Source organism: Erigeron canadensis, chromosome 4 (assembly GCF_010389155.1).
Source record: "Erigeron canadensis isolate Cc75 chromosome 4, C_canadensis_v1, whole genome shotgun sequence".
In the NCBI taxonomy this organism is placed as follows: domain Eukaryota; kingdom Viridiplantae; phylum Streptophyta; class Magnoliopsida; order Asterales; family Asteraceae; genus Erigeron; species Erigeron canadensis.
The window spans coordinates 32,984,487-33,045,798 of record NC_057764.1 but is presented as its reverse complement, the minus strand read 5'-3'; the positions used below and the strand labels follow the sequence as shown (position 1 = coordinate 33,045,798).

Genomic DNA, 61,312 nt, shown 5'->3' with positions numbered 1-61,312 from the left:
AGTGCTAAAAGTATAAAAAGTTAAAATATTGCGATGAAAATAAAAAGATTAAAAAGTTTACTAAATTTTTTTAAAGTTTAGTGCTAAAAGTGTAAAGAGTGAAACTATTGTGGTAAAAATAAAAATATTAATCTTTACACGTTTTCCGAACTTTAAAATGAAAGAAAATCAAAAGGTATGAAAGTTTAGTGTTAAAGTGTAAATAGTTAAAATATTGTGGTGAAAATAGAAAGAATAAAAAGTTTACTAAAAAAACATTATAGTTTAGTGCTAAAAGTGTAAAGTTTGAAACTTTTATAGTGAAAATATATATAATAAAAAGAAAACTATTCTTTACTAAAAAGTATTATAGTTTAGTGCTAAAAGTGTAAATATTGAAATTTATGTGGTGAAAATCAAAAGAATAAAAAGCTAAAAGTGTAAAGATTGAAATTTTTGTTGAAGATAAAAAGAATAAAAAATATACTTACTAAAATGTATTATTGTTTAGTGCTAAAAGTATAAAGATTGAAACTTATTGGTAAAATCAAAAGAATAAAAAGCTAAAAGTGTAAAGAATGAAACTTTTGTTGTGAAGATAAAAAGAATAGACAATGTACTATTATTTACTAAAAGGTATTATAGTTTAGTGTTAAAAGTGTAAAGATTGAAACTTATGTAGTGTAAATAAAAAGTATACTATTATTTATTAAAATGTATTATAGTTTAGTGTTAAAAGTGTAAAGATTGAAACTTATGTAGTGAAAATAAAAAGAATAAAAAGTATACTATTATTTACTAAAATGTATTATATTTTAGTGTTAAAAGTGTAAAGATTGAAACTTATGTCATGAATATAAAAAAAATAAAAAGTATATTATTCTTTACACGTTGATTATGCAAGGATTATGATGGATGTATTGTACCGGCATCATATGACTCATACGTGGTGAATTAATAGATATTCAATTATGGTACTGGGCTAGGATTCCCTCCATTACCCTTATTTTTTTAAAAAAAAAACTTAAAACTTAAAAAAAAAATTGACAAACCCCAAAAATTTAAAAAGAGAAATAAGTAGGGACAAACATTCAAAAACCAAAATAGTAGGAAAAAGATATAGGTGGGAACAAAAAAAAATAGTTACTGTAGTTTGCACGAAAACAAAAGATTTGTTTTTAATATATATATATATATATATATATATATATATATAATAAAAGTATTTATTTCTTTTAAAATTTATTTCTTTCAAAATAAATACTTTTATTAAAGTGCAGATTATTATTTATTTCTTTTGAACGGCATTGGTGTTTAAAGAGCTTATCTTTTTTGGTCAATGTGTCAATAAATACCCTATTTTTCTAGAAAAAGTTCCATAATCCATATACATAGCAATTTGAAAGAGATTTGGGGGAATTATATAGAAATTTGTTGGGAATGAAATCTTTTTATACAATATTGTATAACACCATAAAGGGAACCCACTAAAGCAGGACAAAGCTAGAACACTTATATAGTGTATTCATTCTCGTTTGTGTATTATTAAACTATGTGTTCAAATGTAAAATTACATAAACTTTCTACTGAAGTTATTAAAATTGTTTAATTAAGCAAAGTTCAATTGAACATCTAATAAAATGGAGATCGATTTGTTGAGAGGATCTTTAGTGCAAACTTTATTAAGATAACGTATATTAAAATTTTTGATATTTGCGAGTTCAGACAAAATATATATGGGATTAATCACGAAAATACTAACATACTTTCTCATTTGTATATGGTTGCCCATTATACTTTTTTATTGATAAGGTTTACCCACAAACTTTTTTTTTTACACGGTTGACCCAAATCTTCAAAACTGGTTATTTCTCATATTCAAATCTTCATAACTGTTTATCTTTCTAAAAAGAAAACCCATAAATTTTAATAAAAAAAAGAGAATTTTCCAAAAATAATTCCAACAATTATATACATGTTGTAGTATAAAACATTTGATTCATAAACTTGTCCCATTTGGTTGACAATCCGGTAGATAATCAAAAATTTGTCAAACGAATAGTTGACTAATTCGGCATTTACATTATCAATTTCAAACTCACATTATAAACTCACCTTTGTTAGCCTGCAAGAATTTAAACATCTCGCCGAAAAACTCAAAATCGACATTTTCTCTCTCGTTTCTTCGAATTGAAACTCGAAATTTGTACCAAAACACTCGAAATTAAAATCCGCACAAACCCTAACCAACAGAAATACGAATTACAATTTTCTGGTGACTGAGCGGTTAGCGGTTGGACTTTTTTTTAGAAAAATCTTTTGTTTTTTTAATTAAAATTTATGGGTTTTATTTTTAGAGAAAGAAGCAATTTTGAAGATTTGAGTATGAGAGAATACCAACTATGAATATTTGGGTTAACCATGTACAAATTTTAAGAGTCTGTTGTTAATACACATTAATAAAAAATTTCAATGGACAACCATGTACAAAAGGAAAAGTACATTAGTCATCCAGTGATTAAACTAGTCGTTGTGAATCCATGTCAGCTTCATTAAACGTCCACGTGGTTGCCACGTCATTAAAAAGGGTGATTACCAGTAATATGGGCCAACCGTGTAAAAAAAAATAGTTTGTGCGTAAAGCTCATCAATAAAAAGGTATAATGGACAACCGTGTACAAATGAGAAAGTACGTTGATCTTCCGTGATTAATCCCATATACACGTTCAATGTTTAGTCTACTGTATTATTTAGGTGAAAATGCTCGACATAGACGTCTCCGTTCGGAGTCGCTTTCTGTAACTGTAATACGGAGTAATTGAATGTGCGTAGATATATATAAGCATTGAATATTAAATGATCATAATTCCAAAGGCATCCACTTATTTGATGTTCATTTAAGAAATCAGATCAGCCTTTTTCACCTTTAATCATGACACAATCATGCACATATATGAGCTTCTTATATTAATGGAGGTAGGTGTTGAATACATTATTCACTCCATATATTAATATTAATAATGATATAAACAATATGAATAATGTGAGCAATCTATAGGTCTTTGGTCTAGTATCAACAGTATTTCATCACTTAGTGATACGAGTTCAAACGTTTTTATAGTGATATTTTTTCATGTTATTAATGTTACATAATTGCATACTTGCATAGGTTATATAGGCTCAAGCATATATCTAAAATAAATCCTGAATTCAATTTAGAGTTCATTACAACTAACGTGCCAACTGCAAACATTGTGCTAGCTTTGTTTTAGAATGTTTAACAGGGAAAACTGCTTTCCCTTTTCTGGAAAAGTTTTTGTAATTTCATTGTTATCAAATAGACCTCTACTTATAATTTGATGCATTATTGACTTATTGTCTATCATGTCTAGCTAAAAACAAACACTTTGATGGTATTGACTTCTTATATGACCAAAAAGCATTAAACGATTGTGAGTTCTAAAGGCCGATATATGCTATATATTTGTATGAACCACTATCACGAAGCAAGGCTTCGATGTGGCATAAAACAGAGATATATGGACATATGGTCGCATCTCACTAAAGTCTAGAAAATAGTCGCAAAATTATTGGTTAAGCCACAAACATTCAAGCCAAAAGTTTGACTTGCTCAGTATCGGTTAAAAACAGAGATTACGGTCGCTTACAATTTACCATCATGCAAGCAAGACAATCTAGATCTTCCAGTTAAATAACCGTTTTTGAAACAGTATGTAGTAGTTTTTTATGCAACAATAAAACTATAAAAGAAACCCAATAAATAGTTGACATATAGTCAAACTTCTTTTTTTTTTACCATTAACTCTAATTTTCATGGAAGAGACCTAGTTTTTTTAGTTTGACCATGACATATCATATCACGACATAAATATTGGTGTCTATAGATGTGATTGATGGATGCAGAAAAACTTTCAATTCATAAGAGACTAAGAAAACAAAATAAAAGGGCCCACAATGAAATTTGTGTATTGAAAAAAGAAAGAAAAAAGAACAAGCCCCCAAAAGAGAGCATACATTGTTCCTTCATTCAAACAAAACATGCAACTGATCCATTGGACCCCTATGAAATTGAAGACCAGTCATCCTGCCTTGTCTTGTTGACAAACCTAAAGGGCACATACAAATGTCTGAATCAACTAGTGAGGTGTTCACCAATAGTGATTCAGCTTGGAATGGGGTGGAAATTGTTTGTACATCAACAAAAACAAAAATATATGCAAATATATGATGTGATATGGTACAGATACAACTACATCTACAAAAGTGATGACCAAAGGACTGAAAAGACTATATACTTGCTATGTTATAAATGAATCTTGCATCATGTTAGAAGTTCCAAGATCAACAGGAAAAACCTTCTCCAAAAAATTGATGAAACGTTTCGAGTAGAATTTAGGATCCGCAACGGATATTGACATGGGATCGTACCGAACCGATTTACAGGCATGCTCTATTTTCTTCCTCACGCTATAGTCTTGTAGTATATCAATTATGCCAAGATATAGAACAACGTCATATACCTCAAATAGTTCTACTTCTGCTGAACTGGTTGTATCCTGTGAAACTTTGCGGTTTGCCTGAGCTGGCATATTGACACCTAACTGCACTCGTAATCTGATAGAATTTATAAATGGATATCCCATTAGAACTTCTCAATCCAAATTTTATATTGTCCAGGCTCATGACAAAATAAGTAATCAGTGATAATGATTTTATAATGGGAAAGAAAATAAATGCAGATCATATTTACCTGGGATAAAAGCCTTTTACCTAATAAAATAAAATAAATACAGATCAAATACCTTCCAGTACCAGGAAGAAGTAGATCAACTTCCTTGTCACCTACAGAAAACGCTCTCAAGGTGCTTCCTCTTATGTGAGGACCTGGTGCAGTGTTGACAGAACTAGGTTCATGCGTCACTAGAAGAAGACCTGATGGAGGGATTGAGAGGTCCCCTGACGTTGACCCTAAGGATGCAAACTATAGTTGTTAATAGTCATATAAGCTACAATATACTTAGAAAGATAAAAAAGGTAAAATGGCAAATTAACGAGATGATAACATTCCAGTCTACACGTAGAGATGCACAAATGACTATAATGCTCAACAGCTGAGTGAAACAAACGGGTTACTGTGAAAAACTGAAACAAATGTTTACCATCACTAACAGGTGCACCACACCCGAGCTTTGCGCCGGGTGGTTCCAAAAGGGCCTTTAAATGCTCAGGAGCTCTAAAATGCAATCCCAGGAGGAGGCTGTAATCTATGACCTGCTGAGATTCTAAAAAGTTGCAGTCTAGACGGATTTGGCTGCAAAAAGTATTGGAAGGAAGTTACGAGAATGTTGCTACTAATATAGTGAATGGCTAGTAAATCATATACAGTGGTAGTAACATGACCGTACAGACTTACTCAAAAAGTGCCTCACGCAATGACTTGTCCATACGGAATTCATATGCTAGATCAAGGTCTTTTAATGTGGTGCCCTCATCTATATGATCCTTATTTGTTATTCTTCCTTGACAAGAACCCTTCAAATCATAACGTCGATGTATCCGAAGTTCTGTTTTAAACATGTTTCCCATGACTATAAAACGTACCTAAAAATGTAATTAATTGAAAATAAAATTTGTTAAGTCAATTTAAATATAAAAAAAGGCTACAATACATGAAGCAGAAATAGATACCTTCTTGCCGCCTCTCAATGTTATCTCATGTAGGCCAAAAAACTTGGTGATCAAAGTGTTATCATACTTCTTTACATGATCGTAATAGCTAGGAAGCATCTTGAGTAGAACCTACAAAGCATCATGAGACATAACCAACACATTTTATTTTGCAAATGAAAGCAATATGCACAACTCGATGCTGGATTATCAAGTTGAAAGTACAATATGGAAATAACAACACTTCGGGCTAACTGTGTAGAAAAGCAACCAACTTTCTCCCTGTTTCAGGCCATACACATTTTTAAGCACGAATGCCATTCAGAAAATGCAGAACAAATGCTTCAAAAGATTCAAACCTTCAGTTCAGATTTTCTTAATGTCTTGATAACAAAGCTGTCATCATGAGAAAGGTAGAATATGCTCCCACTTTTTCCTGGAGAAGAGAGCTCTCTCAAACCATCATCCCCACATATGGACATCATATATTCAGCAGCATCCAGCTTGAACATCTCCCTCAAATTCCTGAAATAAATCTATCATGATCTACCAGAATTACACATACATCAAATGAGATAACATAGACACCATATTTTACTTAAAGAAATTTCATCAGATAAGAAAAATGAAATCTTCAGAACTAAGCAGTAAAAGGTTTATAAAGACATAAATAAGATAGTAATGTATAATCAAATAAGTTATGGCACTGTATAAATTACAAGTCACGAAGTTAGGAAGTGACGATCGCTATGAGTCTGCATATAGTAAAAGAAATCCCTCCCTCTGTATTACTACTTGATATTAGCTAAATTATACATGTTTACATTATAGTTTTGATAGCTAATATCCTTTATTTATAGGGAAAAGTATATGTGTGTGTATGTAACTTGTCACCAGCTATTATTGTATGAAAGAAACTTTAGTCGGGTTCATTGTATGTAAGTAACCTGTTAAAATTGAATGAATAGTGTAAACAAGTTGATGTAGAGGTCTCTCATTGGGCCATGTATCAGATGCCTGGTGGTGCCACGTTGATTTCTTACACGATTCGTTCAATTTTAGCAGGTTACTTACATACAATAAACCCGACTAAAGTTTCTTTCATACAATAGTAACTGGTCACAAGTTACATACACACACAAATACTTTTCCCTTATTTATATATATATGTTAAGTTAAATTTCTGTTATTATGGTCACTGGTATTTACAGAAGTCCTTTGTAGGTCATTTGCATGCAAGATGGTGATTTGAAGCTTAAAAGACCATATTTGGAGAAAAAAGTGACTAAAAGATGAGTACAAGTGAGGTGATTTGAGCCTTGACAATTTGGTGATCAAAATAAGTCACTACTCTACTTCTGCTTCATCCTATACACCTTATAAACCATAATACATCTACATATCTGCCCTTTATATTAATTCTACCATAGTGAAACCAATATGAACACCAACACCAGTTAAACAGATACCTAAATACCATAGGACAGTAGTCTTTCCAGGAGAAGTCAATGGAGTAGTGTGGAGGTGTAAACTGTGAACCCTTCCTAGGGAAATACATCCTTATTCTAGCTCGTTCCCCAAAATCTGAAGATCTAACTTCACGCATAGGAACTGGTGTAATCTTACCAACTGTGTACCTGTGAACTTCAAATGATACAATACATGAGCAACTGTACTAATAATAACTTATAATGGTACTTGGTAACACTGATAAGAAATGGAATATAACTTTAAGTGAAAAACTTCCAACATCACACTCACATTATTAGAGCTTTAAACTATGGGATTTAAAATTTTAGCTGAAGTAAAATTGTAAAAACTTGCATTAGGAAGAAAAAAAAGCATTAGGCTTCTTAAGTCATAGGCAAGGGGATTAGGGTGGGTGGATCCAGTATTTAGATATGTTCATTAGAGTACTATTTTATATGTTCCGTAAAGTATCAGTTTTAGTACTCATATGCAAAAGTTGTTTGTATAGAGTACCTTGCTAGTACTGGCTAGCGACAGTAGTTAAAGTGCATCTTGGAGAGGTATCCTGGTGACTCAAATTTTAAAAACATGGATCTGTCATTTAAGGAGTACATTGTGACTGTAGCTACACCACTTACGCACAATCTTAAAGAACATTAGGTATTACTCGTGCTACAATGAAAAGGTCAGGGGGAATTGGTTTGAAGAGCGAGCGCTTATGGTATGTCATAGATATCAACTTTGGACTTGGCAGCATGTATGTACCAAATCGTATAGTTGAATAACCCAATGCCATATGTATGATCGACATTCAACGAGATGTGTTCATGTATTATCTTCAACAGGGGTCTCTTCTATTTTTTTAAATTCTTTCTATTGACAGTTTCTTCAATATATACTATGCTGCTTAAGTCCTGAGTATTGGAGTGCAGGCGATCATGCACTGAAGTTCACTGTCCAGAGGAGATACAAAGTTTAAGTTTAGTTCATTTACCTGATACCTAGTTGCAGATTAAGCATCAGATAGTAACTCTTATGGCCCTCAAATATATCGACACATGATTTCTTTTTCACTTCATTTGCATGAAATTTGTTCTGCTGCTTGTTTTTGGACGATAGTCCTACTTTACTCTTAACACGTTCTTTCATTAAAACACCTTGCATGTACTCCCTTTCCCAAGCCACAGTGCTATCATCATCTAGCTCACTTTCCTCTTCATCTGAAATATACGACAACATGTCTGTTTTCCCAGAAGTTGAGAACTCTCTAGTAGAATCCCCAAAGCTATAATCTTCTTCAGGCGGTAGTCTCCTGCTTGATATTCGACCTGAGTCTCTGAAGAACCCATTGAACGATATTTTTTCAGATAGACTTCTACCAACATTACGTTCCAAATCCCTGAACCTCTCAGACCTAGCGGTAGAACCATCAGTTATCAGGCCTTTCTTTCTGTCGAACTTTCTAAAAGATGCACATTTCCGCCCTGCAGCATAAAATGTACCTTGTCCATCCTTGAGACCCTTAGTCCAAGTCCCAAAATAATAACTTCCATCCACGAACCTATAGACACCTGACCCATGTCTATGCCCATTTGACCAAGAACCATCAAACAGGTCACCATTCAGCCATTTCATCACCCCTCGACCACACATTTTTCCACCTTTCCAGTTTCCTATATACATGTTGCCATTACTCCAAGCGTACTTGCCACTGCCTTCATGTACTCCGTCTTTCCAGCAGCCATCATAAATATCAGAGTTGCTATACTGCTTTCTCCCAAGCCCATTTTGTATGTTCAACCTCCAGGAGCCTTTGTATACAGATCCGTCAGGATTTGTCAACGTGCCAAAACCATGGAGATAGCCCCCAGAAAATTCACCCTCGTATATTGTTCCAGATGACCAAGAGATCTGCCCTCTCCCACTCATTTTTCCATCTTCCCAATTACCATCATAAACTGTACCATCTGACCACGTGTATCTACCCACGCCGTGAGGAATATTTCCCTTCACATCGCCAAAATAGATATCTCCATGTAAATTTATCTCTTGACTCATCCTGAAACCATAAAAAAATACACAAGTGAACATCATTAAATTCTAAAATTAAATTGGCAACTGTCATTTTAAACTCAAAGAATGGGAAAAACAAATCTTGCAGAGAATAGAAACTGGTAATAGCTTATAGATTTCGATAAAAATAGCTCAGCCGGGCCCCAAAATTATATGATAATGCCTTCCAAATTATTGAATTTCAGACCGCTTGGCAGTAGATGCCAAGGAAATGTATAAGTAGAAAAGATGCTACAATAGATATGCAAACTCTCTTACAATTTACCGTAAAGAATGAATTCAGATCTGAGAGGTGACAAATATAACTAAAAAAATCAACCTAGATGTGCCTGACCTGGTGCATGCTCGCCATGTAAATTTTAAATTTCCTCTCCCATCTTCACATCCACTGTTCTTACAATTTGTCCTCATCATACTCTTCGGTTAAATTTTAGGCATACCAAAAAGATCTATCGATCATTTTTCTTAAAAACAATCACAATTACATCATATGATTTTCAACGAAACGAATGATCAAAACATTTCCATGTTGAAATCGGGCATAATATGGAATGTTTTCCCTTGGTAAAGAGAAGCACGCGAAGAAGCCCACGCCGGAAACATGTTTGACCAACCGTTATAATGTACCACTCCAAGTACTCATATGAGGAAAGCCCCACATGTAGACACAGAGAGAGATGGACTTATGATTCTGGTTCTAAGTAGAAATCTGGAAAACTTGGTCAATCTTCTAGAAGTGCAAGCCCATACTTAGTAAGGTTCTAGGTAAAATAAAACAACTAGTAAAGTAAAACAAATAAAACAATAGATTTATCTTTGCTGAAAATCACCGTGCATCATGAAAATCATCGTGCATCAATATATGTATTTGTGCTTCGTGAATCGTCGTGCATCAATTTTATCATGATCTAAGGGTCAAGATCTTGTCCTATTTGTTTTACGTTAATACTTGTTTTACAATAACCAACCCCTATTTAATAATACATACAAAAACGCAGCAAGGTTGGAATTTCATACTCGGCAAATGAACTAAGATTACAATTCATATCTAATAATCTCTAAAAATAATATATGTTTGATCCAGATAAAATAGAAGGACCGTAGAAAATACTTGAAAAGTATAAGCATATTCGAAATAGATATTATATCCGGGGACTAATTAACTAGTAGCTACAATATTATATACATAAAACTTTCATACATTCATTCAAAAAACATTGAACTTGGTATTGACTATTAATAACCTGTTGACTTTGACCATTTCCCAGAGTACCTGAAGAAGAACAAAAGTTACCTAACTCAGATTTAGTAAAACATAAAAAACCGATCCATTATCGGCCTCTCGCCTACCAATTCCACGATAAATCGCATAGTTAACAATACACGGGGCCAGAATTTGAACCACTAGACTAGACTACTATCACAGGACAACCTAATTCAACTTACCTATATATAATCAGATGCAAAATATATACATATATCTGGATTAAACAATTTAAACCGCAACATCATTTCTACATTAACCAGATTTAAATATAACATACAATAACTACAAATATAGATACAATCATATCACATCTCAACATATATATATATATATATGTACTAGTGATTGGGGAATAAAAGTGATTAAAAAAGTAGTGAAGAATAACTAACCTCTTGTCAGTTATAGCATATGAAAAAACACAGCCCAACAAAACTGAAGATCCAGAAATGAAGTAATAAGGCGCCGATTTTAAAACCTATAGAATCAGAAAGTGTATGTATAATTATTATTAGTGGAGTTCATTCGCTGGTCTTTTTTAACTTACATGTGTGTATTTATATGATATAAAATCCAGGTGAAAATAAAATAGAAAAGAGAAAGGAAGGAAGGAAATTGGGAGAAATTGAAATTTGGGAGGATATGAAATGAATAGGTGGCAAGCATGCAAAATAATGTCAGAAGAATAAGGAGCGTTGGATTGAAAATGATCGGATGGAGATAACGACTTTGTCCATTCATCTGGTCTGACTTGGTGACGACACAAAGCATATGGTGTGGTGTGTACTGTGTTGTAATAAGATTCACTTGTTTATTTTTTTCTCTTTATTTAATTCATTAAATTAAGTTTATTTTTCTCGCATATTTATGGAATCTTTTTGTTTGCTCGAACATAAAAATGTGGGGAATAGTATTGTCCTTTCCACTTTCTTGTCTAACTTCAACCGTTTGAAACAAAAAGACTCCTCCATGTTATTCTTCTGTACTACTCGTATGTGTGAGTGTGTCTATGTGAGTCGTGAAAAGAAAGTTTTTTACTTTTTGCACCTTTTTGGGTTTGCAAAAATGACCAATAAACTCGAAACGTATATAAATAATCACAACACATATTCAAAATCGCAACGCAAAACCTTGTAATTGCAACACAAAAGTTAAAATTGCCACTCGAAATTGGAAATCACAATGCATAATGGTTAATCGCAACATGAATTTAAAGATTACAAATTGAATCTGAAAAATCACCATACACATTTAGGGTAATTTGATCACTTTATTGTTGTCTATTAGTCTATATACCCTTTCATCAACATCACTTCCAACATAGGTGGACCTACATAGAACCTGGGGGTAGCCCGGGTTACAGGTCCGTCAGATTCATTTAGTGTAATTTTTTTGGAAAACGATATATTATTCATTAGTGCTACGAGTCAAACAAATATAGGATACCCGTCAATGTAACTAATTCAAAACATTATCCTAATAAATAACACATAAAGACGTACTTGTGTAATTAAATGATAAATGAAAACTACCCAAAGTGCCAAAAACTCTTAACAATCATTAAAAATAATCAAAAATCTTTTTAAAAAATCGTAACAATTTAGTCGGTATCGTTATTTTACGTCGATATAAGGCCAACAATAAAAAATTTGTGCTACCAGTCCCTACAAATCCTGGGTCCGCCACTGCCTTCCAATCTTCAACAGACCAGTATCAAGCATCACTGCATCACTCATCTCCAGCGACAACCGATCGGGCGACCACTAGGGACTAATTGTACCACTACCACAACAACATCGCTCGCAACTCATAAGTAAATAATTGTAAAATGAAAGTGAAAATTGCCACTCGAAATTGACAATTGCAGCACAAAATTGGAAAGTGTATGGTGACTTTGGTATTTTGTTGGGTTCCGATTTCATGGTATTATGCTGCGATGATTTTCGAGTTTGTGCTATGATTTTTGAATTGTGTTGCGATTTTATTGGTCATTTATGCAAACCTAATCATTGTTGGCTAATATCGTATACTATCATTAAACATTTTTGGTCAATCAGATTATTTTCTCTTTTGAAACGGTGAACACCAATTCCCTATGCATCTTCCAAGTTTTCGTTGAAACAAGAGGGAAAAAAAAAGAAATTAAACTGGCATGTACCTAACCCGTATTGATCCATATACATTTTGACCCATTACCCAAACCCGTATTACTCGTCCATTCTGCCAGGGCTACACCATATCGATGGCTTTATACATATACTAGGTCGTATAAATCATTTCATCTTAGCAAAGTTGATTAAAATCTTCTCATGTTCACATCACATGGGTCCAAATGAAACCTATTTTTGTCTTCATCATCTTTGGCAACATTCTGTATGACATGATCCCCATAAGCACCACACATCTAAAGTGACAAAGTGGCTAAACATATACATTCACCTTAGTGTAAACATTGTAACGTGACTAAAAGGGAATATTATTCATATTTGACTTAACATACACGACAGTGACCCATTTGTTAAACTTGAGTTTTCTTCTATATGTGACAACGACAATTTTCCAAAATATTGGATATACAAACTACGGTTAAAGAAGAAACAATATAAAACAAAAGATGGAAATAAAAGACTCATAGTAAAATACCACCACAAGAGTGAAAGGGAACTTTAGCCAAAAGAAATCGTTGGCCATACTCTATAAATCTCATCAAATACCACATCAGATAATACACATAATAAAGTGGTTAGGTTAGATGCACCTATGTTATATCTATTTATCTATCTTCAACTAATTAAATATTCATATAAAATACATATGCAAATCCAAAATGACAATATTACTGAACTTCTCAAATATGTTACTGTATTAAAAATTGAAATTGAAATTTTTACCAAAAATAAAGAATAAACAACATATACTTGTTGAATGGTACAACACATCAATAGCCACTTATTTTTTGCTTGCAAAATAAATTTCTAGAGCACAGACAACAAAACAAATGACAGTTTTCCGAACCCTCAAGCCTTGTAAACATTCTTCTTGGAACCACGTTGTTGGCTTGCAGTTCCAGCTCCTAGAGGTGGGAAATCGTTTTCTCCATTAAACAATGATGGACTGTTTGACTTTGAAGCAGTAAGAGGGTGAGGAGTAGCATGAGCAGGAGGAGATGTTTGTATAGATACGGCCTGCTTTTGTTGTGATGGTGATCCAAGTGGAGTTATAAACCGTAATTGTGGATCAGGTGAATAATCATATGGAATCTTACTTTCATCCATTTTCCTGAATGTAATAGAAATCCTGCAACAAAACAACAATGAAATCAAAATGCAAAATTGAAGCGTTGAAATTAGAAGTGACAACACTTCATTTATAATGGGTTAATCATTGGCGTTTTTAATTGCAAACAAGTTAAATAAAAATATATCAGTAAATATGGGATGGGATGTATTTTTAAGTTTTACAACAACATAAATCATTTTATGCAAAATTTATGTTTTCTTTGCAAGTGGGGTGATTTGTACAATACATTACTGAGATACAATATTAAGAGTAGATGGAACAATAATTCACCATCGTGCACGTAGCGTACAAAGTAATTTGCTTGGTATACCTACCTATAATAATCATATGATACTTGTAACCATATAATGCTTTGACTATTTACGCTTAAATATAGAAGTAATTTAGCATTTATATAGGTCAACCCGCACTATAAAAATATCCATTTCGATCATATCTGGTTTGACCGTTATCCAGCCCAATCAAGCCACCCATTTTGCCAGCTCTAACTGAATTAAAATGTTTGGTTCTTAAAAGAAGTCATACCTTTTGGCAGGGACTGCTGGGACACAATGTTTGGCAACATCAGCGCCGTTACCCTTTAATACGAGCACTGATCTGCAAGTATGGAAGTTTTACCAATCAGTTATTAACACCGACACTACTTTCTCAATGTAATCAACAAACACAAAAAATAAAGGAAAATATAATTCATACCCGACAGGTAAGGGTATTGAAACAGGGCCTGAAAATTCTCCAGGGCCAACAATCTTGAGGTTTGATCCAAAAAGTATGTTGCATTCGGTCAAGAATGATATGGTGCAAAATGGTCTAAGAAAGTCATGGTGATCAATATGTGGTGGAATGCAATCCCCTTCATCGTATATATTCACTATGCAGCTGTTGGGGACACAAGTTGGGGGCAAGACATGCCACCTAACCATTCTTTTGATCATCTGTATGAACACTGGAGGCAGGGGATCAACTTCTTCGTCTCTAATTATTCCCGGAGGGTTCCCATTTTTATCCTGGATAATATGACAAAGTCAATACAAAACTCTGCATCGTATACGCCTATACTTTGAAGTAAGAAAGAAAGAAAGCGATAAGAATTTAGGATGGCTACATACCACTGCATAATTATAGCAACAACCGAATTGAATTGTAACACGGCCTTTGCCTCGCATCCACTTTGTAGGTTCTGTATATGTTCGCTCTGCAGATATTACATTATGATTAGTACAAAGAGAAGAATAATCACTTTGTTGGGTTTAGGATACGGGTCTACAGGTTATAGAACCTTCTTAAAATTGGGCTTATAATCAATCTCTCACTGTTGAACAATAAAAGTTTGTTATAAATGACATAGGTAATTCGTCAAAATAACGTAAAGTGTCTTTCTAATGCATACAAGCTCCTAGCTATTTATTCAAAATATTAGATTAGTATATAAGTACAACTTTGGTGATCATATCAAACACCACTTAAAACAATATTTGGACAAAATCATTTACATGTCAACTCAACCAGACGTTGTTTTGATTTGTGCGAAACGCTACTCATTGACACGTTACCCAACCCTGTTAACCCACCATTCTGCCACCTGTACAGTTTATAATATAAAATATATGTGCGGCATAATACGAACCTCTAAGCTGTCCCCTTTGGCCCATACGTTGAAACTCATACACGGAATCAACAATCGTCTTTTGCTCCTCAGGACTGAACACTTGAGTGTGTAGCTCAAGCCCTTGAAGGACATTCACATTCCTCCCATTAACCTTCTCAATATGTGTAAAGTTGGTTCTCCTTCCAACTTTCGAAAACTGTAACTTTTCCTTCTGTTCCTCGGACATCAATTCACCTTCCGCCAATCTGTTTTCCAACAGTCTACTAGGTGTTGATCGACTTGCCGAGTTTACTTGTTTATTGTCAACTGATGTTGGGGAGAACTTGTTACTTCCTGACCGAATCTTATCTGGAGTTCCAATTGACAAACTCTTGACCGAAGATTCTAGATTACCCTCGGTTGACTTCGACGATTTATCTGTTCGTTTCCCTACCAAAATAAAAGAAGAATAGACAATAACTCAATAAGACCGATTGCTTCAAAATAACTTAACTAAGAAACATAATTTCAAATATATATGGTCGTTGCAAACTTAATCTCTAAAAGTAGTAAAATCATAGTTCAGGTTGATAAATACCAATTATGATGACAAATTTCAAGAGCACTAAATATGACATAATCAATCATCAGCTACATAGAAATTACATAAAGGCAAAGTCTTCCGACATTAAATACAACGCTTTAAGACTACCACATTATAGTTACAACTTTAAAACATTCAATTAATACCCGTATCGATGATTTCTAAAACTTTCAAGTATTAAAAAAAAAAGAGAGAGAGAATAATTTGAAAGACGCCTTACTATGAATGATGGATTGAACATGCGAATGCAAAGCAAGATCACAATGATCACAAAACCTTTGAGACAGCAATAGCTCTTCGATTTCTTGACGACTAAATCCCTTTACTATCGACGACCAATCACCTTTCGCCGCGTCACCGCCGTTACTTATTCCGGTCATCTTTCACAGTTAATTATTATTCAAATCCACTAACAAAAAAATATACTGAACAAATTTGAAGATAGATTGAAATTATTATTATTAGAGAAATAAACAAGTCGAATTATTTGATACGGCTGAATGAATTGATTAGGGTTATCATATCACTATATTTATGGAGTAATATATATATATATTGTGAATCAGATTTATATATAAGGAATTACGTGTTTCTAAAGAATTCTGCGTAAAGAGTTTCCTAAAATTAAGGAAACAAGTTTAAGAACAAGCACAATACTATTCCGAACACACGCGGTTCAGATTAGGTAACTACTTTGTACGAGTACTTCTTTTCTTTTTTCTACTAATTTTGTAGCAACAATAATTCTTTTTACATATAAATAGAAAATATCTAATGTTATCAACGTTTTGGAGTTTTCAATAAATTTTGTTTTTATCCGTTTTAGAACAATTTTAACGTTTCAGTAATCATTGGTAGTAATGATTGCAACTACGTTTTACGGAGTATGAAAACTAGTAAATTTTGGAGCCCGCATTAAGACCTTAATTATCCTTTTGAAACGATTTAATGTATATTGAACTTTCAATTATTTATTAATTAAAATATTATGCTATTGATATGTTTGTTTAAAATTATTCAATAAATCAAAAAGTAATTCGTAATGTAAACCATAATGGGATATGGTATAGCAAAAATATTAATATATTAATTGAGAATTTAAACGGGTCCAATGTAACAAAATGCAAATAGTGATACGAGATGTACCACAAAAATTTCAGACGAGTCAAAAGAAAAATAGTGTCAAAAAACAAAAAGTAACCCGTAGCTGAAAGTCCGAATAGTTGTACGGGGTATGACATTAACAAATAGCAACTCACCACGTAATTAAGTTACTATTCACAAAAAAATAAAAATAACTTAAATGGGATCCAATATGACAAAATTTAAATAGTAATACGGGATGTTAAATCAACCATTGATCAACACTTGGTGAGCAATGATTGGTGACACATGCCTGGAAATTAAATAGTATGTCATTATTTATAGTCATGCCATTTAATATATATATATATAGTAATTGATATATATACAATTAATTATTTAAGCATATTATATAATTATTTAAATATATTATACAAGTCAGTAAAACATGTTTATGATAAATAAATTTAAAATTGTGGTATGAATATCACCCCTGATCCCCTATACACTCCTTTCTTCAAATATTATAAATACGTTTATAATTCAATACAATTTTTTATTTTATTGTTTATTTTGTTTTAACCTACATACATTTAATTGAAATCATGTTCAAAAGAATACATCATGTTTTTTTTAATAAAAAACCTATTATATATTTCAAAAAAAAAAAGTTTAAAAACAAATTAAAACAATGAAGGAAAAAAAATCTCAAATTTAAATGATTTTTTTATGCCCATAAACAAGATAAAACAAAAGATGAGTGGTATGTAATGTTGTTTCCAGCAATAATAAAAAAGAAAGACACATCGTTAAATTTCTGACCTTTCAGTTAATAATTATGAAGGAACACTGGTCAAACTTTTGACCTTTCAATCTTTATCTTTATATATATTAAAATGCAACTGACCTAACCTCAATTGACCAATCACAATTCTCAAAATTTTAAAATTTATTAAATCGACACATGTCTAAATTAATTTTACACCTTTTGATTTTCCTCCATAAATTTACACTTTCAACCCAATTTAAAAATAATTAATACTCTATTGCATAATGTATATCTAATAACAAAATATAGCTAAATGTTAGGGGCATTACATATTTATATCAATATTTTTATTTATATTATTAATTGTAATCAATTTAGTTATAATATTGTTGTTATTAGTAATTGTAATCAGACTATAATTAAGATAATCATTAGTAATCAAAATCAAATTATATCTAGGATATAGATTTTTCTTATATAAACCAAAATCTACTAATAAAATCAACACAGACAAAATTATTGAAAACCCCACGGATCTTGATATGATTTATCATTCAGGATTTACATTTAAATATATCAATTCTTTTTAAGTATATTTTTACATTCAATGTATAAGTATTTTTTTCCATATATTTATATTAATAATGTTTTTAAACCCGTGTATATAACACGGGTCTAAAATCCATATAAGCTGACATTTGTAAATTTTTTATTGGTCGAATACATACAATATACAGAATTTAAAAGTTCATTACATACAACGAATGAGATTGAAGTTCAATACACATTATAACAATTCGTGTATTTACATTCTAAAATACTAATTACATAAAAATAATGAAAATGTCATCCCATGCAAAGGTTGGAGGGCCTTTTATACCATTTAGGTAGAAACCGGAAGCAGCCTCTTTACTTAGATAGAGATAAGGTCTACCTACATCTTAATCTCCCCCATAAACCGTTGAGGTATTGGGGCTCAAAACCCGCAGAAAGCGGCACTGAGCAATTTCTTTCTTTCTTTCTTATCCTTTTAAAGTAATTGAAACATCAGGGATCAACCTGACTCAAATCTATACTCCAGGGGCTCTTCTTCTTCCATCTTTTTGGCTAAACCCATCCAAAACCTTTCCCCCAAATTTCGTAATATCCTCCTCACCCAGTCATTCCCACCACCAAAATCTTTACTACTTCCATTTTAAATTTAAATCAACAAAAAAGAGCTAAAAAAATGGAAACTTGCCACTTTCTTGGCCACCCTTTTCAGTCAGTTATATACCCAAAACTTCAATTTTCAGCTAAGCCCATAAAAAATTCCCAATCTTTACCTGCAAATTCTGTTACTAAAACCATTAAAACTCAATCTCAAGGTTCAGTTTTATATAATAATAATAAAAATACCTTTTCAAAATCCAATAATAGACAGACAGCTATTGTTGATATTCTACAATCCAATGATTTGCATTTGGCTCTTTCAAGGTAATTTTTTTATACAATATTTATATTTTATATTTAGAGGTGAATTTAGTATTGGTTGGTTAGAAAGATGATACCCATGTGTTGAATTGTTATTTCAGCTGATAAAAATTTCTTTGCTTGAAAAAAAATAAATTTTGGAATTTGGAAATGTGTAATAGGTCAGGAAGTGTGTTGAAAGTGCAAGACTTGAATTTTGTTATGCGGGAATTCGGTAAGAGAAATCTGTTGAAGGAGCTTTCTCAGGTTATATTTTATTGCACACTGCAAGCTTTATGAATTTATGGTTTTGTTTGTTTTTATGGGGTCACTTATTATATACGTGTATTTGTTCGATTTAGGCGTTTATCTACATGTAGTTTTAACTAGTGTGAAGGATTACAAATGTATGTTATTAATATAATTTAACACATTTTAGTATAGTTGTATTAGTTTCATTGCTTCAAGAAGTTATAATTTATAAAATGAGTCCAAATATCAAAGGTATCTAATTTAGACGGAAACTGAGAGGGATACCTGTTTAGGTTACTTGGGGAAAGAATGAAAGATGAGCCTCTGACTATGATGTACACGGCCTAATGGGTATTCCCCTACCCGTTTTGTATACTTTTTCCCTAGATATTCCAAGATGTTTACCCAGTGAGATTTGGAGTTTGGACCCACATCTCTTCCAAGACCTTGAGAGTTGAGGGTGCCTTACCACTAGGCCACCTTGGAGATGGTTCTTTATAGGATCAAAGAGATTCTTTTTACTATCACATGTTGTAAATACGTAGTTTGGTGATTTTTGCTTTGATTTTTTACGAGCTTACTTGTTGATGAATGTTGTTTCTGTTAGATAATCCAAACTTTTCAACCTTTATTTAAACTTTTTTTTTTGGTATGTTTATTGTGAACTTTAGCATATCATCTCAAGTTTAAATCATGATGTGATGACTCCTATCTTTTTACGTATATAACAGGAAGAGTTTTCACGCAAGTTCTGTTTATTTATATGCTAATTAGTTTCTTAAATCTACTGCAGGTTTTTGAGTGGATGCAGCAAAACGAGATACTTAACTTTGCTTCTTATAGTAGTTACATCAAGCTTATGGGAAAGAGCCTCAATCCTAACAAGGCACTGGAAATATACAATGGCATAGAAGATACGTTAACCAGGGTTAACCCATCTGTTTGTAATTCCGTTCTTGGCTGCTTAACTAAAAGTGGCAAACTTGAGAAAAGTCTTGAACTTTTTCGTCTCATGAAACAAGATGGTCTAATACCAGATGTGGTTACTTATAGCACGGTATGACTATAATCCCTAACTCCTAAAATATGCTTTCATAAATTGGTGCAGTCTCTATTGCCGCTTCAAATTTACTTATGCAACTAGAGTATAAATGGAACGGGTTGGAAGTCGCTCAAAGTGTATATTGAATCCGCAAGATCCCCTAAATTATTATATTAGATATTTAGAGAAATATTATAATTTTGTATCACCTTAAAATGGTAGAAAGTTATGCGTCCATTACGAGGAAATTTTAATTTTGCCAGGTCTAGCTTCAAATAATGGGGAGAAAATATCTCATTTATCTGTCTGTAGTTACTTGCAGGTTGTGCCAAAGTCCAAAATGGTTATACAAAAGCAATAGAGTTGGTCAAGGAGCTCAAAGACAAGGGGTTGCAGATGGATAGTGTTATTTATGGAACAATTATATCTGTTTGTGCTTCACGTAATCAATCCAAAGAAGCAGAGAGTTATTTTAACCAAATGAAGACTGAGGGCCATGTTCCGAATGTCTTTCACTACAGTTCTCTGCTTAATGCTTATTCAATAGATGGAAACTACGAGAAGGCTGAGGAGATATTTAGAGACATGAAAGCAGCAGGGTTAGTTCCAAACAAGGTTTGTTTCGTATGCTTCATTGCCTTCAAAGTTCACAGTACTTTTGTAAAACTTCTCCAGTGTTAAGATGTGCATATATAATTTGGGCATGTAATTATTAGATAATTAAAATCAGATGGTCAGCTGTTATAGAATGCATGATAGAAGATAGTTTTTCAATGTGCTTTTGCTGGTTGATGCTGTAATGATCAATGAGACTTAAAAGATAACATGACCAATTAGGATGCTTTTGTGAGATAGGGTGAGTTTTGCGAAGTAGGATTAAATGTCTATGTTAGGTTAAAGAATATTTATATCTATATATTTAGTTTACCTGTAGAGAATCACTTAGATACTCATGTTATATATGAACTAATCAGAATATAGCTATTCATGAGAACATTATAAACTGATTAGGCAACTTCAAGTCATATTGACCACATTATTAAATCCGTAGAGAAAATTAGGCACTTCCTTTGTTGAAATGCTTGTTAACAACCTACTGTTGCAGGTAGTTTTGACAACTTTATTGAAGGTTTATGTTCGAGGAGGTTTGTTTGAAAAATCAAGAGAGTTATTAACTGAACTAGAAGTCCTTGGCTATGCCAAAGAAGAGGTAATAGTTATCTTCTAGATCTCTGTAACACTTCTGTTTCATGAGACTCGTGTGTGGTTAACTATTTAAAGCACGGAAACATGTTTGTAAAGATTGTCTGAATTTCAACTATAGTTATCCATATTCATATACTTGCCAGTTGGCATACTATCATTTGCATACTGTCATGTGAGTTTTTGGCTTGATTGTCATGTAAATTGTATATTCATGCTGTTTTATTGTGATTTCATTGTAGATGCCCTATTGTTTGCTAATGGATGCTCTATCAAAAGCCGGGAAAATAGATGAAGCGAAATTGGTGTTTAGTGAAATGAAGAGAAAAAGTGTGAAAACAGGCATGTACCCCTCACACTTCCTCGTTCGTATCTATTCTCAATGAAGTCCAGAATGAATTAATAAATACAAAACTGCGCTCTAATAAGTCTTCCTTGGTCTCATGAAAATATAAACATTGGACTTGACATATAGTTTTAAGTTAATCATCTCACGTTTTATGACACCCAGACATTCTGATTTCTTTCAACAAAAAAATTAATAATATTATGTGGGACCATATTTACACCATCGACTTATTCAGTTATCTGTAATGATGATCATGGGGAATTGGATAACCATAAATATGAGATTTTTTCATAATAGGAAGTGTTGCAGTTTCTATTGGATGTCATAAAAAGGAAAGTGTTACATTTTTCATGGGACAGCGGGAGTATTCGAGATGATTATATAATAATACTTTTACCCGCTTTGCTATAAAACTAATTTTCATTACACTTGACTTGAGTAGTTCTTGAAAGTTGAAACTAACATTTGGGTCCTGAAATACATCCAGATGGCTATTCCTACAGCATTATGATTTCAGCCTTCTGTAGACATGGGCTCCTTGATGATGCAAAGGAATTAGCATCAGAATTTGAAGCCACATATGAAAAGTATGATGTAGTTATATTGAACACAATGCTATGTGCCTACTGCAGAACCGGAGAAATGGAGAATGTGATGAATTTAATGAAGAAAATGGATGAATTGGCAATCAATCCTGACCGAAATACTTTTCATATACTGATAAAGTATTTTCTTAAGGAGAAGTTATATACGCTTGCCTTTAAGACTTTGCAAGATATGCACAACAGAGGCCAACAGCCAGATGAAGTATGTTTCATTTCTTTTTCCTCAATGCTTCTCTATTTCTAGAGGTAGGTTTGGCGACGGACCAAAATGTCGTTGTTGTGCAACCTGATAGACTTTACATTCAGATTATTAAACTTTTTATGAACAGTTACTGTGTTAAGTAAGCTTTGAAAACTAAACTAGTATGATACTAAAACAGATGTTTATATAGGCTACCAGGGAGAAGTCAAGCCTGTGGCTCTAATGTTCACAACCTAACTGGTATTTTCGTGGCCGTTGTGAGGTGCAAACCCGATGCCTCCCCCCAGGTCACCTTGGAGATTGTTATTGCCATCTTAAATATTTTATTTTACCAGTGTGTACCGTGAGTGATATAATATGACCCAAGTCAGGATTCATTAGTAAATGAGTCAAATTGGGCACTCTACTATTTTGTTTATTTACATTCCGCACAATTTCTTAGGTACCATGTCCAAAACAATGTTTTAATATTTGCTAAATATCTAAAATACCTCTCTATTATGGAAAATAGGAAGAATCTTAAGGAAACCAAATGCTACCTTGAAAAGAGTAGGTAACATTATATTGTAGTTTTTCTCAAGAAGAAATTTATTGCAATACTAAGGAAACCAAATTTTACCATGAAAATGTGGTTACCTTTTGATAATCATCGTTTATAATTGTCCTTTTGCAGGAACTTTGTTCTAACTTAATGTTTCATCTTGGTAAAACCGGTGCCTATTCAGAAGCATATACTGTGTATAATATGATGAGATATAGCAAGAAACCACCGTGCAAGGATCTTCATGAGAAAGTTTTATATATTCTCATAGCTGGGCGGCTTTATAAAGATGCATATGTTGTGTTCAAGGTGTTGTATTCTAGTTTTCATTATGCATGTTGTAGGTATCGCTTATTAATTTATAATTCATTGTTAACTTTCAGGACAATGCGAGGTTGATCTCTCGGCCTGCTATGAAGAGGTTTTCTAGTTCATTTATGAGATTTGGTAATATAAATTTGATAAATGATGTCATGAAGGCTATTCACACCTCGGGATACAAAATTGGTGAGGTAATTAAAGCACATTATGTCTTTAGTTAGGGGAAAATTGCACATAAAATGAAGATAGTCAAGATAGGATCAGTTGGTTAGTTATTTTAAGGAACTATACTTTCAAAACAAATGTTTAAGGGAACATATAGTCAAGATAGGATCAGTTGGTTAGTTATTTCAAGGAGAACCTATACTTTCAAAACAAATGTTTAAGGGAACATATTATAAGGTAGTAATGAAATAAGGATCCAGTTACATGGTAGGAAAACTCTTTTTTTCATGAGCTGAATGTACTTGTTGTAATTTAATGTCAGGGCTTGTTTTCTATGGCGGTAACCCGATACATAGATCAACCAGAAAAGAAAGATTTGTTACTTCAATTGCTGGAATGGATGACTGGTCAAGGCTATGCTGTTGATCCATCAACAAGAAATTTACTACTCAAGAACTCAGATTTGTTTGGACGCCAGCAGACAGCTGAGATTTTGTCTAAACAACAGGTGATGTCAAGAGCAACAAAAGCACGTGAGACAAGCAAAAGATGAAGACATTTGGTAATCCCTTTTTCTCTTTACCACCATTTAGAGATGGCAGTATCAATGCATTTACTTTTGGATGGGTCTAATCTCTAATGGGTAAATTTAAGGCATAGCTCAAAAGGAAATTAACATAATGGTGTGAATCTGGTAAAAATCACCTCTAATGTATATTTAACTGCATATTGCATTAAAAATTTGTAAACCATTATATTCAAAAAGACTTATTATATAATATTGACATAATATGACATCTGTACTTTCACACCATTTTATTAAATTTTGCGAAGTGTTGGACTAAAGTGTTTTGGGTCAGCCTAAAGAAGACTTGTTTTGATTTGTTATACTACCCACCTGACACACCCACTAATCCACCTCTACCATTATAGTTGTACCTTATTTAATACGCGATATGGACATCTTGTTTGCTTTCAGATAGGCTGTTTCATTTCAGGATCAACGTTCATCATCCAGTAGATATGATATACAAGGCAGCATAGCTGTGAAATTTGTGAACGTTCACGTGCGAATCAACGGTGCATCTTGAGCCGTCACTATAGTTTTTTAGCAAATCCTGTTACAAAGGAAAACAAGATTTTCATTGTTTCTTGTTACCTTTCATGAAGGTGCAGCTAATGTTGTATAGGAGTCATGATGCACGTTTGTTTATGGTTTAGACCATCAGAGTTTCTACCAAAGCATGCTAGAGGTGAAACATAAAACAAACACAAACATATGGTAGATTTTGAGAATAGCCCTTGACGTGTGTACTTCACTTGGAAGCCAATTAGGGAAAAGCTGTATTTGCCTGGTGTAATCAGGAAAGGAAATATCTGAACTGAAGGAAATGTAACTTTGTGATTGTACAGGACTACAGGCAAAGTTAAATGTGTTGTAGGGGATTACAAACATTGAGAGGATTTAATTTGCGAATTCTAAAACCCAAAGGGTATACAAGTTTATCAGAGGATATGCAATCTAGTATTACTGGACATGAAACGTTGGATTTTTTATTTTATGAACAGCAGAGCTATTTGTATCTATTACCTATTAAGTATTTGTGCATGAAAATAGAATGAACTTTTTACATTTTGTTATTGTATGTATTTAACTTTTAATATTCCTATTGTATGTAAGCTTATATCTTTATGTTATGTTAACTTGATAGGATGACATGACAGCTTATATGGTTGCTATTTGAGAAAAAAAAAAATTTTACAAGAGACCTTTTAATAGAATTCGATTCCAGATCATCTGTCAAAGAAAAAATGAACAAACGCATATTGTAAATTTTTCTATTTCTTCCGGATGAAGGAGGTAGCATTAAGTATGACAGAGAGTTTGATACGTGGATCTCAAATATTTGAATGAAAATATTACGAGTAATAAATAGGCTAATAAACACATCTTGGAAAATGATCATCTTTTGTAACCATCAATCATAAAATTAGAATATTTATTAAAAAAAAACAAAACAAAACAAGATCCTCAATCTAGGTAAGGCTAAAAGGAGTGGGGCAATTTTGAGGGTGGAAATATCCGTCATGTGGTACCATGTAAGCAAGAATGTTTTATTAAGAAAATGGGAGAGTTGATGTTTTATTAAGAAAATGTAAGCAAGAATGTTTTATTAAGAAAATGGGAGAGTTGATGTTTTATTAAGAAAATGGGAGAGTGAGACAACTTTCGAAGGTAGAGAACTTTGAACATGAGACATTTATAAATTGGTTGGGGTGATATTAAAGTCATGGTATAAAGTGCAAGAGAAGGGAGAGTGTTGGGATAAAAATATTCCGCCACTTTTGGTTATGGGGCTTAATCGGCTAAAAGGGGTGGTGTAGGTGGCTAGATTTGGGCGACAGCCGACAAGGTTGGTAAATGGTAATTAACGACAAGAACAAGAACCAACTGTACCAAAACACTTTGATCCACCAAACAAAATAAGATTCGCTAAATTCATTTCTATCTCCAGAAAACTCATCCCACCTAACCACCAAGTAAGATGACCAACACACCATACCCAACACCCGTAACCCCATCACAAACCCGAATCGGATGGATAGGCACAGGCGTAATGGGTGCAGCAATGGCTTCCCATATACTTTCAGCCGGCTACACCCTTTCCATATACGCCAGAACTCCTTCCAAAACACAATTTTTACAATCACTAGGCGCCCACCTCGTTGACTCTCCATCACAACTTGCCAAAACAAGTGACATCATTTTCACAATGTTAGGACACCCATCAGATGTCCAGGAAATCGTCGTTTCTAACCCGGATTCTATTTTATCGTCTATAAACCCAGGGAGTGTCATTATAGATCACACTAGCAGTCACCCAAATCTAGCTAAAGAAATATACAATGCTGCACGTGATAAAAATTGTTATGCAGTTGATGCCCCTGTTTCTGGTGGTGATATTGGTGCTAGAGATGGAAAACTAGCTATATTAGCTGGAGGCGATGAAAACGTCGTAGAATGGCTACACCCTTTGTTTAGTTTAATGGGAAAAGCGACTTATATGGGGTCTGCAGGGTGTGGGCAGAGTTGTAAAATTGCGAATCAGATTACGGTCGGTGGAAGTTTGTTGGGATTAAGTGAAGGATTGGTTTTTGCTGAGGCTGCAGGGCTGGATAAGCGAAAATGGTTGGAAGCGGTTAAAAGTGGAGCTGCGGGTTCTTTGGTTATGGAATTGTTTGGAGAAAGGATGATTGAGAGGGATTTTAGACCTGGTGGGTTTGCCGAGTATATGGTTAAGGATTTGGGAATGGGTTTGGATGTGGTGGAAGACGATGGTGATGATAGTGCATCGGTTTTGCCTGGAGCTGCATTGTGTAAGCAGTTGTTTTCGGGTATGGTTGCGAATGGTGATGGTAAGTTTGGGACTCAAGGGCTTATTACTGTTGTTGAAAGGATTAATGGCAAAAAATAGTGTATGTAGCCTTTTTCACTCTTTTATTAAGGTATTTATTTGAAGTATGTTAATATTAAGTAATAACTTTTAATATCAGTATATATGCAAAGTTGTGTATTGTAAAATATGTTACAAATAATAAAAGAAAATAAGAATTTGAGTTTTGTTCTGAGACTGCTTCAGGTGGCTGCTTTTATTAAGAAGTCTGGAAATTTTGCTCTGTTCTTTGTCCAGTGGTAACTTAGGCTATCTACAATGCTATTAGGCGTCCTTGAGCTGTCATATCATATCCTTACAAATCCTTAAAATCCTTACACATCTTTAAAATTCTTTAGTTTTACCTCTAACCATACAAACATCCTTACATATCCTTACATCTATATGCAAAAAAAATAGTATTGGAGATAGCCTAAGAGCATGCCCTAAGGTAAGGACATAAAAATCTTTAGTTTTGGACAAGCTTCAATGGCAAAGGATATACATGGACAACTAAGGCCACCGCACCCAGACAGCCCCATTGGAGATCGTCTTAAGCTTTGCATAAAGAAAAATATATATATGGTACATGTATCATGTATGCACTCCCAATAGATTAGCACAAACCTTATTTAGCCGAACATGTGGTCCTCAGATGAAGAATCATTGAGAAAAAAATGGAAAAGAAAGTCTTCTTTACACAAATTTTATGTTCATATTTGGTTGGTTTTTCCAATTTCTAGCCAAAATTATTAGACATGTGATAATAACATATAACTTACATTTCTTGAACCAGACACAACATTAAAGTTTGAAAAATTGAAGTTAGGTTTCGAAATTAAATAGACGGTCATATATAGGACGATCATACGGAGTATTTATTTGGGTAACATGGGAGTACTAATCCGAAGATACATACATCATGTGGACTCCGTATTATATTTGCATGTTCAACTAGTCTTAATACCCGTGTAGTGTATAATGCACGATTTGATTTGATTTATTTTATAAATTAAATTAAAAGGTAGTAATGTGTTTTGTTAAGAAAATATATAAAATTAACATAATACATCAAATATAATAAATGTAATAGATAAAAATAATGTTTCTTGAAAAAGTTCATAGATGATATATAATGTTTTATAGATGTACATCAACAAAACTTTTGATAAATAGAAGATACATTGTACTGTGTGTAAGGTGTAAAGACTAGTTAAGTTTTAGCCAAAAAGGAGGTAACGTAATAAAAAAGGAATTGCGAACAATAGCTTTCAGAAACTTAATTTGAATGAAAAGAAAAAGTACTGCTACTAACCCGTAATAACTAACTCTATTGTATATATAAATATATACGTTTGTAGTGAGATTCATATATACATATTATCACTACTTGGATATATATGCTGTAATTAAACTTGAGATTTTGGAGTTCAAAATACAAATATATGGCAATGAAGATTGAGGCAATGAAGGCTGATATGAAGGTGTTTGATGGTGAAGGGGGAGGGTACTATGCATGGTCACCTTCTGAATTGCCATTTTTGTCAAAATTTCAGCTTGGTGGTGGCAAACTTGTCCTTCACCCACTTGGATTTGCGTTTCCTCACTTTTCTGATTCCTCCAAACTTGGTTACATTCTTGAAGGTACGTACATAACTGCACCATCTTCATCAAAATCGTCTTCTAAGTAACGTATCTTTTTGTGATTGATCGGTGCCATGGTCCCAATTACTTTCAGATGGACCATAGCACATGATGTCTATTATGGGTGCAGTTAGGTCAAGTTGACTCATTATTTAGCAGACTTTATCAAGCCTTGAGTATTAAAAATCCATATGCATATAAAGCTTGTTAGCTTTATCAAACTTATGTTATTTCAGAATATAATATTTTGTGTATACTTTTTTTTTTTTAAAAGCCAAGACTATTATTTTAAAAATTATCTGAAACATATTGAATAATGGGTAATGGGTAATGGGTGATGGGCCAAAGGCCCTTTAGTTTGTCTAAAAATATGGTAGGTTCCTTCTATGTTTAGAGATAATCGGGTGGGCCAGTAGTCCGTTAGCGATCCTGCCAATTTGCAGTTCAATAAATATATAGTGATGATAATCCAATGTGCACTTAAACTAAGTACTGTAGTATAAATCAAAGGGTTTATTCTATTTCAAAAGTAGTCCCACAGAGCTTGAAATTAAAAAATAAAGCCTCAATGAGTTCAAGCTTCAACTTCGAGCTAAAAGTTGTTATTTGTAATGTTGACTCAAGCTCGACTAATTGAGCTTGGTGGTGTTTCAAGTGAAATTGTCTATGGTGGCTAAGTAGTCAAATTGTCAGTAGAAGGTTTGGACCTGTAATCTTTATGTAAATACAGGTAATTGCACGATTGGATTGGTCGCACCAGGTAGTTCGGAAGAAACTGTGGTGGTGATCAAGAAAGGAGATGTACTTCCACTGCAAAGAGGGACGGTGTCATGGTGGTTCAACAATGGTGACACCGATACAACCGTACTATTCCTTGGTGAAACAACCAGAGCACAAGTCCCCGGTGAAGTCTCCTACTTTTTCATGACTGGAATGCAAGGCATTCTTCGCGGATTCCAATCTGACTCTGTTAAGAAAATCTTTGATCTAGACCATAAGGAAGTTGAAGATATTTTAACTAGTCAACAAGGTGTAGTGATTGTTAAACTCAGGAAAGGAATTCAGTTTCCAAACCCAAGTCCACCCACTGGAAAAGTGTATGCTCCCATTGGCACTCCAGAAGCTGATGTGGTTGTCAAGGGTGGCGGCATCATCAATTCCTTGACGGAAATGGACTTTCCGGTGCTTGTTGGAATGGGTATAAGTGCAAGATTTTTGAGGCTGGAAGGTAAGGCTATGTTGTCACCAAGCTATGTGGTGGACGGGTCGGTTCAGGCTATATATGTTGCAAAAGGTGGTGGTCAGATCCGAGTTGTGGCAAACGAAGGAAAGCCTAGTTTTGATGGTGATGTGGTAGAAGGTGAATTGTTGATTGTTCCTCAATTCTTTGTTGTTTCTATGACTGCAGATGAGGGTGGAATGGAGATTTTTTCTGCCATAACTTCTTCAAAGTGAGCCATTGTTTTCATTAACACACTAGTAAAGTTTACCGTATTATTCTTTTGCATATATGAGTGCATATTTACATAACTTTGCAATACACATGAGAATTTGTTACATTCTAAGGTTTTTGACCCAGGCCTATTTTCGAGCAACTGGCTGGAAACTTGTCGGTTTGGAAGGCATTGTCACCCGCTGTTCTACAATCTGCTTTAAACATTAGTCCTGAGTTAGAAGAGCTTTTTAAGTCGAAGAACGCCAGGAGTTTGACCATTATTCCTCCAAGATGCTAAGATATATAGTTGATGTATCTATAACGATCAAGAAATAAAAGCCAATTAATGGATTTTAATCCAATTGGTTTGATCGACTTTGAGTTTGCGACTCCCATTACCTCTATGTTTATGTATTTGTCATCAATCATATTTTATCCTTTAATATAGTTATATACTCCATTTTCAATGATGTTCAATTTCAGATAATAACATTGAAACAGTCACTGTATATTTGCAAAAATGAAAGATCGTCGTTGATATCTGGTGGGATATATCTGCGACTCGCAATTCCAATTGACATCAATTATATCTCGTCCCATCTCTCGTTAACTCTGTTGAGTGGAAGAAAGATAAAATACCAAATCTTTATTTGGTATAGCTATCAAATCTTTAATCAGACAACTTAAATAGATACCAATATATTATAAACAAATTAATCAATTTTTTTATTTGTTTTTAAATAGATAATTGATACAGTATTAAATTTTTTATATGTTTGTCAACTAAATAAGCCTATTAATCTATTCTAACCAAAAACATCATACAAATATCAATCAGTCAACTCAATTTCTTCTTCTTGTTCCTATAAATATTTATATGTTTATTGAGAGGCAATCATACTTGGATTCGATATCTTTATTGTTTTTGCGGTATGTTCTTTTTTGCATTAGTTGTATATATTTTTTTATTCCACACAAGTTTTGCTTGATAAAATGAATAACGATCTAAATAGCTCTTAAAATCCAATTCCGAAAAATTAATTGGTTGAATATATTAAAAATATAATCAATGTAGACTGACTTTAGGTTATATATAATAAGTTTTTGAAGAACTTCAACGTCTTCAATTTTGTAGTTATGTTAATTTTATACGTACCGGTTAAATATAAGATTTAAATCCGGAGAGATACACCAATGTATGAGGCCTATGTAAAACACAATTTTTTTATTTTTATTATTTTTTGATGATATAGTGAGTTTCGATTAGAGATAATTTTAACCAGATATTTTATAGACCTCAAACCCCTCCTCATGGAAAATACCTTGGAGATGAGAACTCAAAAGCTCGAATCCGACACCTTAGGTTAACTCACCTCCGGGACCCATATAGTGGATTTAGAAAATACCTTTAACCACTGGAGTTTAAGCTGGTGGTTTACTGCACAAATTTGTAGGTCTCATATTTCTTAAGATTATAAAAATCTAGTATATGCTATAAGGCAGTTGAACTAATGACTTATTAATTAATCAAATCGTTTAATTTCATCAAATTGATTCTTGCTTATGTCATCATTTAGATTAATTACAAATTAAAAATCCTAATAATCATTATCCAATTATATTACTATATCGGTATTTATATTAATTTGTAAAAAAAGTCTCATTAATTTACACTTTTTTGTTTTCATCAATAATTTACACTTTTTAGCCATGAATACTTAAGTTATATATATTTTTAGCCATCAACTTGAGAGAATTTTTTTAAATTTGTAATTAAAAAAATATTTAAAAAATTTCAACATATGAAATATTATCTATAAAAATTTATTTCAAATCTAATTGACTTAATAACAAATACTATATTAGATTTTTATAAATTATAAATACTAATATTTAGTTTATTACTAGATTTTAGACCCGTGTCTAACCTTGGACACGGGATTTACGATATTAACAATATTAGATCTTCATACATTTAAGTCATAAAAGCTTACAATTTTAAAAAAACACGGTTTTAAGTGTTATATTTTGCAAGTTGTAGTACAATAATCATAGGTTCCTCATTGTCATTATTAGCCTAGACATATTGATGGAATTGTTTGTCGTAGTCATTCCACAAGACACATGCTATATATAATAATTTCTCCATTATAATATATTTTGAAACAGATATACTCATAATGTGATATTATTATGAACAAAATTAAGAATTAAAATATAAATATATGTGTTTAATCATGATGCACCCTCACAACACGCATATGTTTATTTTCAATCACTTGTTCTATGATAATATGATAACAATTAGGATTGTTTTTATATTCTTTGATAACAATTAGGACTCTTCTAATATTTGTTAATAAGTCATTAGGTTTTCAAATAATTTTTTGTACAAAATATTTCATATGTTAAATTTTTTTTATTTAATTAAATGATTGTAAATTTTAAAAAATTCTCTCAAGTTGATGGCTAAAAATAAATATAAATTGAGTATTCAGGGCTAAAAAGTGTAAATTATTGATGGAAAACAAAAAAAATGTAAATTAATGAGACTTTTTCTACAAAATAATATAAATATTGATATAATAATATATTTGGATAATGATTATTAGGATTTTTAATTTGTAGTTTATCTAAATGATGACATCATCAAAAGTCAATTTGATGAAATCAAACAATATGATTGGTTAATTAGTCATTAGTTCAACTGTCTTATAGTATATATTAAGATTTAATATAAACACAATTTAAACTCTATATACATATCCCAAAGTAATAACAGATGACAATATACAACATCATTATCCTAAACACAATAGAAATCACAGAACATGAGACGATCAAAAAACAAAACACGATTTACAACAGATGGTTACTTGAATACCAAATCTAAATCAATATGAACTCCATTTAAGATTCATTTTATCTCTCAATAAAAAAGATACATCATTTTCTCATTTTTTATATATTAGTTTTGCGTATTAATGTTTAAAGTTACAATTACCACTCAAATCAAGAATTTTAATTGTTACCAAAGAATATAAAAACAATCATAATTGTTATCTAATTATCATAAAACATGTGATTGAAAATAACATATGCGTGTTATGGGCCTGCATCATAATCAAATACATATACTTGAATGTCAAGTACATGATCACAATTATGTTTATATATTAATTTTTAATTATCTTTCATAATAATATTACATTATGAGCACAATTGGTTTCAAAATATTATATAATAGATAAATTATTATAGCATGTTTCTTGTGGAATGACTACGGCAAACAATTGTATCATTATGTCTCAGCCAATAATGACATTGACGAACTTATATCCATGTAAGAAAAAAAAAACATGTCATCTAACTATTTAAAAAAGAAAAAAGAAAAACCTTGCTTGTTTATCCAATTTTCATCACATCACATGAAAGACATTTTGTTCATAAGCTTTGAGTTACTATCTATTATCTAACTCATTTCATCTAAGACATTTTTGCATAGGTACTCATATTACATATTTACATATATTTGATGTGATTAATTGAGTATGTAAAGTTCACCTAACTCGACTCTTTACTCTTCATCCTTTTGTTGATGCTCAATGGTGATGACTGTGCAAACTTATTTAAACTTTCCACAATATGTGGTTGCTACACGAACCGCCTGTATACATATACTCATTGCCACTGACCCCTCATGGATTTGTGCTTGGTTTATTCTCTATAAAGTAGTCTTTTATAAAAAAAAAAAAATAAACACATTCTTTCTTGCACACTCTATCAAAATATAGTCCTTCACAGTTCACACCATCAATGCTTATGCCAGCTACAACCAACGCTTAATCCACAATATCTACGCAATTTTTAACAACTTCGTTGTTAGTTGATTCAGATCTCTAATGAGCGAGATCTGTTAACTTAATTTCAAATAAGTTTTAAATTAATTTACAAGGTAAACTATTCTACTACTCTCACTCACGGGTAGTGGACCCGATCGTTCATAGTATAGCAAATAAGTACGACCAGATTGTTCTCAGGGACTATGTCTAAGAATGCAGTCAGGTGTAATTCTAAGATTGTTAGGGGTTTGTCACGATTTAAATAACTAAAACTAAAAAAAAAGTAATCTAGCAAAAGTTTTCAACCGCTTGGTCTAGCGATCGAGGAAGCACGAAATGATCTTAAAATGAAAGACTATACTAATTAAAACATTGCATCTACTTGGAACAGTTAACATGCCACTTAGATCATCTATTGAATAACTAATAACTGTTGAACCACTAATCACAACCAAGCTTCCTGTTAAGTCCCTCAGTCTAATTGGTCAAGATCCATGTTAAGTCACCCAACCATTTAATTAAGATTCCTATTAAGTCGCCTAATTAAGATTATGAACCAAGTATGTTTTTATGACCTAACCTTAATTTATAGTTGAATGAGAAACCTGTTAAGTCACCTAGTAATTTTGGATTTTTGTTAAGTCACCAACCTATTTTAACTATAATTTCATATTCGTTCAAGTATTAAAACCTAAACAGCTATGGGTCGACGGTTAAGCATAAAAACAGTTCAACAACTACAAGTAAACGGTATCACCGTACAAGCATGATCACATATCCAAGTAGATGCAAAGACTATCTAGCTACTCATGGCAAAACAAATAAACCTAACAATCATCAACATAAGAAGATCCATGGTAACAATTGTAAAGTAAACAAGTCTTGCGATAATGTAGCCTTAGTAATAATAATAATAATGAAAGTAAGAAGTAAAGATAATCAAACGATGATTGGTGTTGCTGATGGTCTGCAGCTTCGTCTCTTGCACACGATCACCACCACCCTTGTCGACTTCCTTCTCTTCTCGGACAACGAACTCACAAACACACCACCAAAATTAATATTAAATTGCATATTTATTGTTGTTATGATGATGATGTCGTGAAGGATTGATGTTTGATCTTCCGTGTGATATGGAGGTGTTAGGAGAGTTTAGATCCGGTGAAAATGCCCTAGAAACAGCCCTCAAGTCGTCTGGAAGAAGTATGGTGCGGATCTTAGGGTTTAGGATTGTATTTATAGGTTTTCGGAAAGAACCCTAGCTGAACAAACCTCACCAGCAGCGCTGGTATGCAAACAAGCGGCGCTGGAGACTTATACCAGCGGCTTTGGTCTTCGCCATCAACACGAAAGTTGTAGATCTTTCTCTCACCTTTCTGTGGCCAACTTATTTGCTAGAAACGGAGTCCGTACGAAGTTATGCCTAAAATACTAACACATAGTCGTATGCTTCATGTTGGCCTCTAATTCTTCATGTTTCGCTTGCTAGTCTTCGTCCAAATGTCTTGTGCCTTCGTGTTAAGTTGAGTTAAAGCGTTTATCTTCGCTTGCATGCCATATGAACCTATCATATCATTTCATCCAATTAAGTACCAGAAGTTCACCTTTACAAACTCATTTAACAATTAAAACACGACCAAAATATATGAGAAATAATCACGAAATTGACGCTCATCAATCTCTTCTAAACACCAGTTTTTCAATGCCATCAAATTTAACTTTTGCTGGTTTTGATGTTCCATTTTTGCAATCATCTTTTAACTTCCTTTCATCAATCTCATCCTTGTTTGGTTTTTTGCTAAATCTATTTTTGGATAACCAATTAGGTTTTGAAAATTTTTACCCATTGGTTCCCCACAAATAACGATAACTTTTGAATTATCACCACCAAAACATTCACCCCCCTAAACCAATCAACACAATTATTGAGGCTATTACGGCTCGGTTACAGTCAAAGACCATAGATCTTCCATCAAAATCTACAAGGTCCATTTATAAACCAATTCGAAAAGCAGTTGTTGGGGTCTTGCTCATCAGCTTCATGTTCTCAATGCTTGCTTTTGTCGCTGTTTTGTAGAATTTGTTCTCAATTTATGGTATCCATGGTCACCGAGACAACTACCACTACGCATCTTCAGCCTCTCGTAGTTGTTACTTTTCAGCCCTCTCAATATCTTCCCAATTAACTTGACTATGATTAAATGTTCAAACTGCACTATATTTAATGTAATCAAATTGATCACCAAATCTAAATACACTAAAATCAAGTAACCTTGAAATCAGAATTAGATTAAAACTTCGATCATATATGTAACAAGCTCAATCATCAAAATGATTTTAACTAATAATTTGTTCATGTATGCAACAAGCTCAATCATCAAAATGATATCACTAACAACACCACAACAATGTTGCAATCCATGTTATAGCCGCAATTCATGTTTCGAATAAACTACGTATTTGATTTAAAATCACGGCTTTCAATTAAATGCAACTGTCGTGATGTTGTTAGTTATAACATTCTGATGATTGAGCTTGTTACATACATGAACAAGTTATTAGTTATATCACTTTGATGATTGAGTTTGTACATACATGATCGTAAATCAATCTAATTGTTTTTGATTTTTAGGTTAATTGATTCTAATATATTTAGAACTGTGATCAATTCGATTTTATTAGATATAGTGCTGATTGAATAAGTAATCATAGTCAAATTATACAAGAAAGATGTTGAGAAAGCTGAAAAGTAGCACATACAAAAGGTTGTAAGATGCATATAGGTAGTTGTTTTAGTGACCATGGATACCATAAATCGAAAACACTTTTACAGCCAGCAGCAAGAGCTGACATTGAGAACATAATACTGATTAGCAAGACCACGACATCAGCAACTACTTTTCGATTTCTTTTAGATTTGGACCTTGTAGATTTGATGGAAGATCCATATTCTTTGATCATAAGGCAGCCGCAATAGCCTCAAAAATTGTGGTATTTGATTTTGGGGGTGGGGGGGGGGGGGAGTGGGACAATGAATGTTTTAGTGGTAGGTCATTGTGGTGAGGATTCAAAAGTTCTCATTATTGGTGGGAACCCTGGTGCAGGAGGGGACAACATCCTTCAAAGCCTAATTGGCTATCTTGAAAAAGATTTAGCAAATAATCAAACAAGGATGAGATTGATGAGAGAATGTGAAAAGACAATAGCTAACCTGGTAACATCAAAATTAGCAAAGGTTACATTAGATAGACTTAATAAAACTGGTGTTCAGAGGAGATTTGGAATCAATTAACAGAAAATTGTAAAAAACTGCGTGAGAACTGTGCATATGTTGGTGGAAGCTGGCATAAGCACCGATGGTGTGAATGATTATATCTTGATCGGTGCGCAATGAAGAATATTTTTATAAAAAAATGCTATGAAGGAGTACTTTAAAGGTAAGAAACCAAGCACAAAAGTCCATGGGGGGTTAGCGGCAATGGGTGCTTGTATAGAGGTCGTTGGCCGGGGATTACCGGGATGTTGGGCAGGAATAAAACTATTAATTTTTATCGTATCAAAAGGAACCTTATTAAAAACACTTACAAATTAATACACTACAAATGCATTAAAAAAACAAATGAAGATGAACGCTAGGTAAAAATAATGAAAAAAAAAAGAAAGGAAAAAGTTTCAAAACAAAAAGATCAATTAGAAAAGCGTAAATCCAGGTATGTAGCAACTTGTCGGTTAGGATTAGGATGATTAAAAAATAAAACTTTTGTTTGAAAATACAATCATGCATGCTCTTGTGCATCAACTAGCTTGTATGTTTCACTATCGCTGAGCGTGGCTCTAAAAGTTATACATAAAAAAATTATTGTAACATCATCTCTAATGTTATCTAGCTACATACTAGTTTATTTCTATTAATTTTTTTTTTGGTCATATATATAAACCCAAGTAACTAAATATTTTTTAGTGAAATGATACTGGAGGGATGGAATGGAATTTTCTAGAAAAAAGTTGTTGAGTGTGTGTGAATTTGTGAGAATGTCCTTTTAAAATGGAGAAGTAATAATCGTATTACAGGTTGTGATAAATCTACCGTACGAGTGTTTTAATAACTTGTATAGTGTGTTCAGAAAGTTATACTGTGTGATATATTTATCAAAATCTGTGATATGAATATCATTATCCTTTAAAATGAAGGGTGTGGGGTTTATATAGTTGGTTACTTGGTTAAGTTAGGTAGGTTCAATAAGCAAGGAAAATATGATTTGGTTGGATATTGTATGTTGAATATAAAAAATTTAAAATATTAAAAGCCAACAATTAAAACCACAAATTTCTAGACATTTTATAAACAAAATTATACAAATACATATAACATGTGATGTAAAACAATCAACAAAAGAAAAAAAGAAAGAGAATTAAAAAAGACTATGACTTAATCAACGTTGATATATATTTGTAAACTGAAAAAAAAAAAAACCCTCGTTGAATATGTTGTGTCAAATGAGTAATCATCGGTTACAACTTGTTTTTACAACATGGAATTTTATGTAATTTTTTAATTCAATTTGGTAAAATTCTTCTTTTTTTTTTTTTTAGGTATAGCATGGGCAATTTGGGTAGTTTGATCCAAAATCGAAACTCAAACTGATTCGTTTAATTTTTAAAAAACTAAAACCGTTAAAGTTAATCATTTTGATTTGTATGCTAAAAACAATAAAAAAAATTTAAATATATTAACATATTTAGTAATTGTAAGTAATTTATACTACTATATACATCATCAACCTGCTTCTCTTTTCTCAAATTACAACTTTGAACTACCCAAAATACTTATCATCTTTTGTTCATTAATTTAAAAATGTTCTCTTAGTATCCTATAATACCTTTAATGTAATAATACATAATATAGATAACTCAACCCTTAAAATAACTATACTACACATCAATTACTTTTAGGGTGGACGAAGTGGGTAGGGGAGAGAACCGGTACCGGTTGGCACACCGCGCCGACCCCCCGGTACCGGTGGGGTGGGGAGGGAAATGGGGAGGGTGGTGCCGGTTTTGCTGCCGATGTTGTGAACGTTACAAGTGACCGTTGGTTCTGTTTTTTCTTTTTTTTTTTTTTTTAAACAAGCTGCCATTTTCATACATATATACACATTTTTGTATGTAGATGTTGCAGGAGAAACAAGACAGACGCTCCACATGTCCATCAGTACACTATTAATATTAATTAATTAAATTCAACTTTACAATTTATACCCTAAAGTTTAAACTATTTATAATATTGGTTCAAAAGTCCTTTTTGTTTTTATTTTTGTTTTTTATACTTTATATTATTATTATTACTATTATTATTATTTAAAAATAGTTTTAGTTAATATTTAAAATAAAAATAAATAGAAATTAAATTAAATAGAAAAGGGTGGGGAGGGGAGGGGTGACGAGGTGCTCCTAGCAAAAGGGGAGGGGATGGGAGGAGAAGAAAAATCGGGGAAGGGAGGAGTGGGGAAGCTCTCCCCCCACCCTTACATTCGCCACCTTTGGCGCCTCACCATTGCTGCCGACACCCTTTTTTGCATTTAAAACTAAAACCCGAATTGATTTGTTCGGTTTAATAAAATGAAAAAACTAATCGATTTTGTTCAATTTTTAGTTTTGACATACCGGTTTTTTTAATTTTTTGATTTAATTTTTGCTGACCCAAAAAATTTTGGTATGATATGTAATGCATTAATTTTTATGTAAAATGAAATTAATTGCATTAATAATTAAAGTATTTCATAGTTATAACTATAAAAGTTATAAAGAGACCTTGATAAAACTATAAGTATCTAACGTTTTTAACATGCATATTATATAATTGACTAATTTATATCTATATCTATACTACCTTGATATTTTAGGAAATACAATTTTACTAAAATATTTTATTGATTAAATTACATTATCAGTGTTTTAGTTTTTAAGATATATTTCTATATTACTCATTCCATCCCATTAAAAGTGTCATATTTTGAATATTAAAAGTCTTTACTTTTAAACTTTGATTTTTTATATATATTTTTTGTTATATAAAAGTTGATAAAAGTTATACAAATGATAATACTTTTTTTTTCCCGAACATTCAGTCGACATACGATATCGGGAAAATCTCACCGTATAATGGTGAAGCCTTGCATGTACCCTATACAACGAGATGTTGATCATGGGCTATTACAAGTATTCAGAGGAAAAAACCCTAAAGTTTTGTCATCCCTAAGGATCGAACTCAAGACCTTGGTTAAAACCGAGAGTGCCTCTAACCAGTTGGACTGACCTCATTGACAAATGATAATACTTTTAAAACACAATCAATTTATATAACTTTTATCAAATATTAATATACACAAAAAAATTTATTTAAGGTCAAAATTAAAAACATTCGAGTTTAAAAATTGAAAACATGACATATTAAATAAGACAGAGAGAATAATTATTTTTATATCATCACCTGCTACTGTTTTGTATCGTGCTAGTCGATCAAGTTTTTTGTTTTTGTTTCCATCAAATTCCACTGGCGGGAAAACACACTCAAAAAGTCCGCCCAATTCCTCTTTTCAGCACAAACTATATATCTTCTTTTTCACTCACTCTCACACATACAAACACACACACACACACACACACACACACACAGTTCAAAGAGAGAAAGGAAAGAAGATGTCAAGGTTCGAATACCCTCGTCTTCCCCGGAGAGAGATAATCGTGGTACTAGCCGACTGCGGAATCGCAACCGTAACCGAAGCCGATCTAGCAAACCCTAACCCTGACTTTGTTTTCAATCTCTACACTCAGTTACTCGTTCACCTTGATATTCTCAAGTATTCATTTCTATACCCTAATTTACATCCATATCTATATCTATATATAATTATTATCTATTATATTTATTATGTGGAATTACAGGGGAGAAGATATTGGACTAATTGAATTTTCAAAACTAGAGCATCTTGAGAACCCTGATTTACATGTAGATTCTGTTCGATATATGACTTTGTTTCACAATATTGGGAGTATTCTGAATTTTCTTGAATGCCCTAAGAGGTTTTCTATAAAAGATTTAATTAAGCCCGATGCCGAACGTACCGAATGCTTTGTTAGTGCCATTCTTAACTTTTGTCTTCACAGGTATACCTTTTTTCCCATTGCTTTTTATTCTTTCTAATTATTATCATAGCTTGTATTGATTCCATTATTTTGTGGAGCTTGTTAGTATGAAAAATGAGGAAAGTTGCGAATTCGATATAAATTTCAGCAATATCAAACACCCTTCTCTAAAAGACTCATTTTTTTTTGTCATTATACTAAGTTTGGATATCGAAAAACTAATTAGTTAATAAAAATTCAAGCTTTTTGAGTCAAGATTGATTCCGAGCCCAAAATTACTTGACCCTTTTGCAGTCTTGTATAGAGCTTTTATTAGTTGAAAGGGATACCTGCCTAGGACCTTGGGGAAATGTTTGTGACCTATGCTATATGGATAACTTTTTTGGATTTTGCTTTAAATATATTTTAGAGACACAAGAATGAATGAACTAAGGCAGTTTGCGGATGAGTTATCCGTTCTTGATGAACAACGAAAAGCATTTGAAGATAGAATGTCACAGGTAGGTCTAAAGATAATACATTTGCTGCATTATCAGTCAGATTTAATATAAATGAAGCATCTAATTTTATCACCATTGCAGTTGACTTTAGAGTTATCAGAGTTGAACGAATCAAGAGACCGGGAGATGCCTCTTATTCAGGAACTCGATGCTAAAATCAAAGAGATGCGCCAAAGTATATCAGCATATAATAAACATCAAATGTCCTTGAAGGAATCTATTAACAAAAAGAAGGAAATATCAAAAGAAATGGAGGAGGAGGTATGCTTGTTGTTGCCTGTTAGTGTTTGGACTTCTGATTGATTGTTGAATTTGTTTGTATATACTTGAGTAAACTACAGTTTCAATATGTCTAACTTGTTAAGAATCGGAAAGGTCAAATTATGATGATCAAACGTAGTTGTTCATACAATGATCTATAGTTTTGATATTAAAAGCTATGTAGGCGAATCATGATATTAGAATATATTATTCGTCATTAATGGGCTTATTTTTAAAAAAACACAAGCTACATTTCCCCATGTCCCAACATACTTTCTGTTGAACTTTTAAAACAACTTATGGGGAAAAGTAGCTTGTTTTTTTAGGCAATAAACCCATTATTAATTTGTATAGTAATCTGCTCATTTCTGGTTTGATAGTTCTTTTATATGACATGAGCACTTTACCTCACGAGTAGAAGTTTTTTTAAGACTTTAATCGATGTTTGTTTTATATATAGCTCTTGAAGGGACAATGTGTCATTTAAGGGGTCTTGCTAGCTTAATTGGATTTCTTTTTTCAATGTCAAAGTCCCTGTTCAAGTCTATAATCAGGTATTTTTGTATGTCCTTGGTTGAAGTCTAAGTATCTCTTCTGCTTTTCTTCAGATTTCTAGTGCTGAGTTTGCTCTGAGTCAAAGTGTTCAAGAAAATGCCCGTCTCCGCTCAAAAATTGTCCAGTCTCCAGTTAAACTACAGGTAGAAGTTATTTAAGCTTGTCATATATATTGTTTCGCCTGTAGTTAAAGATATACAGTTACATATCTGAATGCCATTTACTGTATGTTGGCTGATTAAGTAAAATGTCTCATGTAAATATGTACCAGTAGCTTGTCATATCTAAACTGTTTAGCTACACTATTAATTTTTAAAAGCTAAGTACGGTATTTGACAAGTTCCTTTTATGAGTAGATAGGAATGAGTGTTTGATATAGGGGACCTAAACAGTCAACCCGACAAGTTCTTTTTATGAGTAGATAGGAATGAGTGTTTGATATAGGGGACCTAAACAGTCAACCCACTATAGTCACGATGTAATGGCATTTGCCAAAATATGTATCCGGTTCATGAGTATCTGCCATCATCCATTTTGTTAATTGAGTGGGTGAGTTGGTAAGCAGATTTTGTTCAGGAAAGCGTATTTTAGTTAAGTATTTGTCATGTCTCTTGGCAATATTCTTTTTTAACATATGTAAAACATGGTAGTAAAAATGGTATTTGAATTGGCTTTGTTGTTTCTTCATCACTGTTACGAGAAAGCAATCAGCTGTTATGATGATTGCTATAAACCTATGAAGCAACTAAGTCAGTCAGAAGATCAGAGCACTTACAAATGCTCTATTCTGTTGAAATTTACTGGTTCTCTCAAAATAGAACATGAACTATTGGACAAATAGTTATTTGTTCTGCTATAATACAAAACATATTTCTGTCAATTGGATTAGAGGTGTTTAGGTACGTGAATGACCTAATGTTTTCTGTGCTTCTGGCAATGGATTTTACTTATAGTTTCTATTACCCCCTATATATTTACTTATATTATTTTTAATATTTGTTGATTTAAAACTCATAGAGGGCATTGGAAGAGAAAAAAGCAGTTCTAGTTGAGGCAAAGAATGCAGAGAGAGCAGCAATGCAGTCCTATCATGAGCAATCTGCTGTACTTGAAGTTTATACCAAGGTATATATCAGCCATGTTCTATTATGTTCATGTTGCTACTTGTAAGCACAATGTGGTAGATAAAGAAATTGCCTTGCTCTATTATCACTAACTCTAGTTCTAGCTATGGCAAATATTTAGTAAAAGTACTGTATACGCTAGTCAAGAATCAAGATTTTGCAGAAGAAATGCATGTAATCCCCACCCACCCCCCCAAAATAAAATAAAAATTTATATGTTGCAAGTTACAACTATAAAATTTAATGGTTGATTATGATGAAATAAATTGAAGTCAAATTACCGAAAAAAGGTTGGCTTCTGTACAGTACTTTATTTCCTTGAATGGGAAATCAAATACTGTAGCTGACCTTTGACGAGTCCTTGCACTGCAATTGATCAGAAACAGCATTTTCATTGCTCTGAAAATCTGTCCACAAGATATTTTATCTGCAGTTGGGCATTGAAATATCAAATGTTATGTAACTGAGGTATAATATATTGACCACATGACATCTTTGATGTATGTTCTTTCTCAGGCTAGCGAGAAAATGAACAAACATTTGGAGCAAATGCAGACGTTGCAAGAAGAGGTTCTCTTAAATTACTGCTATCATGGTCTATCATATTTTTTATTTTGAACAGCTCATGGTATCATTTACATGCTTTTGTTCTAGGTTATTTCAGTTTTCTGGGAAATAGTTGAGTGCAAACATGTTTAGTAATTTCACATTTTCTTCAAAGCTAGTTATTTTTGAAACCAATGCCATGTAACGATTGTTGTGTCCAATATAAACTAGAAGTGGCGAAAGGACTTCATTTTGTTGGACAAGTGTACATGGCTACTCTAAAATCAATTTTTTGAGGCATATTGGTTCTTGAACAGGTGAATTCAGCCAAACAGGTTGAGAAAGATGTTAAGTTTCTGAGAGTTAAGATCAGGGATCAGGAGTTGCTGGACAAACCACTTGACGTGAAACTGTTTGAACTGCAAGGCAGAGGTGTCTCTTGTTTATAACCCTGTGCTACTTGACCTTTTAAACCATCCAAAACTTATTGACTCCAAAAACATTTTCTTTTTCAGCCGACCAGTTGGAGGAATTAGTAAAACTGACGGAAAAAGAAAGAGATGCCAGCTGTGAAGAGGCTTCCAAAGAACTTAACAACGTGAAATCACAGTTGGAATTTGATCGCCGTGGTCTAGAACAAAGGCGAAGGAATGTAGAAGCTTTAGTTGTGGAGGTATGGATCCTTTATAAACATATTTAACTGTAAAACAAAAATTAAGAACTCGGGTAATGTTGATGGATATATCTTTTTTTTGTATATTTATTTTTGAAACTTGCTAGGCGGCTGCTATCAATGAAAATGTCAATAAGGTAAAAGAAGAAGCAACAGCTAGAAAGCAGATGTTACTAAGTAAAGCTCAAGAGCTCGCTGAAGAGGTAAACATCCTTTGTGTTTGCTGTCTCAAAATCTTTTCAATTATATACATATACACTTGTGTTTGTTCTATCTCAAAAATATTTCAATTACATACATATGGAGTTATTGTAACTTATATCCTTTATGAATATGTGGATCACATACCTACATATACGCACGGGCATTTGAACAATTGTTACTTTTATTCAACTATAGTGATGTTTTTATGTATTGGTATATTTTTCTAAATGAAAACATTGCATATTGTGTAGTTTTTCAAACATTCAAATGCTACTGGGCCAGTTATTTCTCAAATAGAGGCGCTAGATGTAGAAGATCCATGATCATTTGAAGCACAACCGTTGAATCCATTCTTAGGTGGATTATTCTTCGCTATGAAGCTTACTTCTAGTTAATCGTTTGACGTTGTAATTAGAGTTAAATTAGTCTAAGATATATGAAATGTATGCACTAATACATATATGATACCACTTTAATGTTTACGTTTTTTAACTACTTGCATAAACTTCATAGCATTTATTAAACTCAATTTGTATTCATTACATGCGTTTTGTGTAATTCACGAGAACTAAATTTCTTTTTTCATGTATTCTTTAACTTTTTAATTACCTTTGGAGTTTCGACACAATCCTTACTACTGATATATTAATTGATTTTATGGACTATGGTCTTGTTAAGTTAGACTTAAAAAATTCAAAACATGACACTTCGAGTATATATTAAGACATTAAATTATATTAAGTTAGGACAAACTTCAATTAAGAAATTTTATCTATTAGCCTCTTGCTTTAGAATATTTTGATTCAAGCCAAAAGGTAAACAAGTTAAAATCGATTATTACAAAATCTTGAGGTCATGTTTAGTATATTAAATAGACTCCCAACATTATTCATTCATATATTTATAATGGTAACTCCATGCATTATTATTCTCATTCTCAATATAAACATGGAACAAGAGTAAATCATTGAGCATGCTTTGAAGTTTTGAAATATTTTCTTCATCTTCTTCCCTTTTTAAAGCCAATGTATCTATTTACATATAGAATATATAATGGATTTATATCTTATATTAGAAATGACAAAGCGTAAAGCGTATCTAGTGTAGTGGTATCATAGTACCCTCCCACGGTACTGACCGGGGTTCGATTCCCCGGATACGCATCTGACTTTTTCAATATTTTTACTTATTATTGAAATAAGAAATTTTTTTTTTTTTTTTTTTCTTTTCGTGTATAAAGATCAGTAACAAAAAACAGAGAGCACGCCCAGTGGGACTCGAACCCACAATCGCCTGATTAGAAGTCAGACGCCTTATCCATTAGGCCATGGGCGCTACATGTTACAACATCTACATTGTATGTTAATAGTTCGGGTCTTCGGGATATAGTAACATGTACAACTAAAAACTCAGTGATACATTTGGAAGCAACTAAAAATATGGTTATAATCTAAGTGAGACATATATTTCCACGAGAATTATACGAGTAACTCTGACACATTTGGAAGCAATCTAGGAATTGGTAAAGTTGTTGGAGAGGGAGATCGAGACTTCGAGAGTAATTATAGGTTGAAAAGGAGCCACTTCGAGGTTCTATGGTCCAAAGTAACATATACATTATTTTTCACTCAACCCTTGCTTTTATACCTCCTCTCTTATGCAAATCCGATATGTTCATCTCATATAACCAATAACGACACATGTAATTCCCAGTAACATTTTGGCGCTCCATTTAAGTTTAATTTAATGACTCGTTGACTCTCCTTGACTAACCAAAATCACCAAATGATTCATATAATCATATCATATGAAGAAAGAAAGAAAGAAATGTATGTGTCCAAATGTTCAACCATCATGAATTATAACCATTTTTTTCATTTATTGCCTTTGGAACATCAGAGAACAAATATTAGAGTTACACAAAGATTGTTACAACAGAACAAAACAACCTCCTAAAAGATGTTATCTTGTAAAACGATGTGAACCATAATAAATTATCTAAAAATCGATTTCTGTAAGCACGTGAACTTATTCTACAAGAAATTTCTTTGAAAGGACCCAGAAGAAAACCGGGAAGTCAACCCTTGTGCCATATTTTCAGCATCTAGTTTGACATTCTGCCGTCCAGCAGTCAAATCTTTCTCACGATCCCAAGGTTTCCAAGGATGCTGACCCTCCCATTCTTGTTTCTGTTTTTCCTGCCCTGCTTTTGACTTTTTCTTTGACCGTACTCGTGTAGATTCTTGATGCTTTTCAACCAATGATTTTGACCTTTTTGCTTTATTGTATTTGTCCACCAATTCCGCATCAGCATTGCTTGTTTTCTTGTCTTGGTTATCGGCAGCTAGTGCTGCAGCCTCGTTATATGCCTCCAAATAACTACCAAGTGATGCAAACAAATTTTAGGACTTTCAAGAGAATAAAAAATATAAAAAGCGACCTCGACAAAATTTAAAACCTCCAACGTTGTTACATTAGTAGTTAAAACTTCAGGCTTGTCAGGTAAAATAAAATTTGCAACTTGCTTTGTCTTAAATGGAAGATTACAATTTTCTGATATTCAATTATTGGAACTAGACGCGGCAATATGGGCTAGGGTGTAAAGACTGGATATAAAGCTTTAATGGTGAGTGTGTGAAAAAGTGTAGTGTGTGTATGGAGGTGTGTGTGTGTGTGTGTGTGAGAGAGAGAGAGAGAGAGAGAGAGAGTTTTTTTTTGACAAGTGAATTTTACCTCAGACGCGTATGATGTGTGCTAATCGCACAACGAAAGGGTCCCACACTAAGCGGATCTTAAATAGCCTTTCTCACCATACCACCTCCTTAATTGGAAAATACCGTCGAGGAGAACCTACCAAGTCTCGAACTCGGGACCTTGGAGTAAACTCCCTTGGGGCCCCGCATAGCAGGTTTAGTGAAACACCCCTAGCCACTGGGGATAGTTGTTGAATGAATTGTATTAAAGTGAGAGAAAAGGTTGCAACATAGGGGTTGAGAGGGTATTTATACATTTACACTAACTTTCACTTATACCCCACAACAAAACAAAGTTTAGACATTAAGTACAACATATAGAAGATAATAAACACTATTTTGTTTTTTTAACAAGAGGTAAGCACTAAGTAGTGTAGGTCAGAAAAGGTAATTTTTATGTCAGAAGGGTTGGGTTAAAGCAAAACACTTTCAACAAGTCAAAACTCACTAATATCCTTAAGATAACCAGCACCCTAGCAGTACTTGCCTGGAAAATTTTAAATTCCGTAGTTGCGAAAAAATTGGCAAAAGGTCGGGGATTATAATATCTACACCCGATCAGGAGTACATCAAATAATGCAATCATAATCAGGTTTGAGCATACAAAATCTTAACAAAGTAAACATATAACAAAGAGTGAAGATGTGCCATACTTCATTTTAGCTTTCTGGGCTCTGTCTAAAGGGGTATCAGTCCAGGCACTGGTATCACCCCGCCCTTGTTTGGAAGTCCTACTAAAGCTCTTCACTGATTGCTGCGTTGCCACACCAGGCTAAGGAAAAGAGAAGAATAAGAAAGTCATACAATAAGTTAATATTGTAAAGAAGATCGATGTATCCAAAGCGGTTAATACTAAACAAACTAACAATGGAAAAACAATCTGAAAAATATCAGATCCTCTGTGAATGCCTTTAAAAGAAGCCTTACTTTTCTCTCGGGAGGAAGTGTTGTCATCCATTCATCTCTTCTTCGTTCTTCTTTAACATCCATCTCAGCTAAGAGTGCGTCATCACCCTCCATAGAAATACCTGAAAAGACATAGCTTTGTACTTTTATATTAATGGAAAATCAGTTAAGACAGTAATAACATGATCGTAAATCCCCATTAACATGCCTACTGTATTTTTTACCCGTCAATACGCGGTTATTCACCAACAGGTTATCGTAATAGACTAGAGAATTGAACAAAAGTAGAAGAAAAGATACATAAAATATAGAGCTATACCTTAACCTTTCTCACATTGTTTCAAAAGATTAAACTGTGTTTATATTCCAAAAATAATTACAAAGTATCAACGAATGGGACCACCAACCACATTTGTACTTTAACCATAACCGTTCATTCAAACAGGAATCAGTATTGAAGATATGTAGATTGCAACAAAGTTCTCTTTTAGACAATTTAGTTTACAAACCTATATATACGTGCTTTTGGTGGGGTTTTGCAGGGGTATATCTGCGGCCACCTCAAGTAGGTATCACTGGTAGACGGGGAGGATACCCATCCCAGTCCCAGATATCATATACCCGTCAACAGTACAAATTTTTTCCCATACACATAACGGCGGGTGAAAATTACTAAATTTACCCTCCCATAAGGAATGGTTATCCGTGGATCGCGGGTTTTTTTCTCTCCAATTGCCAATAAGACATGCTTTGTGAGTAATCTACTAGTAGGATGTTAATCAGACCATCATAATATCATATCATGACTTCACATAGCTCTTAAGTAAAGGATGGTGAAAACTACGAGCTCACCTTGCAAACGACGCCATTGTGCAGCTTCACGCATAGCTTTCAGCTCCAACTACAAAAAAGCACCAAACTTAGATTCCACAACCTAACAAGTCACTACCAGTTTCCAACCATAATCAAGGTAGGCATGTACCTTGTATCGTTCCTTTTCCTCCTTCTCGTCAATTTTGTCATCCATTGCTTTTCGCTAAAATACAGAACATATGAGAAAAGCAAATAATCACCAACTCCACAAGGGTTCAAGATAAAAACATTATAAAAGCTAAAACCAAAAAAGCATTTTGAAATTTCAAGATAAGACCCCATGGCAGATCTTGATAGTAATTAGCAAGTACAAAATACTAACCTTGACTGGATCTTGCAAATCCTTAAAAGCTTTATTCAACTTGATGAATGCCTGGTGGGCTTCTGGATGAGGGCACTTGTCAGGGTGAACCATAAGAGACAGCTTCCAATATCTAAAACCATATAAACATTACATTAAATGAAACATATATAAAACAATGAAATATATACCAAAATATGATATAAATTATGCAAAAACCATATATATGACATTACTACTAATTAACTAATACATAAGAAGCATCTAATTAAGAAATCTGTCAGGCCTTAGATTTGACTGTTGCCACATATCTAATATAAAAGATCAGAATATAAACGAGCAAAAATATGTAAATAGATGGGATAATCAACTTGCAATAATGTTAAGAAACACTTGCCTCTTCTTAATGCTGTCAGCTGCCATATTCCTATTTACTCCAACTACATCATATGGGTTATCAACCTCTGCTACCATAATTCTTGTAACCTGATCATATAAAGGCCAAGAAGTTAACAAACTAATTTCAAAGCATATACACCAAGATAAGCTGCATACACATGGTCTGAAATGCTACGGAACAAAAGATGAGCAAATTATTATTTCATCCATCCTTGAGGTTTACAACAATTTCCATTCTTAGATGTCCCAAATCATTTGCATCTATTCCCTTATTAGCAGAATTAGTTACTTACCCATTTCCGTCATTACAAATTATTGATGGTATCAACGTCCATCAGGATATTCACACCATTTTTTTTATTATGGAAGGTTAGTTTTGCATGACTAATAGTCAAGCACTAGTTAATTTAAAGATCAAGTTATTCATTGCAACTTCTGGGGCATGAGGACCATATAAAATGATGAAGGCTAGTTAATGCCTTTTTATTTAAATGGCGAAACATAAAAGAAGGCTGATATGATGACCATTTCTCATAACTTAATGGTGCTTTTTGAGAATTGTGCAGTTTCTTACCGAAATACAATATGCCTTCCCTTTAATGGCTGCAATGCACAATACTGGATATATTGAACAACTTTTAAAATATCAGACCAAGGCATATACCCCTTGAAGAAAAGTTTGACTTTGCATAACATATTAATATTAAAGACAACAAGAGTTGGGTCAACTGAGAATGGATGCAACAAAAATTCTACCGCGTCACTATTTGGTAACATGAAAAAGGTCATGTTCAGATGGCAATACAAGATTGAAGAGAAGTAATATGATGAACAACATTCAAAAGCAAAGAAAGTCGTGACCTCCTCAAAACGCTCTGCATCATTGGCAGATGCAGCCTCCTGGACCACAGCAGGGGGTGGAGGTCCAATAAATAGTTCATCGTCATCACCTGCTTCAGCTTCCCTACAATTAAACAAAGTTATATTAAATAGCAGTTCTGAACTAATATTTAAGAAAGTAAGATAACTGACTGACTCAGTTCCTGATGAAAACTGCCATACCTTAACTCCGCCTCTGCTTCGGTTAATTTGGCTGCTGCAGCAAGCAATTCGGCAGATGGCATTGCAGGTCCAATAACTCTGAATACTCAAAAAGATTGGCATGAGTCAGAAGTCAGAAAACCGGAGGTATAAATAGAAGACACAATCCGTTCAAACTACAAGGATCACAAATAACAAGGGTAAGGAGTCCAGCCTTTTCCTCAGAGCTGGCATGTCTTCTTGCACACATGGAAGATTAGAACTACCATCATCAGGTCTTTGTTCGTCATGTGGTTGTTCAGAACATAAGCCATTATGTGGTTCATGATTATCAATAGGATGATCTTGAGATTCCACTTTAGGTCGTATAACAGCTCCAACAACTTCCAGAGTTGGACGGCCACCAGAAGGCAACAGAAAGACTAAATGGCTTTTTTCATTAAGGTTCAAGGATAAGAATAGCTTTTGCAGATATTTCACTAAAGACTTCTCAGATAGACCAGATATATCAACTGCTTGTCCATCATCAATCATGCGAAGAAGCTGAGATAAATATATTACTATATTACTATGGAGAAAAAAAAAGGAAAATCAACATGACATAATAGAAAGTTGACCTATGACAAGACCCTGTATTATTACCATGGTAATTATATATAGAACATTATTAATTCTTGATATTATTCGGATAATTATCAGATACGTCATAATTCACATATAGATTAGAAATTTATTTATAGCAGAAGACTCTGTTTCCATGACTCCATGTACTTCATCAGATCTACAGGACAGGAAAAGTTCACCAAAAGGAGCCTCTTTACCAGCCCTATACTCTAACTACAATCAAAGGAAAAAAGATTCCAACTTAGCTTCGAAGCATAACGTACTCCAGCCTAACATACTCCCCAACTTCCATGAATTCCATTTAGTTGTAACATAACCGAATACACTCCTTTCAATGCATCATACACCAAGCTACTTGTTAATCCCAGATGTCAAACCTCATTCTTCCAAACCGTATACGGACAGTTTGCCATTACTCATTTAAGTGCTTATTCACTTATTGCTTAGTATAATTCAATCCCAAACACTATTCTGAAAACTAAGTATCTGCTAAAAATTCACTATATTTACCAAACCAATACTTCAAAAATGATCAAAAACGCAATATATAAAAATATACAGAAATAATAATGAAATTAAAAGCGAAATAGTACCTGTTCTAAATCATTAGATACAGCAGGAAATTGATCCAGAATATATTTAACAACATCAACTGGATCATCACGCTGAGTCATCACCTCGTCATCTTCTTCCGATTCCCTATCTGATTCAGAAACCCTACTTTTCGATCTCCGGCGACTACTTCTATCTCTATCTCTATGTTTCTTCTTTTTCTTTCTACTCTTCTCTTTCTCTCTCCTTGAGCTCCGTCGTTCGCTGCTCCGACTTCGTCGGTGTTTCCGTCTGCTGCTGCTGCTGCTTTTGTGGCGTTTTGAAGATGGAACGTCGTCGTTTTCGGAAGATGAAATTTCGAAAGATGAAGATGATGATGAAGATGAGAGTGAATCGTCTGAGTATCTTCTTTTCTTTTTCTTCTGCTTTGTTTTATTCGAATTTTCTCCCATTTTTTTTTTCTTTGTGATATTGGCTGGTGTGCTTTTCCGGCTAAGCAAATCGACGGTGGTGTTAACTGTGGCGGAGCGATATATATGTGTTTAATAATTTTTTTTTGCATAAAATTGCTTTCGCCTCCTTCAAGATATATGCGTGTGTAAAATACACACCAACTTACTTTAATTTTTTTTTTCGTAAAATGGTAAATTTATTTAAAAATGTGGATTTTATTTTTTTTGAAAAAATAATATGATCCTTATAGTCATGTTAAGGTTAGATTGATTTTTAAGTTAATTTTTTATATTAGTTTATAATTAATAACTATTAACTTTTTGTTCAAAAAATAAAATATAAAAATAAAAGATGGATACCCGCACAATGCGCTGGCGACGGAGGTGGCAGCAAAGGCTGTGTGGTGGTGGCGACTGATGAAGATAGCAATGACAGTTGGTGATAGTAGCAGCCTCGAGTGTTATAAGTAATTATTATAAATGTAATTGATGTAAGGTGGTTGTAATATATTAAAAGATAAAAAGACTAATAATTTAAATAATTAATACATTAAGGGTATTTTGTTATTTTTGCACCTTGATTGTTAAAACTTTTTCAACAAGGTGAAAGAATTTTTATAGGACATATTTTGTCAAGTTTATAGCAATGTTATGTCTTGTCACATAATTTTTTCTTTACATAAATCATCCCTTCTATAAAGTTACTAGTATAACCTCATAAAATTACATAAATTCATCATTGTCTGATTGTCTCTAACCAATGTCTACGGTAAGTTCATGTAAATAAACTTTACATTTGTTTTTCTCTACAAATTTGATATGAAGTTTCTACTGCATGAACAAATCTAACAATAATACTAAAAGAACACCCTAAATTCAAAAATGAAAAAATGTGAACTACTGGATGAGTTGTCTTATTAAATTTAAGTCATTCATCAAAAAAGATGATATCATGTTTGACTAATCTTTTGGTCAAGACCAACTTTAGTCCTTCAATATCAATAGTTTTTATTCAATCCCTTAAATAAATAAATTATATTATTGAATTTACTATATTGTGATATTTTGAAAAACTCTAATATTTCTACATAAAATTCTTCCAACTTATTTCACTTATGAATTTCAAGGTATACATCTATTTTAAGTTAATGGTTCGTACATGAAAAAACAAATTTCTACAATATTAAAAAGACTTAATTAAACATTAAGTAGTAAGTATATATAAAATGGATTGAGATCTTTTAAAGTTATTATTAACTTCATAGGTGAAGTTGAGAGAATCTTGACATTTGGATTAAAATCAAAGGGATATTTGAATCTTGACACTTGATTTTAATCCAAATATCAAAAATCGTCAATTTTATCTATAAAGTTAATAATAACTTTAGAGGATCTCAATCCATATAATATTGACATATTAGTGGTCAAATGGTTAAAATGTTTTAAACAACAGACGATCATGAAATTATTAACGCATTATTTTAGTATATATTGACACATTAATAATGTTAAAATGAATTAAAAAAATGTTAAATAAAGTTTAAAATATTGTATTTATGGTGTATAAAAAAAGTGTAACTTTCGTATCAAAAGTGTACTTCTTTAATTTTATTGAAATGTATAAGTATTGTATACACTATACACCTTAACTACAGCCGCTAAAACTATTTAGTAGTACCTAAAAGTTTATAAAAAATAAAAGATAATGAGGTTATTAATGCTTGTTATTATTTTGGGTTTGATTTCTTTTTATTGTACTGTTTCACATTAGATCTTTTGTTTCTATTCGCTTTGAACATTAACTACAATAGGAATACGTTATGCAGTAAGGACAAAAGCCAAAAAATTTTGGTTGACGTCGTTCAACGTCCTTGATATGTATGTTGGATAATAAATTATAATGTCAGTACATTATAAAGTTGATTTTTTTTAATTTTACATTAATTGTTATGTTGATGTCTTAATTAATAGTGAGTGCAAAATATTCTTCAGGTAATAATATAATAAAGGTAATTCTTAAGGTTTACGATTGTCATTAAATATGTGATTAGTTAAATATAATTAGCCGCATATTACGCGGGTCATTAATCTAGTAATACATGTATATCAATATCACATCGTATCGTAAACATGCTATTGTAAACTTGGGCTTTAACTTGTATATCGAAAGTAAGTGCTTTTAATATCTTTAGTTATTTACTCTTCCAGTTTTCCTCATACTCGTAGATTAGTAGTCATACTACATTTCTTCTTTGTTGGGCCGACATTGACAAGCCCAAGTATGTTGGCTCTTTTTGCCTTTTTATTTTTTCCTGGACTGGACTCGCACACTGACACATCACACACGGAAAGGGCTACTCACCAAGTCCCTCTTTAAGTTTTTTCTATGCAATTAGAGGTTTGGTTTTGTTTCCGTTTTTTACACTTTTACGAGTGGATTCAGTCAACGAAATTGAGTTTGGAGTCGGACCCCGTTGACAATCTCTCACTTGTATAGTTGTATATACAGATTGGTTTAACTATATAAGTATCGACTCTCTTTTTAGTTAACTACATCCTCTTCCAAAATTTACACAAGTGTTTACAAGCATGTCGGTTGCTACGTATTCCATTTTATTTCTTTAATTAGTCCAATGCTTTCGACTATTATGCCTTTTTTAGCTTTCTTGATCATGATAAGGTCCAGTATAGTGAATACGTTCCTTTGCAAGAGAAAAAAAGTTAAAAATATATATATATATAACGGAAGAATAAAATGAATTTGTTGATCAGGTGTGGGCCGGTGTGCTAAGTCGATGCTTTGTAATGTTATACATGATAGGTGTGTGGGGGCATGTCAGGATGTCACAATGATTTAAATTTGATATGATACGAATATGAATATATTCTTGTTGCGTGCTTACAAATAGGACCATACAAGTTTCTTTCCGCTATATCATGGCACTGTTTGGCCCAAATATATTCTTAGTCCAATCAAAAACATCTTGGATTTTAATATCTTTATTTTCCACGTACATCATTAAGGTAGACGAGGTAAAACATATATATATATATATATATATATATATTATATTTTCTATATATTAATCATATCAATCCCTTTTCAAATATGTTAATTTTATGTCATGGTTTTCTTTACATTATTGTCATAGTATTATTACGATGACAAAATATGTGATATGTGTTTAAATTTATGTTATTTTCATCAAATTTAGTTATCGTATTAAATTTTAACGAAGAATTTAGTACTGACATGTTGTATCTCGTAGTTAAGTTTAAGAAAGCTAACTTGGGATATGAGTATATGACATCATTCTTCTTATTCGTATGTGGGTGTTTTATAAATTTTCTTTTACGTTGCCCAACGAGTCAAAGAATGATATAAAAAGGTTAAGAACAAAAGAATAATTTGCTACAAATATGATAGAAAACAAAAAGTAACCAACTTTTACACAGACGAATTAATAAGTAGTTTCGCTTTGTTTGTTTAGTGATAAATTTTCATTAACACATGACGAGTCATATGTTAGGCATCTTCATTCAAGAAATGAAAAAATATTCTACTTTTATCTATTTATGGAAAAGGTTTATTTTAATACATAACGTTGTCTTTAATGTCTTATTACATGAAAAATTCACTACTTTTTGGCACCATCTTTTTCTTATATTAAAAGAAGATATTATATTATAAATATGATTAATTTGATAAACGATGAGCGCATAAATATATCTAAAATCATTGTCATGACATATATTAGTTTTTCTAAAAACTAATTATCTGAAATCACTTATGGCATTTTCGGGAAAATTTGCTCAAAATTGTAAAATAATGCAAATAAATTTTTGCGACATCATACGATCAAAACTTAGCACTATATCAAATTGAAACAATCGAAATAGTATGTAAAACTTAATTTTATTTCATTCATTATTTTATACTTTTAAACAACAAAACAACTATTCATGAAAAATTGCTTTTTCCATTACATGTCAATTCTATTCTATTTCAACATCATTACGTTCGGTGCATCGATCAAAATATAATTGGATGTACCAATCAGGACCAAAGAGACAATTTGAAAAAAAGTGATGTTTAATTATATTCTCTCTTGTTTGTAAATATTCAATAAAAGAAGAAACATTATATAGTTGGTATGTTTATCTTATCGTACTATTCCTTACTTAGAATTATTATATTTTAAATCCGTATATACTTACATCTATGCATATAATATAATATTATATTATATATATAAAAAATTATTTTAGTTAACAAGGCTTTAATACTTTTATAAAAAGATAATAGTTACCATATAGTCTTTTTTTTATTACTCGTATTAAGTTAAGCTTTAGTAAGTGGATTTTTTTTAATAAAAACCTGAAAAGGATTGAATAAAAAAAATACCCAGCATACATTAATGAGATTTCTTCTCCAATTAGTTGGTCTTTTTAAAACTTATTTTCTTATCATCCGGGGATGAGAAACATTAATTTCATATTGATGCATTAAAAGTCCATAAACTAACATAGTGTAGAAGTAATCGTCATTATTTAAATGTTTAAAAACACATTAATGTGTTAAAAATCTTAAAAATTATGTTTTTTGCATCCATCTTGGATGCATATTCATTAAAATAGATGCAAAAAACAAAAATTGTTATTTTTTTGATTTTGACGGATCAATATGTTGTTAAACACTTAAATAATGATAATTAATTATACACTATGTTAATTTTATGGACTTCTAATGCATCAAAATGATATTTTTAAGTGTTCTTACCGTGTTATTATTTTAAAGGTGTTATCACTGGGGTGTTACCTTATTATCTAAACTTTTCTCTTTCAGCATAAACATCCAAACACTCATCATATGATAACTATACATTGATACTTCCCGTATACGAGTAGTATGTGTACATTGATACTTCCCGTAAGGTATTTTGACTTTTCCGGTCAAAGCTCTGATATGAGTGTATAATGGAATACTTTCCAAGAAGCAAGTGTTTTTGTCGAATTTGTGGGTGCGTCAATAGACGGACCGAACTATATTTATAACCCTATGATGAGAAATTCACGTATCCTCCCACACATATACTTATAAATGCTTTCACCATCGTTAGTCCGCCATACACAGTCACTCACCAACAAAAATCATCGATCTCACACCATCTCACATTCCCGCGTACGTGTTATCGTTGCTAGTTGTGGTTACTATGCTAATACAGTAATACTATATTAAGATGAGTACGATAAGTAATGAAGGTGATGTCTTTTAAGCTAGATTTTGATGTATCTGACTTACATCCCATTTAAGAAGCTTGTGATGTGATGACAAATTAATGGAGAAAAAGAAAAATTCGAATTTGCGTTGGTAATAAAAGACAGCAGGGAAATTAATTTTAGAGAAACACATCGGATATTCAAGATTGTGATTTGGAAATTTGGTGCGTAGTACCCCGTTAGGCGAGCAACGAACTATAAAAGTTATTTCATGATTTTTATCATCACTTTTGTTATATCAGCGTAAGTTATCATTTCTACACCACTGACACATCAATTACCAAAACACTATTTTACTTCCTTCATCACATTTTTTATATAATAATTATTAATTAACTTAATGTGATTTTTTCCTATTAGTTGAACACATGCAATTCACTTCCTTTTATACAAGAAACCTTTTTCTTTTTAATCTCTTTGGATAATATTTTGGCTATATATATATGGTCAGCAGAAAAAGGTTTGCAAACGACCACAAAGATGCCCCGGTTACAATATTGACTTATAAAAAGTACGTACGTGTTAGAAAAATACTGATCGAATGCACTTACATTATATATTTGACTAGCTAGTGACTAGTAGTGTTGTCGAATAATCATCAAGCCCACAAAATGGTTTATTCCAGATTAAAAGTAGTGGCATGATGCAACATACAGTAAAATTAGTACGTACCCGGCCCATTCCAAGCTAGCAGCTGGTGGACCAATATAAAAGTTTATATGATGTGGTGTTATCAGGTGGGTTCCTATAAGATAAGAAATGGGGTCGTCATTGGGTCGATCAATGTCATAGTCACATAATTTTAATTATATGGCCACCTTTTCAACTCCACTTATTTTGCACCTTGTCACATGAAAATACAAAACATCAAATCCCATAAGAAATTTGGTGCTAGCTAGCTTATTTTCGTAACACATTAATCCCTCCACATCTACTACTATACTTCTTCACATTAGAATATATATAAGGACCACCATTGCACCACCTAGCTTCTCATCACGACCATGAATCACCATCGACCCTTTTCATTATCAGTAGTACATTTATTGAGCAAAGATGGCATATTAGACCCGAATCTCGCATAAATCGTGTGATCAAGTCATGTTTAATTACCATCCCTTTATTCACCTTTAGCTAAAATCTATATTCTATACTCTTACACAAGAAAGAGAGCTAGCTAGCTAGGTGGATCTTACTACAAAACCAACATCAGGTTTAATTTCTCTTTATGTCTCTAGTTCTAGCTATATATGTTTTTTCACACATTGCATAAGCAACAAATTAAATGATTTTTTATTTTTTTATTTTTTTGCCATAAGTATGGTTATGCAACCTAGCTGTTTTCTTTATGTCTCTTGATTAATTATCTTGTTCTATATCATGTCTCTTTTTGATCACATGTTTCATTTAGGGAGTTAAGTCCATAGGATCGAGTATCGTGGATTTAAAGATCGATGGATATAAAGCAACCAATGTTTCCAACACCATACAACACTATGTATGGTAGTGCATCGAGTCACGAAAACAAGAAAGAAAGGTACCGACATTCGAGAAAAGAGAAAGAAGAAAAGGTACATGATGAAGAAGATCATCAACATTTGAATCTAAGGAGCTTGTCAAAGGTTATAATTCCTCCATTGGGTGCTTCATCAAATTATACATTACAAAAAAATAATGTTCATACAAGATCATCCAACACCATCATCTCTCCTATGGACTCCAAATATAGGTAAAAAACCATTCTCATATATTTGTCACATTCTTAAACGGCATGCTATAATTAGTAGTGGTAGTTGATTAACAAAAATGTTTTTTAGTATACGGATTTCAAATGATTTTTTCTCCTAAAAGTCAAGAAATGTTGAAAATTCTTCTTACCAAGATAACTATACCAATTTTCTTAAATGTTCTATTGAAAATTGTTATATTTCGCTATTTAGAAAACGTACATAGTATTTACTATCACACTTACAAATGTTAGTTACAATACTTTGACAGAAATAGCCAAAGGTGGTTCCAATAATTGTTCCTAACTCCTAACTAAGCATTTGTTATTGATGTTGAAACCAAACTTGAAAGTACGATGTATATATTTTTTGGATACGATATCTATATTGACACAAAACTTGAAAGTATATTACATATGTTAATGTATTGCTATAGGAATACCCCAATTCAGCATAAACACCCAATATACGGCAAACATGCTCTTATATGGTAGTATCAGTGTATACTTCTCGTATGGTGGGTGTTTAAACACCCACCATACAAGAAGTATACATTGATATTTCCCGTATGGTACTTTGACTTTTCTTGTCAAATAGAATATATTTTCCGTATAAGAGTATACTCGTGTATAGTGGGTGTTATATACGTTCCCTTTATATATAATTCATTACCTACTATACATCGAAATTAAATAGAAATAGGACATATATATAGAATTAATTTATAACATAAAACCTTATTTATTACAAGTATGTACTTATATTATTTTCATTCATGATTAGTTTCTTTATGTTTGAAAAAAGTGATCTACCGAATCACATATTTTCTCAAAATGACTAAACACCACCACCAAGTGACACCTGTTAAAAACACAAATGTAGAAAAACCATAACCACGCAAAGCCCTGCCATACCTAAAACTTACAGCACTTTGAAAAAGAAGTTAAAATTACTCCACATGCCACATGATTGATTTATTGAATCCACTAGATCTTTTAAGTAGTCATATACATACCTTAAATCTTGTAATATCTTCTAGCTAGTTTTAACATGTTAATAAAAGGTTAAAACTAATTAATATCAGTTTTTT

The 61,312-nt window shown here is 32.6% G+C and overlaps 8 protein-coding genes and 2 non-coding genes across 12 annotated transcripts in view; 6 read left to right on the top strand and 4 right to left on the bottom strand.

Moving 5' to 3' along the window:
• Positions 1-3,946: 3,946 nt before the first annotated feature.
• On the bottom strand, positions 3,947-11,050 carry LOC122595266 (phosphatidylinositol 4-phosphate 5-kinase 8-like). Of its 3 annotated transcripts, XM_043767605.1 has the most exons (10): positions 10,867-11,050; positions 10,455-10,483; positions 8,132-9,196; positions 7,137-7,304; positions 6,027-6,192; positions 5,689-5,799; positions 5,414-5,601; positions 5,160-5,311; positions 4,803-4,968; positions 3,947-4,614 (listed from the first exon to the last, which is right to left on the bottom strand). In XM_043767605.1, the coding sequence occupies exons 2-10, from the start codon at positions 10,469-10,471 to the stop codon at positions 4,299-4,301; spliced, it is 2,349 nt and encodes a 782-aa protein (XP_043623540.1). In that variant the 5' UTR covers positions 10,472-10,483; positions 10,867-11,050; the 3' UTR covers positions 3,947-4,298. The 3 variants fall into 3 exon arrangements, with proteins under 3 accessions (XP_043623540.1, XP_043623542.1, XP_043623541.1); XM_043767607.1 differs by lacking the exon at positions 10,455-10,483; XM_043767606.1 differs by lacking the exons at positions 10,455-10,483; positions 10,867-11,050 and adding an exon at positions 10,412-10,429.
• Positions 11,051-13,314: 2,264 nt separating this feature from the next.
• LOC122595471 (RNA demethylase ALKBH9B-like) lies at positions 13,315-16,620 on the bottom strand. The gene is made up of 6 exons (XM_043767838.1): positions 16,187-16,620; positions 15,402-15,812; positions 14,884-14,969; positions 14,471-14,781; positions 14,300-14,371; positions 13,315-13,771 (listed from the first exon to the last, which is right to left on the bottom strand). Exons 1-6 carry the CDS (start codon positions 16,344-16,346, stop codon positions 13,492-13,494), a joined length of 1,320 nt encoding a protein of 439 aa, XP_043623773.1. The 5' UTR covers positions 16,347-16,620; the 3' UTR covers positions 13,315-13,491.
• A 2,426-nt stretch (positions 16,621-19,046) lies between these two features.
• LOC122597439 (pentatricopeptide repeat-containing protein At1g10910, chloroplastic) lies at positions 19,047-25,583 on the top strand. The gene is made up of 11 exons (XM_043770032.1): positions 19,047-19,294; positions 19,453-19,537; positions 20,316-20,579; positions 20,877-21,179; positions 21,670-21,774; positions 22,010-22,109; positions 22,604-22,923; positions 23,597-23,773; positions 23,848-23,976; positions 24,273-24,512; positions 24,949-25,583. Exons 1-10 carry the CDS (start codon positions 19,047-19,049, stop codon positions 24,501-24,503), a joined length of 1,962 nt encoding a protein of 653 aa, XP_043625967.1. The 3' UTR covers positions 24,504-24,512; positions 24,949-25,583.
• A 704-nt stretch (positions 25,584-26,287) lies between these two features.
• On the top strand, positions 26,288-27,577 carry LOC122596555 (probable 3-hydroxyisobutyrate dehydrogenase-like 2, mitochondrial). Its single transcript, XM_043769160.1, has one exon. The coding sequence runs from the start codon at positions 26,497-26,499 to the stop codon at positions 27,424-27,426; it is 930 nt and encodes a 309-aa protein (XP_043625095.1). The 5' UTR covers positions 26,288-26,496; the 3' UTR covers positions 27,427-27,577.
• A 1,161-nt stretch (positions 27,578-28,738) lies between these two features.
• Positions 28,739-30,910, top strand: LOC122597995 (cocosin 1-like). The gene is made up of 3 exons (XM_043770599.1): positions 28,739-29,028; positions 29,759-30,479; positions 30,608-30,910. The coding sequence occupies exons 1-3, from the start codon at positions 28,830-28,832 to the stop codon at positions 30,759-30,761; spliced, it is 1,074 nt and encodes a 357-aa protein (XP_043626534.1). The 5' UTR covers positions 28,739-28,829; the 3' UTR covers positions 30,762-30,910.
• Positions 30,911-40,816: 9,906 nt separating this feature from the next.
• On the top strand, positions 40,817-45,874 carry LOC122598204 (kinetochore protein NUF2 homolog). Its single transcript, XM_043770806.1, has 11 exons — positions 40,817-41,165; positions 41,251-41,472; positions 41,861-41,951; positions 42,033-42,212; positions 42,821-42,910; positions 43,785-43,892; positions 44,408-44,461; positions 44,755-44,869; positions 44,953-45,110; positions 45,218-45,313; positions 45,566-45,874. Exons 1-11 carry the CDS (start codon positions 41,005-41,007, stop codon positions 45,635-45,637), a joined length of 1,347 nt encoding a protein of 448 aa, XP_043626741.1. The 5' UTR covers positions 40,817-41,004; the 3' UTR covers positions 45,638-45,874.
• A 532-nt stretch (positions 45,875-46,406) lies between these two features.
• On the top strand, positions 46,407-46,477 carry TRNAG-CCC. Its single transcript has one exon. It is a non-coding gene; the product is annotated as a tRNA-Gly (tRNA).
• Positions 46,478-46,576: 99 nt separating this feature from the next.
• TRNAR-UCU lies at positions 46,577-46,649 on the bottom strand. The gene has a single exon. It is a non-coding gene; the product is annotated as a tRNA-Arg (tRNA).
• A 520-nt stretch (positions 46,650-47,169) lies between these two features.
• LOC122598042 lies at positions 47,170-53,304 on the bottom strand. The gene is made up of 11 exons (XM_043770648.1): positions 52,805-53,304; positions 51,802-52,130; positions 51,609-51,686; positions 51,408-51,510; positions 50,545-50,633; positions 50,169-50,280; positions 49,956-50,009; positions 49,826-49,874; positions 48,995-49,095; positions 48,721-48,839; positions 47,170-47,693 (listed from the first exon to the last, which is right to left on the bottom strand). Exons 1-11 carry the CDS (start codon positions 53,213-53,215, stop codon positions 47,348-47,350), a joined length of 1,791 nt encoding a protein of 596 aa, XP_043626583.1. The 5' UTR covers positions 53,216-53,304; the 3' UTR covers positions 47,170-47,347.
• A 6,107-nt stretch (positions 53,305-59,411) lies between these two features.
• Positions 59,412-61,312, top strand: part of LOC122595307 (potassium channel AKT2/3) — a 6,040-nt gene continuing 4,139 nt past the window's right edge. Inside the window, exons 1-2 of the mRNA XM_043767648.1 lie at positions 59,412-59,708; positions 59,907-60,224. Of these exons, the coding sequence (XP_043623583.1) occupies positions 59,950-60,224 (275 nt within the window). The 5' untranslated portion in view covers positions 59,412-59,708; positions 59,907-59,949. The remainder of the gene's footprint in view (positions 59,709-59,906; positions 60,225-61,312) is intronic.

What these genes read in the sequence shown, in the direction of transcription:
- LOC122595266 (XM_043767605.1), bottom strand. An exon ending in AATCTGCAACTAGGTATCAG is followed by an intron (nt 7,305 to 8,131) that starts GTAAATGAACTA and finishes TGAAGTTCACAG; the next exon opens with GTACACAGTTGGTAAGATTA. An exon ending in CATTGAGAGGCGGCAAGAAG is followed by an intron (nt 5,602 to 5,688) that starts GTATCTATTTCT and finishes TTACATTTTTAG; the next exon opens with GTACGTTTTATAGTCATGGG.
- LOC122595471 (XM_043767838.1), bottom strand. Translation starts at nt 16,346, where the DNA reads ATGACCGGAATAAGTAACGGCGGTGACGCGGCGAAAGGTGATTGGTCG. An exon ending in CCAAAGGGGACAGCTTAGAG is followed by an intron (nt 14,970 to 15,401) that starts GTTCGTATTATG and finishes TAATATCTGCAG; the next exon opens with AGCGAACATATACAGAACCT. An exon ending in GTTGCTATAATTATGCAGTG is followed by an intron (nt 14,782 to 14,883) that starts GTATGTAGCCAT and finishes CATATTATCCAG; the next exon opens with GATAAAAATGGGAACCCTCC.
- LOC122597439 (XM_043770032.1), top strand. Translation starts at nt 19,047, where the DNA reads ATGGAAACTTGCCACTTTCTTGGCCACCCTTTTCAGTCAGTTATATAC. An exon ending in TGTTGAAGGAGCTTTCTCAG is followed by an intron (nt 19,538 to 20,315) that starts GTTATATTTTAT and finishes AATCTACTGCAG; the next exon opens with GTTTTTGAGTGGATGCAGCA. An exon ending in ATGTGGTTACTTATAGCACG is followed by an intron (nt 20,580 to 20,876) that starts GTATGACTATAA and finishes ATCTGTCTGTAG; the next exon opens with TTACTTGCAGGTTGTGCCAA.
- LOC122596555 (XM_043769160.1), top strand. Translation starts at nt 26,497, where the DNA reads ATGACCAACACACCATACCCAACACCCGTAACCCCATCACAAACCCGA.
- LOC122597995 (XM_043770599.1), top strand. Translation starts at nt 28,830, where the DNA reads ATGGCAATGAAGATTGAGGCAATGAAGGCTGATATGAAGGTGTTTGAT. An exon ending in ACTTGGTTACATTCTTGAAG is followed by an intron (nt 29,029 to 29,758) that starts GTACGTACATAA and finishes ATGTAAATACAG; the next exon opens with GTAATTGCACGATTGGATTG. An exon ending in TCTGCCATAACTTCTTCAAA is followed by an intron (nt 30,480 to 30,607) that starts GTGAGCCATTGT and finishes TTTTTGACCCAG; the next exon opens with GCCTATTTTCGAGCAACTGG.
- LOC122598204 (XM_043770806.1), top strand. Translation starts at nt 41,005, where the DNA reads ATGTCAAGGTTCGAATACCCTCGTCTTCCCCGGAGAGAGATAATCGTG. An exon ending in CAAAAGAAATGGAGGAGGAG is followed by an intron (nt 42,213 to 42,820) that starts GTATGCTTGTTG and finishes GCTTTTCTTCAG; the next exon opens with ATTTCTAGTGCTGAGTTTGC. An exon ending in AGTCTCCAGTTAAACTACAG is followed by an intron (nt 42,911 to 43,784) that starts GTAGAAGTTATT and finishes TAAAACTCATAG; the next exon opens with AGGGCATTGGAAGAGAAAAA.
- LOC122598042 (XM_043770648.1), bottom strand. Translation starts at nt 53,215, where the DNA reads ATGGGAGAAAATTCGAATAAAACAAAGCAGAAGAAAAAGAAAAGAAGA. An exon ending in ATGCAGAGCGTTTTGAGGAG is followed by an intron (nt 50,634 to 51,407) that starts GTCACGACTTTC and finishes TTATATGATCAG; the next exon opens with GTTACAAGAATTATGGTAGC. An exon ending in ACAATGGCGTCGTTTGCAAG is followed by an intron (nt 49,096 to 49,825) that starts GTGAGCTCGTAG and finishes ATGTCTTTTCAG; the next exon opens with GTATTTCTATGGAGGGTGAT.